General features: G+C 40.8%; 1 protein-coding gene across 1 annotated transcript; it reads right to left on the reverse strand.

Moving 5' to 3' along the window:
- Nucleotides 1–19,055: 19,055 nt before the first annotated feature.
- On the reverse strand, nucleotides 19,056–47,057 carry EMB (embigin). The gene is made up of 10 exons (XM_050947071.1): nucleotides 46,904–47,057; nucleotides 41,180–41,269; nucleotides 39,202–39,291; nucleotides 36,659–36,851; nucleotides 33,859–33,947; nucleotides 28,046–28,173; nucleotides 24,674–24,956; nucleotides 23,581–23,614; nucleotides 20,574–20,649; nucleotides 19,056–19,297 (listed from the first exon to the last, which is right to left on the reverse strand). Exons 1-9 carry the CDS (start codon nucleotides 46,986–46,988, stop codon nucleotides 20,592–20,594), a joined length of 1,050 nt encoding a protein of 349 aa, XP_050803028.1. The 5' UTR covers nucleotides 46,989–47,057; the 3' UTR covers nucleotides 19,056–19,297; nucleotides 20,574–20,591.
- Between the last annotated feature and the right edge of the window lie 25,032 nt (nucleotides 47,058–72,089).

Raw genomic sequence — 72,089 nt, forward strand, 5'->3', positions numbered from 1 at the left:
ACAGTACAGTATCTGGAAATTAGTGGACCTAATTTTGTAGTATTGACAAGGTCTTTGATATCTTGTCTTAGAACATGTCCTGTCTTAGATTTTTGACTTTTTTGGCTTTGAAGAGATTTTCTCTGACTCCATCTGAGCCTGTGTTATGATTATTATTACTTAACTTGCTGAGTGTCTGATATGCCTTTGGATAATTCAGTTCAACTCTCCTGTTTTACTTCTTATCCAGTGAATTGCCCTGTATTTTCAGAAACTCTCCACAAAAACCTCATTGATCGAAATGACATCTACTGTTGCAGACACTGACAGATAGTATCTTGTGAGAGCAGAGGGAATTCAATTGCAAGTTCTTTTGCTGCTTGGCTCAGCCTTGTACTCTTTTAGGTCTACAGAAACTTTTTGAAGAGCCCTACTGGAAAGCTGCCAGTATCCTTGAGGTGATCTGATACCCAATAACTCAAACAAATTGATGATTCATTCCAAGGCACCTGCACTTGAACAATGGCCACCAAAAGGAGAAAATTTAAGCAGATTGGCATGTTTTTTCTGCTCACAACTAGAACAAATAGGAATGTTAGTGGTCAAGATGACCAAAAAAAATCACTTTAGAAAAAGAAAACTGACTTCTATTCTTTTTAAAAGTGTATGGATAATAAAATGCTGAGCCTCAATCCCATTTAAATCTATGACTTCAAAGTCAGCAGGCCTCCTAGCTGAACACCTCTACTCTGAGGAAACTTCCATAATCAATGACTCACTGCACTAAAATCTAATTTGTTTTCCTAACACTGACTTCTTTCAGGAATCGTTTCTGTTCTGTTCTCTTCAACATTCATCTCTCTTTGCCCTCCCTTAGCCAAAATCTTGCCTATTAGGGTGTGTCTACACTTAACACTACAGAAGCACAGCTGCACCGCTGTACTTCTTCAGGTAGATGCTATCTGAGCCAACGGGAGATTCCCTCCCATTAGTTTAGGTAATCCACCTCCCCAACAGGTGATAGCTAGATCAATGGAAGAATTCTGTCGACCTAATGCTGTCTACACAGGGACTTAGGTCAGTTTAACTTTTTCACATCCCTGACCGACGTAGTTAAATGGACCTAATTTTGTAGTATTGACAAGGCCTTTGATATCTTGTCTTAGAACATGGCCTGTCTTAGATTTTTTGCTTTGAAGAGATTTTCTGTGACTCCATTTGAATCTGTGTTATGATTATTATTAAACATTTACATTATGGTAGCATCCAAAGGCCTCAAGCAGAATTAAGGCCCCACTGTACTACAAACAGATGATGAAAGAAACCCTGCCCTGGAGTCCACGGACAATCTTGGTAGCCAGAGCTGTGCTTCCAAGTAAAACATTGCAAGCTCTGATCCTAGATTAGCAAGTGATCTAGGTCTGTTGTTATCAAGATCAGTGTTGTTTTCTTTCTATATCTGGTAGATCTTAGCCTTTTACTATGTTCAGGAGCAGAGGATGATGCTGGTGGGAGTCATTTAGTTTTGCTGGGGTTGGTCAGAGACTGTTCTTCCATGTGGGGGTGAAGCATAGTAAAAAAAAATCACACTGTCTATCAAAGGATATATATTGAAGTAATAAAAGGGAAACTGAGATATGAAAGGATTTAAGCAGGAATTGCCTAATTTGCAGAATGTCTTGTTTACTTTAGGGCAGCCTTGCAAAATTCTAGTCACCTTCTTATTAGGTGAGTAAAATCTCATTAGCTTTTTCATCATCATCATGGAAAGGACAGGTGAATAGCATTGTGGCCTGAGCCAGCAAATCTTCATGATGATTTTGCAAGTCTGGTGAAGTCCTGTCTCTGATCGTATTTTTTGTTTAATTTTCGTAGTCTAAAAGCCATTCTGAGAAACTCCTCGGAGTTTCCTGACTGACCTCACTGAGGTCAGCACATCCCTTGGCCCACACCACAGCCAGTAGGACCTGAAATCGGCCAAACCTGCGGATGTTGCAGGTAAACAAACTGTCCTGGCCCACCAGCAGATTTCTCTGGTGGGCCACATGCCAAAGGTTGCCAATCCCTGGTCTATCACATGGAAGATTTTTTTCCAGATGCTTTCCATACTTCAGGATTTAAAATGATCTCTAACTAGTAGAAATCAGAATAAACTCTATGTGTTGGGCAGATTACACACATCTACCTAGTGGGAGGTTCTTACATCTGGTGCTGGCCACTGTCAGAGACAGGATACTGGACTAATTGGACTTCAGATCTGATTCAGCACTGCAATTCCTATGTTCTGCAATGAACTACTCTGGACTGATGAGGGTGTGAATAAAGTTTGTCTGAATTTACCACCATGACTGATATTGCCAACAAAATCTGGTGACATTTCTCTAGACAGTCACCCATCCACCCACTCCTTCCCTCTGCTTGGCCACTTCCTACACCTGCACCACTGCTCTAAAGATCTCACAGTCTCTCTTTCCTGCTGCTCCGTTACCTCCTTCCACTCTAATGCTGCCCCAGAGACCCTGTCAACCTACAATTGCTCTCTGCTCCCTTCCTTCAGTTTAGCATTTCTCTTCCACTTATTCCCTCCTGCTGCCTTCCACATATGCACACATGGGCATGAGCTGGGAGTCACAGCTCCATTGTGGCTCATCCTAGTGCATTTTATTCAACATGTATTTTGGGGCCACTAGAAGGATTAGTTAGAAGGCACATGGTACAGTATTTTCATTATGAGGCTGCCACCCAGGTTTTTGCCTCTCTGTCATCCAGCCTGGATGATGCTGCCTGGTTGAGTAAAGGGACAGATAAGAGCAAACTGTGTAAACCCAAATCCAGAGAAAATTGAGGTGATAATGGTAGGTTGGGGGAAGCTGCTGTAGGATAGGGCATAGATATAGTTAGCCTCCTTCACTGAGGTGTTTGTCTTCATTTAATCACCAGAGTGCACATCTTAAGGATAGTGTTAGAGCTCCTGTTTTAGATTAGCATACTGCAGCAGGGACCACAAAACCTTTTTGTCCTTTTGTGCTTGGCTAGGGGGGTTGTGATCTTACACCTGTTATCCGTGCTTCTGTCACATCCAGGTTAGACTATTGCAATGCTCTCTTCATGGAGCTACAGCTTAAATCCATTTGGAAACTGTATCTGATACAAAATGCAGCTGCCTGCTTATAAAATGTTGTTTTTATTACGAGCATCACACCAGTGTTTTGTGATCTGCACTTGGCTGGCTTTGGTTTCCAGGTGAAGTTTAAGGTGTTGGTTATGATGACCCTTTAAAAAGCCCAAAATGGCTTGAGACAGGGTCTACATGGGAGACTGTCTCTCTCGCTGGCTAGGATATTTCTAGGCCTACACTTCAGCTGGATCCCCTTTGATGCAGAAAAGAGAGTTCTGGCTGCCTGAAGTATACAGGTGAATTTGGCCCCAGGTTTTTATATGTCTGAACTATTGTTTTTTTCTACTGTGGCTTTTTAAGATGTGAAGCATCTTGAATCAGATATCTTATACAAAGCACATGCTAGCCCTCTGAAGGAGCCTTTAGTACTGGGGAAACTATGCAATATCCTTTAGATCTGTTGTGGAAATCTCCATTGCTTTCCCACCAGTTGTAGTATTAATAGAAATTGGACCTAAATAAGAATAAAAAGGTTGGGGAGGAGAAATCCATCCTCCAGACTGGTGCCAGGCTTACGCTGCATTGATGCCCATATACAGCCACTACTCCACACTATGGAATACAGGCTTGCAGAGCCCCAAGCTCTAAGTTGTTCAATACAACAAAAGTCCATCTCAGCCTGTTACATACAAATGTTGATAAAAATCAGCAAAAGTTGGAGACTATTATAAACTGGATTGTTTAGGTTAAAATAACTGTGATAAGTATACTTCAAGGCTCCTGGTAAAGTCACAGGTTGGCATGAAAATGATCTGAGAGATTCTAGAAATGGGAGGAAATGTTTATAGTTGAAATGACCAAAATGTGTTTTGATTGGTTATTGTTAATGGGATAAGGCTGCCACCCTTTCCTGGACATTGTTTATATGGGGGAGGAGGGATCACTAAACACCAGGGACAGGTAGACTGAAAGAAGCAAGCTTTCTCATCATGGTAGCCACCTCTACCATTTTCTGTGCTCCTGGGATTCACCATGACACTATTGGGCCTTCATCATCCTGCTCCTAGGGCAGACCAGAGAGATCTGCTGCTGATCTCACCATTGCCATCAGTTTTGGCTAAATCCTGAACACCTGGAATATGAAACTTGGTTCCTGCTCTCACCCCTCTATTGTATGACTTTTCTTCCCCCACATTATCTCTTTTCTCTTTCCTATCTCTCTCCTTTTCCTTTCTGTTTAATAAAAACCTGGCTTAGCTGGCAAAGGCAACTTCATATTTTGCAACACTGCTGTGAGTCCATGGCCAGTGAGGCAGCTAAGAGCAATGCCCTAAACAGTCCGATGCTGGCAGAAGTTGGCCACGTCTCAGAATGACTAATAAGACCATGTACCATGCTGTGTTTGTCCAGCAGCAATGTTGCAAGTAAGAGTCAGCATCAGAAACAGAAGCTGAATTTTCAATCTTTGCTATTTTTTCTGTCCCTATAGCAGGGTTCACATAGGGCCCAGCAGGCCTTGTGGGCAGGCTGCAACTCAACAGTCCCCAAAGTCCTGGGGTAGCCTGGTTCGGCATTCTGAAAGCCCGGTGGCCAACTATCCTTCTCCGGTTCCGCTGCTCAGACAAAGGGCAGAGACCCTTCCTCTCCACTGGGTCTTAACCCAGCTGAGGAGCATCTCAGTACCCTCTAGTTCCATCACTCCCTGTCTGCCTCAGTCTTAGTGTGAGAGTCTGTCCCCTTTTGTGTGTGTGTTTGTCTTGCTTCGTCGTCAAGGAAACTGGATTGGGTTTTAACAATAACAGCAACAAAAACAGGTTCAGACCATCTCAGCTAATTTCTCTTCCCCCCCCCCCCCCCCCGCCCCTCAAAGGACAGTTATTACTGTTTTTAGTACCATCTAAAAATAACCCATCAAACAAGGGGGGAGGTGCTTTCCTATAAAATCTCTCTAATAGCTAAAGGAAAAGGGAATCAGAGAGAGATATTATTAAAATGAAAGCCTTAATACTTTACATTTCAAAGGCTTTAACAGTTTATCCTTCTTTTGCCATATCTTTAATGAGAGGTTAAAACAAGTTTTAGTGGTGGTTGTTACAGTGAGACTTGCCAGGGGTAACCTGACACAAAATCCTGGACCACACTTAATTGTTTAATACTGTAGCAGTGAACAAGGGTTTTATTAATATCTAATCCCTGACTGGGCCCAAGACATGCCCTTGTCAACACAGCAGGCTGGAATAGCAGCCACTGCCATTGGTTTTAGGGCTACTGAATTTCTTTAGCAGCAGATCCCATCTCTTTAGCATACACTCATTTAGTCACTTACTGACAAAATATGGACAATAATCCAGCAGCTTGAGACTCTTTATATGGTTCAGAAATCTGGAGAATGTTGCAGGAGCCAGCTCAGAATATTATTTAACTCACTCATTTGAACTATCAGTACTTGTGGTAAGAGAGAAGTGAAGACCACTTGGACTATTTTCAGCAATAGCCATTTAGTTCCTCATCAAAGACAGATATATAGTTTTGAGGATGCTGTAGAAACTTTGTCATTTTTTCTGTCTAGTCCAACATAATAAATATGGATCAAGACATTACTATCCAAAGGCTAACTGATCTGACAGATATGTTCTTATTTATCTCTGCTGAAGCGTACTATGTCAGAGTATATCAGTTTTCATAAATTTTATATATATATATATATATATATATATATATATATATATATATATATATATATATATATAAAAGGATGGAAAGAATCTGGGAAGAATATCTAGGTACATCTCATTTGTTTGAGTTGGTGTATCTCACAGGATTTCCTTCTTCCAAGTAGATAGATTGTGCATATCCATTGGGCAGTGACCTTTATGGCCCTTTGGACATACAACAAAACCACAACATTTGATTAAATCGCTGTACCAGCAAAACCTAATTGTACAGCAGCATGTAATGACCCAACTATGGGCCAAATTGTGTCCATAGCTTGCCTTGGGAGTCATACCACCATCAGAAAAATGTAATCTTCAGGAAGCACAATCTCTTCACAGTGCTCAAGGAGAACAAGTGCACTGCATCATCCCTTCAGATGACTTCAGTGGGACATGTGGATGCTCAGCATCTCTGAAAACCAGGCCGTTTACTTATGTAGATTTAACATTAGGCTCATGAGGTTAAAAATGTTGACCTTAATAAACATTAATTCTGCACCAGACCCTTCATCCATAAATATGATGTCATTAAGGGATTGAACTAGAGTATTTGTACAATGTATAGTATTTACTGCATTGCTGCCATTGGTAGTTTACTTCTATTTTCTGAGCTCTGTAGAAAGGATTTGTTTCCAAATTCCTTGAATGCCATTAATTTAAGCTGCCATATTTTTTGTTTGTTTGTACTTGGCATTACTTTAAATATCATTTTTTTTTGTTTCCCTCAGATCCACGTGCACCTCAGCAAGGCCCTGTCTTCATCACTATATCATCACTAGTAATAAAAGGGCTCTAAAGAAAATAGACCCCATTCATCTTCTCTTTTGGAATAACTAAGAACCTTGAATCCCTCTCCTATTTCAGCATCTTCCAGCACTTCCTTTTTCATTTTTATTATATATTTATTTTATAAAGAAATGTAGCACAGCACATGATATTCCAAATATGTGTCTCCATGACATCTCAGATCTGTTCTTTGTACCTATATGTACATCCTATGCTTGTTCAGAGTGTGGTGTTCCTATTGATGTCAATTAGCCTGGCTAGCCATACTAATCCCTAGTGTAGTTCCATTCATACAAGGAAATACAGTAGAAAGTCACAGAGTAAATCTGAAAGAATGAACTGTTAGGGAGATCCTACAACTGTTAGCTGTATCAGCATGTCTCTGTACATGAACAGATGAGTGGCAGATAGATCTTAGTGTTGTATATCTAGCTGAGGGAAAGTTTTCCAGTTGTATACACCACAAAGAAGTGCTCAAGACCAAGTGGTCACAGCTCAGACAAACTGGTTCAACTCTAGGCTTGAATATGAGTCAATATTTACATGTGTGGTTAATACAAGTTGATACATTTCAGATTCCAGCTGTCAAATGTGCTCCGTATTTTCCTAGTCACCTGATTGCATACAAAACACCCTTCTAAGACTGATGCACAGTTGTACAAGTGTAAATGGTACTCTTGTGAGCCCACATCAAAAAGTAGAGCTTTGGTTGTTGTTCACTGAAAGCCCGAGATTGTTTAGTTGTGGTGTATATGATATCATGTGCTGCATTACCCAGTGAAGAACACTGGAGTCAGATATTTAATAGGTACTGCTATTTGAACAATTTGTAACAAATAGATGAATTTTACCTTTCTCGCTTTAGTGGAATGTCTATGGGCAGATCTGTATTTTTGTTACTCTAAATTATTCAGTGACATTTGTTACATATTTCTTCCAGACTATGGCTTTCATAGTTGAAATTTGAGCTGTGTTGCACTGTTTGATAATCACACAGTATTATTTCAGCTGTCTGACTGGATGAGCAGAATACAGGGTTCAGGGCCAGTTTGCAGTGGTCAGGACAAAATATAAAATCACCTGCTTCTACTCTCTCACCATCTTCCTCTCATCTCCATTTTTAAAGTAGATGTATAGAATTAAGGCCAGAAGTGACCATCAAGTCATCTAGTCTGATCTCCTGTATATCAGAGGCCTCCTCTACCACCTACTCCCAACATACTATAAAATAAACAACCAATATTAGAGTACTAATAGTATTACCACCCTGGGGAGATAAAACAGTTGTTTTAGTAGGGGGATTTTTTAATATTATTATTTTAATAGTCTGGCAATCAGTACATCTTTTTGGTTCTTTTCGTTTGTATTTGTATTTACCCCAGTAGACAATCTCATGTGAGGCAGTTGTTGTGAGAGGGACAGCAGGCAGGGGCGAACACCATCAGGCCCCAGAGATATTGTGTTCAGTCACTGGAGAAAACTGAGCACAGCAGCATACCTTATCCCTCCTCCCCTCAACCACTCAGTTATTCTATCACACCTCCCCATGCATTCACCTCACACAATCAATTACCCCTACCACCACGCCCCCTCCCTCCAATTCCCTTCAGTCAATCCCAAAATCACCCATGTGCTCATAGTCAAAGTTCCTTACCCCGAACTCTCACAAGCATCAAACCTACATGCTCACTAAACCAGGACAAGAGTTCTTCCCTCCCTACGTCATGGTTCAGTGGAAGGGAAGCAAGAGCTGGTAGCAACAAGGATATCCCTTCATGGTCCTATCTAGGAGCCCTTGAGGTTCTTTTTTCTTCTCCCCCAAAGGCCAAGAAAAAGGTATTATTTACTCACTCTTCTTCCGTGGGGATGAGGAATTCAGCTGGTAGTAGAGGCCCACTGGGCTCAGAGTATACTCTACTTCCCCCTTCAAGCATCTGTCTCTCTCCCTGTGCCAGGCGAAAACGGACACATTCAGACAGATGAAGGGGCTGACTAGAAGAGGATCCTGGTGACCCTTGCTACTGTTTGCTGGACATTAGTGGCTTCAGATTAGTGGGACTATTTGGGTAAATAAGGCAAACGGGATTTGGCTCTGGACGTATAATAGGATTGAGTTATTACCATGTTGTTGGGAAAGAAGCAAAATAAAGGATACTAAGAAAGTCCCACTGAAAATCCACTTTTAAGCCTGTAATAAAGAAAAAAAGTTGGTTTATCTTACTTCAAACAGAATTATTAAATCCCATCTGAACATACCTATGAGTTTTTGGGATACTTCTAGGTAACTTTTTGAATTGTAAATGCTGCCATCTACTGGTAGACATCATGTAGTAGCTCTCAAACCAAGTATACAGAAATAGTGGAGAGAGTTATTTTGAGAGCAGGCAATGTAGCTTGTCAGTTCCTACAATGCAGCTACACTGGCTCATAACAGTCTTTATGAGTGTGCAGATGTGACTAATACTTTATGGGTGTGTTGCCTAGAACTGTGATTGGGCTGTTGTGAGTTGTGAAATGGTCAGATGAAATGGGATGCATTCCTTGTGTTCCACAGTGTAATAGATTCTTCTCAAAAACAATATACAATAGAACGTAAGAGCTATAGCCTGTTAGTTTTTTTGATTGATTGTTGCATGCTTGCTGCTTGCCCTGTGTCTGCTTGATTGAAGTTTACAATGTGGTCTGTTTGGGGGGCTGTGTGCTGAATTTAGTGGTCTGCTAGGTGAGGCTGAGAGCTTCCTAATGAGGCACTAGCCTGCCATCCTTTGAACCCTAATCCTTTTAGGATCCCTTAACAAGGGGGCAGGGCTATTCAGGGAGAATGGGGTGTTTGAAAAGCCAGCTCCTAAATGATCAGAGGAGCTAGTGAACAGGAGCAGCAAACAGGGAAGTTTTGCAAGGGAGTTTAAAGAGGGAACATGAAAGCCAGATACACCTACCATTCTCTAAATTTAGACCAATAAACACTCTTTCTCCTCCCCTCCAAAACAAAAACAAACAAAAAACCTGAAAAAGTAAAAATAATCCAGGTAGAAATCCAGCAGAAGGTTGGGGGCTATCCAGTTTATTGCACAGAATGCTGCAGGGTGTATGATTACCTGCCTTGTGGGCAGGTGGTGTATGTGTGCATTCATTGCCAGCAACTTACAGCCTTCCAAGATTGAGTATGGGATCTGGAAACCAGAGTAAACTGAAGGACTAAGGGCTAGTCTACACTAGGGGGGTTGGGGGGGGTCGATGTAAGATATGCAACTTCAGCTTCTAGAATAGCATAGCTGAAGTCGACGTATCTTATTTCGACTTACCTCTCATCTTCACGGCACGGGATCAACGGCCGCGGCTCCTCCGTCGACTCCACTTCCACTTCTCACCCTAGTGGAGTTCCGGAGTTGATGGGGAGAGTGGCAGGGATCGATTTATCATGTCTAGACAAGACGTGATAAATTGATCCCCAATAGATTGATTGCTACCCATTGATCCGGTGGGTAGTGTGGATGTACCCTAAGATTGTAAGCCTTTGACTGCAAGATACTGGACTGGATGATTGAGGTTGGATCATTCAATAATTGCCCTGTTCTGTTTATTCCCTCTGAAGCATCAAGCATTAGCCACTGTCAAAAGACAGGGTACTGGGCTAACTGGGCCATTGGTCAGACTCAGTACAGCTGTTCTTATGTTCTTTGATAATCACCCAAGTGTACGATAAAAATACAATAGCAACAACCCAAATACACATTATGCAGCCTTCTCAATTGTATATAAAGTATGGCCAATTGCCTCTAGCTATATTTTAGTTCTTTTTGTTGTTGCATATACAGTAAACATATGGAAAAAAATGTTCTCTTTACTACACATACCATATAGCTCAGAAAATACAAAAAAACATAGATGAGTGAATACAGACCTACATTCAAGATGTAAACTAAGGCATGATAAATAACATTAGGCTCAGTAATCCTTGGATAGAAAAATAAAGTTTTAAGGTTTCCTCTGAAACACACAAAGATATTGCAAAATACAAAATTGAACTGAATAAAAGCATGACAAATGAATTCCTTCTTGTGTAATTTTTACTGTCAACTTGAGAAATTAATCCAAAAACAGGTAAATTGGTTGTAATATCTGATTTGCTTTCCCCATTCATCTATAGTTAAACAAAACAAATATAATTCTTTTATTAGCAAAACATTTTCCTATGAAAAATCACTATTTTGAGTTAGAAAAACAACTCAAATTCAGTTTTATAAGCAAATATTTAATATTAATTTATAATGAGCCAAATGCTTGAAACTGTTAGCAGTAGTGAATTCAAAGGGCAACTCATGTGAGTGAAAATTTCTTGTGAATAAGGATTCTAAATGTGGACTTCTGAAACTATAACAAATCTTTAGCAGCGTCATGCAGCTATTAGTTATAATAAATTACAAATGTTGGATCTGGTGGGGAAAAAAAATCCTGCAGTAAATCTGCTAAAGCAGTTAAAGGTGGTAGAAAATAAAGAAAATTGCCAAGGATTTAACATTTATGTCTCTTTCACATATACAAAGCCATAGAACATGTTTTGCACCTGTGCATGTGAAAACTAGCACAGCTACATAAGCTTGTTTTCAACCACTGTTGGGAGCCTTACCCAGAAAGAGAAATGTGGATGCAGGTTTCAGTAGAAAACCTCTTTCTGCTCCCACTCAGAACTTCATGGCAAATGGCTTATAGCTGAATGTTAAATCATCCTGGATTGGCAATGGCACAGTCTTAAAACCAAGGGAGTATTTTGTAAGGATTGAGCTTTCAAAGATGAGAACTGCACTATCAACAGCCAACCTTAAATCTGTGTTTCATCTCATAGCTGTTGATGCTCATTCAACGGGAAAATATGGGTCCAGACAGCTCCTCCCATGGAGCAATCTATAGAATTAGGGAACAAGGTGGTGGGAAAATTCTATGTGGTTCTATGTGAAATTTCCTGCAAATCTTTTCCTCTAGTGGGAGATATTTGAGAGATTGGAGAGGGGGCAACAGAACATCTCCTGTGAGTAAGATAAGCAAGATTTGGCCTTACAGTGCATGATGTGTCAAACACTATGTAAAATCCACAGTCAGCCCATAGATACGTGTCGACTATTACAGCTAGCTCCAGGCATAAGGATCTGAAGAATTAAATGCCTGCAACTAGAACTATGTGTACGTTGTGTTTTAAGGGAAATTGGTTAAAGGATTGATTTGTCTTTGATTCTGTATTGCTTGCCCTTCGTTACTGGAACTAGACCTTAGTATTATTTTCATAGGATTTTTGTTCTTCATGGATTTTTCAGGGTCAACATTTCAAAACTGGTGATCTAAATTGTCCTGGCTACATCTACATTTGAATGTTAAAAAGGTATGCATAAGTAACCATTCTGTGCGTATAGAAATTGGGTTATTCTTTCTCATGGAATATCGAGTTGTCCATCTCCTGCACTATCTTTTTGGTTTTTTGATTCACAGAATAAATACCTCATGATCTTTTGCCTATAGCTACTATTCTACATTCTGCGGTGGTACTACAATGTCATATTATAGTGGGCCAGAAAACTGTGAGGTGATTGGACACTAGAGACACCGATTACTCTGGAGATTCCATGAGATGGGAAGCCCAGTTACTCATAACTGTATTGTCCTTTCCTGATAATGGATCGCATCCTGAGAAGTGCTGAGCATCTGAGACACAGTCCTATGAGGTGCTATACTCTCAGTGAAGTCAACAGGATTGCAGGTGCTCAGTCTTTTTCAGGATTTAGCCTAGTAATTTTAAAGTTAGGTGATGCTACCACAGCAATTATAATAAACAGGCATCCTCACTTGTGGGGGAAATAAACATAAATGGCATCATTCTTTGGGTTCTTACTCACAGCTGCCATCACCACCATTTTTTAAACATGCCTAGGTATTTTCTAAAGTTCAGGCTGTTCTAAAATATAGTGCAAACACACTATAAATTATTACCATTTTTGTTCAGTAATTTTGCATTAACTTGTCTCCTAGTCTCTTTTCCCTGATGCACTGTCACAACTATTAAGTGTGATATTTACGCTTTAACCATGACATTTCCATTGGCCTTAACACAAATTTCAGACTGAAGCCCCATGGTTCAAATTCAGAATCCACCATTAGTGTAAATACTTTTATTTATTAATATTCAGAACACACTAATTATGTCTAATGTGAAAATTTAGAGGGCTGTCACTTTGATGGTGAAGGGAATACAAGACACACAATGTAACCGTTCACCTTAAACTTCTCTTTCTGGTACTGTCTTAAATTTTCTTGCCTGGATGCACTCCTTTATAAGGACACTTGCAATTGTATAAAGCAAAGTTTTCATGTTTAGTTGTTGTGCTTTGACTGTCTTGGCGAAACAGCATGTAATATTACAGCAATATGTGACAGCTATTATTTAAAAGAAGAAAAACGTCTTTTATATTCTGGGTTATATTCTTCTCTAGGAGCACATGACTCTCACTGATGTTAGTTTGGGAATTACAAGCCAGTATCAAGAGAAGAGTATAAGAACATAAGAACGGCCATCCTGGGTCAGACCAAAGGTCCATCTAGCCCAGTATCCAGTCTTCTGACAGTGGCCAATGCCAGGTGCCTCAGAGGGAATGAACAGAACAGGTAATCATCAAGTGATCCATTCCTTGTTGCCCATTCCTAGCTTCTGGCAAACAGAGGCTAGGGACACCACTCTGCCCATTCTGGCTAATAGCCATTGAGGGACCTATCCTCCATGAACTTATCTAGTTCTTTTTTTAACCTTGTTATAGTCTTGGCCTGCACAACATCCTCTGACAAGAAGTTCCACAGACTAACTGTGCATTGTGTGAAAAAATACGTTCTTTTGTTTGTTTTAAACCTGCTGCCTATTAATTTCATTTGGTGACCTCTAGTTCTTGTGTTATGAGAAGGAGTAAATAACAGTTCCTTATTTACTTTCTCCACACTAGTCATGATTTTATAGACCTCTATCATATCTCCCATTAGTCATCTCTTTTCCAAGCTGAAAAGTCCCAGTTTTATTAAAGTTATGAACATTGTGACTTTGTCCTCACTCGCAACTATTTCACATTTGAGGACAATATATACCTTCAAATCAGCAGCACTACTATGGGTACCTGCGTGGCTCCACAGTATGCCAACATTTTTATGGCTGACTTAGAACAACGCTTCCTTAGCTCTCATCCCCTAATGCTTCTACTCTACTTGCACTATATTGATAACATCTTCATCATCTGGATCCATGGAAAAGAAGCCCTTGAGGAATTCCACCATGATTTTAACAATTTCCATCCCACCATCAACCTCAGCCTAGACCAATCCACATAAGCGGTCCATTTCCTAGACACTACTGTGCTAATAAGCGATGGTCACATAAACACCACCCTATATCGGAAGCCTACTGACAGCTATACTTACCTACATGCCTCCAGCTTTCATCCAGGACACACTACACGATCCATTGTCTACAGCCAAGCTCTAAGATACAATCGCATTTGCTCCAACCCCTCAGACAGAGACAAACACCTACAAGATCTCTATCAAGCATTCTTAAAACTACAATACCCAACTGTTGAAGTGAAAAAAACAGATTGACAGAGCGAGAAGAGTACCCAGAAGTCACCCACTACAGGACAGGCCCAACAAAGAAAATAACAGAATGCCACTAGCCATCACCTTCAGCCCCAACTAAAACATCTCTAGCGCATCATCAAAGATCTATAACCTATCCTGAAAGATGATCCCTCACTCTCACAGACCAGTCCTTGCTTACAGACAGCCCTCTAACCTGAAGCAAATGCTCACCAGCAACCGCACACCATACAACATAAACACTAACCCAGGAACCTATCCTTGCAACAAAGCCCGATGCCAACTCTGTCCACATATCTATTCAAGTGACACTATCATAGGACCTAATCACATCAGCCATGCCATCAGGGGCTCGTTCACCTGCACATCTACCAATGTGATATATGCCATCATGTGCCAGCAATGCCCCTCTGCCATATATATTGGCCAAACCGGACAGTCTCTACGCAAAAGAATAAATGGACACAAATCTGACATCAGGAATCATAACAATCAAAAACCAGCGGGAGAACACTTCAATCTCTCTAACCACTCAGTGACAGACTTGAAGGTGGCAGTTTTACAACAAAAAAATTTCAAAAACAGACTCCAAAGAGAGACTGCTGAACTTGAATTAATATGCAAATTAGATACAATTAACTTAGGTTTGAACAGAGACTGGGAATGATTGGGCCATTACACTAATTGAATCTATTTCCCCATGGTAAGTATCCTCACACCTTCTATGGGTCATCTTGATTATCACTTCGGGTCATCTTGATTATCACTTCAAAAGTTTTTTTTTCTCTTGCTGATGATAGCTCATCTCAGTTGATTGGCCTCTTACAGTTGGTATGGCTACTTCCACTTTTTCATGTTCTCTGTATGTATAAATATCTTCTTGCTGTATTTTCCAGTCTATGCATCCGATGAAGTGAGCATGAAAGCTTATGCTCATAAATTTGTTAGTCTCTAAGGTGCCACAAGTACGCCTAGTCTTAATAATCTCTGCTCATATGGCAGCCATTCCATACCCCTAATAATTTTTGTTGCCCTTTTCTGAACCATTTCCAATTCCAATATATCTTTTTTTGAGTATTCAAGATGTGGGCATACCATGGATTTATAGAGGCAATATGATATTTTCTGTCTTATTATCTAACCCTTTCTTAATGATTCCCAACATTTTGTTTGCTTTTTTGACTGCCACTGCACACTGAGTGGATGTTTACAGCGATGTATCCACAGTGACTCCAAGATCTCTTTTTTGAGTGGTAACAGCTAATTTAGACCCCATCATTTTATATGTATAGTTGAGATTATGTTTTCCAAAGTGCATTACTTGGCATTTATTATATAGTATTACATTAACATTGTATAGTATTAACATATATCATAGACACAATGGACCAGAGTCTCCACTTCTTGGAGTGTACTCCTAGCCTCACTGAAGTCGAAGTCAATGGCAAAATCATACTGTCTTCAATGCAGGGCCAGGATTTCACACCTTAACTCTAAGGGGAATGTCAGATGCACCAGCAATGCAGGACTAGGCCCTGTGTAGAACAGTTTATCATCATGCATAAACTGCCCTTATCTCTAACAAATGGCTTTTTCAGATATTTTCTTTATTAGAATATTATCCATACCACTATTTTGTTGCAAAAAAATATATTCCGTCTGCATTACATGGCATCTAATACAAAGATGTTTAACTAATCATACTTTTTAGTTACTACGCTTTCTACAAAAAAGCCAGAATCTTAGAATGTTATATTTTCAGATGATCAATATACAAGAAGCAAGTCAAGTATTTCCTTTTTTTTAAAGTTGCATATATGTTTACTTGTTCTAACAATAAATGCAAATCTAACCATGATAACATTTCATGTAAAAACCTATAATTAAGTTTTGCTCTTGGTTTAATGTGCAGTGCACAGAAAGTTTGAGGCTGAATATAATTAAGCACAGTATCTGGACAAGGGAAATCTTTATCAATGATCTTTATCCAAGTATTTCAAACTTCTGTTCTGCTCATTGCTATTATTTAGGCCTTTTAATGTGTGCTGGTTAGGCTACAAATCATTGAACTCATATTCTTTAGTTTCATTTAAAAATAGGTCAGACTGGATATCGATTTCCAACAACCCACCATACAACCAGCAGCTACAATTTCCAGACTCATAAAGATTGTAAATGAGGTTTTATTCCCTTCCAGTTCTCTGCCTGGTGTGTTTTAATGTCATTTCTTTTCTCTTTCTCTCTTTCGAGGGCCAAATAACAAAAGGTCATTTTGGGCTGTGCAATTAAGATTTTGAGATGCTTTTGTTTCTCTTGCAACCGGAAACTTGCACCTAATGATGTGTGTTTGCTTATATTATTATTTTATTTAAAATGTACAATCAGGAGAAAGAGGAAATGGTTTCTGATGACTGTTTTCAAATGAAGGAGAAAAATAACATGCACAATGTTCCCTTGTAATAAACAAGAGATTCTTAAATTTTCTGTGGAATAAATTTCAGGGGCTTGCAATGGAAAAGTAGTTGATTATATAGCTTGCACATTTTTTATTTACTGAGTACATACTATAATTAACTAGCATGCTTTAAAATTAAACTACTACGACTCTCAGCTGTTCTATGACAATACCATAAGCCATAATGGCAATGCTATATAATAGTGCTATCTGCAGCCATTCCACTTTGTGTGGTGCTTATTCCTGGGGGAATTCTGCACCAAACAATTAAAAATTCTATGCATAATATTTTCAAATTCTGCAAAATTCTGCATATTTTATTTGTCAAAATAATACAATATAATCACTCCAGTTTCAATTATTTTAGCAATTTATTTCAAAATACCAGTCAGCAAGTATGTTTGTAACAATACAGACAACAAAAAAGATTCAGGAAATATTTTTAACAAACAGATGCCTTACTAGACAAATTAATACAGAACTTTGAGTAATAATTCACTTAAATTACAATACAGAAACATATTGCAAAATCTTGGGGGAGTCAGGTGTAACCAAGAAGCTAAGGGAGAGGGAAATAATTTCTGGAAAGGAGCCTGGGAGTGAATCTGGAGGGTTGTTGGGGGAGGGGTTGGTGGAGGTTGTTAGGGGGTTGGGGAGCCTCCCTCATGCAGATCCTGTCTGACCCCTAGCCTCTCCCATTCAGTCAGGCACATCTGCCCCTGTCCCCGTGTGTCCCTGCACCCCATCAGGCCTCATGTGTCCCTGCAACCCCCACATCCCCATGTTTCCCTGCACCTCCACTCCCATTCAACCCCTGACTCATTACTGTCACTCCACTAGCTCCTGTGCCCCTGCCCCAGTCTGTTCCCCCCACTAGCCCTTCTGAACACCAGTCTATGTGATCCTCCCCAACAGCCCCATGTGCCCTGCTCTGTTTGTCCCCCACATATCCTGTGCCTTCTCAGATGGCCCTGCGGGCATGGCTCTGTGAGGAAGGCAGCCACTGCCCCCTCCATCTCCATGGCTGGATACTCTGGCCCTCAGCTCGCTGCCCTCTCTTATGGCAGCACAGCAGCTCCTCGTGGGCAAAAGGTGTAACTGCAGTGTCTCCCTGGCAGAATCTATTTTCTGTGGAGAAAAAAAAATCTGCATAGGACATGAATTCTGCACGTATGCAGTGGCATAGAATTCCCCCAGGAGTAGATCCTGACAAATCTCATGAGTTAAGTGGAATTAAACCTGTTCTGTACTTGGATGGGAGTCTACCAAAGAATAGTTAATGATGCTACAACACAGAGGTACATATAACAGTGCTCCTGGAAAGGCTGTCTTTTGGATTAGAAGTAAGAGTGGGGCCCTGACAATTTGTGGTCATGGAAGATTTTATGGCAATTTGTGTAAGAGTAGGGGCATTAACCCAAATGTTCTGGTTACATTCAAGTTTGTTTGTTTAATTACATTCCACGTAGACAATATTCACCCTGGATTTTAAATTTGTAACAGGTTATTTTTATTCTATTATGATATTTTTTTCGTATTGTTTATTTTCATTCACTTCCTGCCCTAAAATAGCACTTTGTGATTCTTTAGGAAGAAAGGCAATATGTAAACATGCAATACAAATCTGTCTTAAGTATCCACTAAAAGAATGGCCAAAAATGGACACTTCAGATGTGTTGTCTTCTAATAAAGATAGAGTGGAACTGAACTCATTACACGTGATGATATTTTGTCAAAACATGAGGATGCCTAGTAAGGGCGGGCAGTCTCTTGATATATAAATCAATGCTAGGACCTTTTAATGTCAAGCGTATTTATTCATTTGTTTGGTAGTTTATAAAGTACAAAATGTCAAATTTTTGTACAAAAAATGGCTCTGTGTTAGGACAGGAAATCCTAAGGCAATGTGTATCATCTTAAATTTCCAGAGTTCACAATCTATTTCTCCCTAATTGCAAATGATGCTAACTAAATTTGGGTTTAAGAATCTTCATAGGAAATGATAAAACCCTTAAGATTGTTTGAAAAATATGATAAAGATTCCCCTTCGAGTATTCCTTTGGTGTAAAAAATGGCTTTTGTGCGTTGTATTTGCTCTGTCTACCAGTAAAAGATATTTTCTCTAAGATGTTGTGAATCTGAACTTACATTGCAACATCTACTGTTAGCTTATAGTGGTCCTGATCTTACATCATCTGCTCACTCTGTGAAGTCACTAAGAGTGTTGGATGATCTATAAATGCAGAATCAGGCCCAATGTTGGGAAGCAAACATTATACAGGTTAATCTTCTTAACTAGTTGGACTGAGGCCAGGAAGTCTCAGTAGCATAAAGATTGACTTTTACCAGTAAGGAGACACAAACACAACAACAGATATTTGAGAGTACATATGTATAATGTCTGGATACAGTATAGTCTTTATAGAATAACTATTTGACAAAGAGGCAGTTTCATGTTTATATTTTAAAAACAGAATAGGAGATCTTCATTATTTTTGTTACAAGTCTAATGAGCTCTAATTAGAAGCATTGTAGATATTTGAACCGCATAGCCATGTACATCTTCCTGTGGTTTTGTGATGGTCAAATGATATTTCCTTTTTGTTGGTTTAAAATCTCCTGAATTAAACAGAACATACATATTATTGCTTATTGACACAGATGAATTCTATCAATTGTTTATGCCTACTGTGTAGACATTAGGCATTTTCTAATTTCTTTTTATTTGATCTCCAACTTCATTCTGACTCAGTGTTGGATTTGGGGTAAAAAAACATTTAAAAGTGCGTAAGTCCCATTTCCAAGGCTGTTAGGAGCCTATGTTTCATTGAAAGTCAGTGGGGGACTTAGGATCCTAAATCGGTTAGGCACTTTTGAAAATTGTACCTTTAATCTCATTCTGATCTGGTCACTCTCTTCCCAGTCCTCAGATGCAAAGAGGGTGGAAGACTTCTACAAGTCCTCGGTAATGGGGGACGAGCCAGTGAATGTAAAGCCAGGGGAGCCACCTTGAATGCCAATCTCCCATGTCACAGAAGACACACCAGGTGCTGGGAGAGGTGAGCAGGGGGAGTGGCTAAGTGCACTATTGTCCTCAGCTGGCAGACAATCCATTGGGAAAGATTGCCGATTGGCACAAGTTAAAGTAGTCTGTGCCAGGACTGTGACTGGGGCAAAGAATCAGGGAGCTCAAACCTGTCTCTGAATTTCCTCTCTTTCTCACCACCACCACTTGCGCTCCTTCAGCATTACTCACTCCCCTCGTCTACCCCTTCTGTCACTCACTTCTTTCAAAATGACCAATTTGTTACTTCTCAGTCTTCTCTGTTGCTCATGGTCCTCTATCTCCCTCTCTGTCTTTGCTCCCTTTTGCTAATGTCTTGTCATCTACTTTGAACTCTGCCCTTCTCACTATCCTGAACTCCTTCACTCCCTACCCTCCCTGTGCTATGTAATCCTATTGTTTTGGGGCCTAATCCTGCAAACTCTTAGTTATATGAGTAGTCCTTATACAAGTGAGCAGTCACACTAACTTTAATGGGACTGTTGGCATATTTAAGGTTTGATATGCATATGATTAGGGTTTTTCATGTTTGGCCCCATTTTTTAAAAAGTGTTATGTGAATGTAGTAGAGTAATCATGATGGAAATGAGGAAGATAATAAAAATGAATTAAAATAGAGCTCTGAAAACAGCACTGTACTTGATTTCTGAATTCCTTTCAGTCATGAATGAGTTGTACATATTATTTGTTCCAGTTCTGTGCCACTCCCACATAATATATACTGAAAATGTACTAGATAAAGACAGTAGAAAGATTTTTTTTTTTGTCTTTTGAAATATTCTGCTCATAAAGAGCCTAGTAAATCTCTAATATGTCTTCTCTTTTACTTACCTTCCTTTAGGAACTGACTTAAACTTTTCGGTGCCTGGTGGTGCTATTTTCTACACCATTGCTATCTTCTGATTTACTGAAGAAAGAAACAGGTTTAAATCCAAAACCCAAAATAAGCTTTTAACATGCATAGACTGTACAATAAAAATCGTAGTGTTCATCCCAATCCAATGATCTGATTACCTAGCATGCACTAAAAACATTTTAAATTTTTCCACTGTGATGTTACTTGAAGGCATGAGAAAAAGGAAAAGAACAAATATGTATTTTACATAAAATATCATTATAGCAAAATAACCTATTCAGAGACCTTTACCAATCAGGTAGTGATTAGCCTAACCATCCAGTGCTTTCTGCATTCAACCCAGTCATTTCCTGAAACCATAAAACCCTTGGAAAGGATTATTACAGTGAAAAATTGACAGTAATGTTTTTATAATAGATTGTGCTAGTGATCCTACTACAACAACTCAGTAGTATAAATTGATTTTGTGCTGAAAATCAGGATATAGGGTGTTGTTCCCAAGGTGAGGTATAATAAAAACACATTTAAAATTACACTTCTATAAACAAAACATAAGAAAGATGCTGATTTTATTATTATTATTTTGTAAGTGTTCAGTATGGTTCATCAGTTCACCAAAAACTGATGAAACAGTGTAAAGTATGATTCCAAATACCAAAAACTGAGGAACCATACTATATACTGTTTCATTAATTTTTGGTATTTTGGGTAAAAAGGACCAAAATGTTAAACTTTTAAATATTAATAACACAGGGCTCAATCCTTCAGTTGTTACTCCGGATAATCAAGAAGGCTTTTGTCTAGCTACAGGATCGAACCTGCTCAGTGGTTATTTTTCTAGAGGATTTTTAAAATCCCTCGTTCTTTTTTAAGTTGGGAGTAAAATCTGTCCTTATGAAGAATGTCAAAGAGGCAGTCCTGGAATCCGGTCCTATCTGTTAAACACATAGTTACACTACAGGCAATGAAAATATATGATTTCCAATGTGCCCAACCCATCTGGAGGGACCACCTAAGGGCGAGAGAGAGTAGTAGCTCCATAGCATTCAATCCTTAGCATCTCTCTGATGATTGTGCTAAAAAGGGGCACATTAGCACCAATTGTTAATGTGGTTTTTGTGTGATGGACACTTGTCCAGTAGGAAAAGGACTAAAACTATAATTTCATTTCATGTAGTCTCCCTTTACAGTGCCTATAGCTATTAAATAGTAACTGCTGTTGGTCAACTCAGACCTGGGCTAGATTTAACTAGTGTAGACATGAAAAGTTCGGTTGCTCCCATTACTTACTCCTTAGCCACCCAGTCCCCCTGGCAATACACTTTTTTGATGAGACTATTATTTATGTCACCAACCATAGGGATTTAGGACAGCAACACACATCACAAAAAGTTAGAATTTGATGGAATGGCTCCAAAGGAAAAATTCCAGGCCATCTGGTACATAACTCTGTGCTTTAAACAGCTACTAATATATAGCTGTTTAATTTGATGCCGGAGAGCTTTAGCAATCACACAAACAGTACACACTATAAAAAGTCCCTAACTGTGTATTTATCCAGTAGGACAGAACTCCAACCTCGTAGGTAAATAATGTATTAAATAAAGATCAAATGGCTTAAAAGGAGACTTTGCAGGCTTTCCAGTGAAAATAATATGCATTTTATATATCATGAGTAAGAACTTATTTTGTTCTCTTTTTAAAACAGTAAACCTCGGTTTCAGTCAGATTGTTTGTGATGAAAGTACGGCAATGTGAAGACATGACAAAGTAAGACAGCTACTCAATCATCGACATAAGACATACCCACTGTATCCCAAAACACTTTCCAGCGTAATAAACATAATTACAGAGTTAAATAAATAACAGCAGTGCTAAAGAGGAACTAAGAGAGATAATCAAGGGAGAAAATACTATATTTTTAGCTGGCATTGGAACTGAGAGGGAGCGGGATAGCAGGAGGCTACTCCAGATGGTAGGAGTAGTAGAAGAAAAGGCGCTTGCATCAGCAGTGTGGACATCATACAGAAGGACAAAGAGGAGACCAAGCTCTTGATGAATGGAAGGAGTGAGGAGGGGAGTAGAGAAAAACAAAGTTCATGAGAGCCTAGAGCAACTCCTTGGAAAGAAGGGTACTTTTGAATAGGATCTTTAAATGAATGGGAAGCCAGTGGAGGAGTATAGGGGGAAGTGATTGTGCTTTGTAAGGTAACTATACTTGATTTCAATAAATTAGAACATTAATCCTAGTATAAGCATGGATATCAAAGAAGGCTAAAGTTTGTCTTTACTGTGCATCCAGAGTTCCATAAGCCTCTGTGGGGAAGGAATTCACCCATAAGCTACAGAGCAGCAGCAGAGCTGCCTCCTACCTACTTCTTCAGCCACAGTGTTGCAGTACTTCTTGTGGCTGGTGTACTCTGCTACACCACATGGATGGGAAAATGGCTAGTCCATCAAACTAGCTTCATATCTACAGCTCCTGCCCAGGACCTTCCCCAAAAATCGACTACCATGGTGGCATGGTGATCCTAACTCCCAATAAAAGCTCTCCAAATTATCACCACCCCATCCCCCCACCACATAACTTACCCACACCAGTTCTACTGTACGAAGGGTCTTTCATGTACTATATACAGAAGAGGAAGCCTTGTGTGCCCCATAATGCAGACTAAACTAGAAACACAGCACAAGTGAATGGGTGGAAACATTCTGGAAGCATTTTCTATCTGAGAGTTATCTCCCTCATCCTGAATAAATTATGGTCTTTGATGGGAACAGTATCAGGCCATTCTACCAGTTCGATTCTGTGATAAACAATAAATTAAAACACCCACGGCATTCGTACTTACACCTTACAATGTCATATATTAAGAGCAGTGTATTGTTCTTGACTCTGAGTTACCTAGTATCAAAGCTGTTTAATATTCCATTAAATGTTAGTACAGTCTAAGTATTGTAAAAATAATAGTCACTACTTACAGTTGCTCAATTTGTTCAAATTCTTTTTCATCTTCTGTGGGACAAGGAAAACTGTATGGTTATTATATTATGTGTTTACTGTTAAGAAGTTATTTGACACTGAAAACCATTTCACTTCATTTTATAATGAATTAATTGTCTAACATATAAAAGAATCAGTAAAACAGTAAACAAGGAAATTCTGTACTAATCGGCATACAGAATATACATCTGAAGTACAATTTTACTATGCTCCTTTTTATTCAAAATACCTTTCTGCAGCCTGTCTAAGATTAAGCTGTTGTATTTCCCATAAACTTCTCATTTTAGGAAAGTTTGGGGACTCTCCAGCAGTTTATAAAACTGAGCATTGAGCTTTTTCTCTGTAGAGAAATGACATTTAAATTACATCCCATCAGTTGTCCTGACCACATGGCAGTTTGAGTCACATATATGTGCTTTTAACATTTCAGACCCTTGGGATAAATTCAGCCCTCAGATAATGCATTGGCAAATGCCTGAAAAGCCACCACTAAACTCTGGCTTGCAACTTCAGCATCCTCTTCCAAAATCCACTGAGATCACACTCTGCAGGTCTGTCCCAGCTCATATCACAAAATGGATATTTGAAAAGGATATTTGGGCTCAGGAGCCGTGATCAATTCATTTTGTTTTAATACATTGCTACCCTCCCCCTCTCCACTATGATATTCTTGACATGAGTAATCTCCATCAGTGCCCATGAGGGTTTGTGCACACACTGTTCTGGGAGCATTTAAAATCAATCCTTGAAGTCCTTATCTGCTAATTTTACTTGTGTGAGTAAGGTTGGATTAGACCCTACATAGGCACCCGAGTCCCTTTTAAAAGCATTTAGGACATGAATTTGACCCTAAATATTAGGAAATTAAAACTTATATAATGATTAATACGCAAAAGAAGATATTTTCATTTAGAGAAAAATATATAGACAACTATCATGGAGAATTAGGAGGCACATTTTGTCGTTGACTATCATTTAAATTGAAACGGTGTGTAGAGTATGCCACTATATCTAACATATTATAGTAGTAAAAAGTGCGAAGTGTTATTTAAAAAAACAAAGAAATCGTACCTGCATGCATCTGTTTCTTTTTGGAGTACATCTCATACAGGAAAATAATAGCTACTAAAATAATTACTTCAGCAGCTATTGCAAGAAATGGTTTGAGTGGTGTCATATAGGTGAGAACTTTAAGGGATACTTTTCCTTTGCTCTCTCCTAGTTTAAATACAGCTTGGCACCAGTATGATCTATCATCTTTCTCTGAGATCTTCAGAATCTTGAGTTTCGTTATGTTGGCATATTTTTCATCGACTATATACTTATCTGGCATCAAAGAATCATTAACAGCAACCTAATATAAAAAGACATTTAGAAATTATATGATTGCAATGTCAAAAATGTTTAATAAAATCCTTTATACTTTGAAAGTGGAAAATCTCTGTGTTTACAACAGGTAATATTAGTTATAACATTAAATGGTGTTGCATATGTAGCACATTTTTATCAAAATGTATCCATTCCAAATGTTTTATCCAAGTAAATACACTTTGCATAGTAAATAGAATGGGGCAAGGGATAGAGTGAACTCCACTCACTGGAACTGGGAGCTGCTGCAGGGCAGGAAATACAGAGAAAAGAAGAGAGGAGACTCACAAAGACCAGGGAGAGAGAGAAATGGAGAAAGAAGGATGGGGAAGGATGAGAAACAAAGGGGAAGTAACAGTGGTGGGCTTCACAGCATATGATCAATTCAAGAAAAGGCACTAAATAATAGTAAGTGAACATTTAGTTATTGCATAAAGACCATATGCTCCTCTAGATATCTGTGCAAATCCTAAAGTGATACCAGTGGGCATTTCACTTGGCACTGTGTGGCACGTATAGGCCTGAATTTATATCTCAGCTCACATATCATAATTAAACAAAGAATTCTTCCTTTTTTCCAAGATAAGTTTGATATCCCTGCTTTACAGACTAATTACAAGCTATGTCTACACAGCCACAGTACACAACTGTTCAGTTCAATACATAACAGCACAGGTGAAGAAAGAATACCTTATTTAGTTCAAATAAGAGGAATTTTAGCAAGGCAACTCCAAAGAAAACAGAAGTGCTACAAATATCAGGGCTTGTCTACACTTAAAATGCTACAGTGGCACAGCTGCGTTGGTGCAGCTCTTCAGTATAGACATTACTCACACCAGTGGGAGGGATTCTCCCATTGGCATAGGTAATCCACATTCCTGAGAGGCAGTATCTAGGTCAATGGAAGAATCCTTCTGTCGACCTAGCACTGTCTACACTGGGGGCTAGGTCATTATAGCTATGTCTCCCAGAGGTGTGGACATAGCTATCTGTACCAATGTAAATTCCTAGTGTAGACTAGGATGAAATGTACCTTCAAAGTCATCAGTGAATTAATTGCTGTGTGCTGCTAGAGGTGCTCGCTTCTAGATGAGATGTAACACCTTGTTCTTGATCACTTAAAAATACCATGGCACTTCTGGCAGACCCAGTGCTCATTCCTAATTAAATTCTTATTGGATCATCCTGCCTGGCTAAAATGCCACTGAAGGCAGAATTCAGCCTAGTGAATTACCAACACTGATTCTATCAGCATTTGTTTTTTCCTTGGAGATTATTAATCTGGCCCAACCCTGCTTGGTTTATGTGATTTGACAATAATACTGCCTGAGGTGGTACAGCTGCAGATAAGCTACATATATTCAGGGATAAAACCTGGGAAGCGTTGAATACTTGCCACATCCCTTGAGCCTGATCTTCTGGCACTTGCTGGACTCTACGGGAGTTTTGCTTTTGACTTCCCAGATGTACGATCAGGTCTATTGACTAAAATAGGAGCTGGAGGTGCTCAGCACCTTCAGGTCTTGGTCTCAGAATATACATTATTTTCCAAATGTGACCAACATTTTTGCTTTGTTTCTATAACTTCAACTTCATTTGTTGCTGTCCTTTGCATTTTCCCACTTACTGGCACCGTTTCTTTGATGTTGAAACTTTGGGCCAGATCTTCAGCTGATGTAAATTGGCTTATCTCCACTGAAGTCAGTGGAGCTACACTGGTGTAAACATGTGAATTCAAGTATTTATAAATAATGGGAATTGGAAGAGTGTGATGGTCACTTACATAACATCTCCAGATTAAAAACTGATCATTCATCAAAGCAAAGAGTTGGCAAAAATGAAAAATGTAACCAGTCCTAGTTATTGTTAGGGTGATACTTGGTATAAATGACTAAGGAACATTATAGCTGTAAGGGTTAATGTGGCTGTGTTGGTCTAGAAGTTAGAGCAAGGTTGTCATATGGATTTGGGTTCTAATCAAGGCTGTACTTCTAAATTACTGTATACAGTTGGGCAGACCTCTTACCTTCTTTTGTTTTAGTCATCCCAAATGGATAAAAATCAAGATAACTTATACTGTATTTTAGTTAAGCTTTGTTCAGCAAACAAAGCCTTCTGTCTTTCCTATTAAGAGTTTTACAAGCTACTGGTCTCCACTGAAAAATTAAATATCTGCCCTAAATGTACTCTTGTAGTCCTTGTTCAGTACCCTGGGCTCCCCTATAATAAGACGGATGCTGCAGGGGAAGGATGGATGTTGTGGAAATGTAGAAGCAGTGATCTTTCCATGGGGCTGGGACTCCAGAGTTGTGGATAGCTTAGGCAAATAGGCACAGATGTCTTCCAGGACATCATTCCTCACCCCAGTGGTGATACAGCAGCATAAGATAATGGTTTTGCTCTCGGCATTACCTTGTGCTTCCTTCTCCTCTGTGTTGCAAAAAATCTGAGAGATTCTTTTACATAGCAACAAGGTGGGAGACCATCTCTACATGGGTTCTGAAGAGGAGTCATGTTGCATGAACAAAAAGGGAACACAGGTTATATTGTGGAGACACTGGGAATACTGTGAAGCCATTGGACTCCATACAAAACACCTGCCCTCTGGACTCGTGAGGATTAAGAGAGATGGCTAACTAGGTCCCACAACAGGATGATTAGGAGGAAATTGTTAGTTGAATTGTGAGCTAATACATATTTTTCCCTATGGAGGACAGTATGTCTCTTGCTTCTTATTCAGAAAAAGCTCCCACAGGAATCAACAAAAGTTTTGACTGAATGTGGATAAAGTGAACACCTCGGGATTGGGCCCACCCATCTGATTTGTTTTGAGTCCATTAGATTGTAATCATATGGTGCAGGTCCTCCGTAAAGATATCTATGATGACCTATACTGATAGATTATAGTTTTATCATGTGGGTGAATTCATATCAACTGTATCTAAAGAATAAAGTAGGATTTGTGAAAGCTGCTGTAGGTCTATGAAGCATGAATTAATTATACTCTGCAAAAGGACAATGTGCTTGCAATCAGTTGTTTCACTGTTTTGCGTGACCAATGAAGGGAAATCTTACCTGGTCACTTCCATTACTCATGTACCAGATCCAGTTGATGGGAATATATTTGAGACTTTTACATACCAGTACAACAGAATCTCCTACATAACTGACTATGTGATGCTCTTTTCCTTCAATCTGAGGTACTAAGAATAAACAGAGAAAATTTACTAAGTTAGCTCTAAGAGTTTTAACTGAAATATATATCACATTAAGGCTTTTAATTTTTAAGAATGTATTAGTAGCAAGTCCATTCTCTTTTCATATCCTCAGTTAATTTGCAAACTGTTGTATAGCATATGGCTTCTAATGTGTGAACTATGTAAAGGTTACTTCTGGCTGGTGTTCCACATACAGAATTTTCATTGATATCTATGGGAATTCTGCTTGCAGAGCAGTTGCAGGATTTGGCATCAGTGAAGTAGCTATCAAAAAGTAACTTTAAAAAGCTAAAGTATTAACAGACTTGTGGTATTTCCACCCTCCCACCCCCATACCCAGTTGTGAGCAATCCATGATTCAGATTCTGCTACAATCTATACGAATACATAAGCTAAGCATAAAAATCCATTCAATTTCTAGAACTGCAAGACTTCTTTTCAGACTATAATAATATAAAATAATAGTATTTGGTCAGTTTTGTGTGCTGAGAAATATTGCTGCAGAACAGTTTTCACTTCGTCTTGATTGAAAAAAATGAAGGGGTGATGGAAATGTCATACTTTCAAACACTGACTATTAGGTGTAGATGCCAAATGAGGTGCCAGCCCAATCCTGTAAGATACAGTATTGGGCCACAACAAACAACGTATAAGATATTAATTTCAAATTACTTGTGCTGTAATTTTATCATCATTATAGATGACCTAAAGCCTTCCCAGAAGCCCAGATCCTCTGTTGAACATATTGCTGCACCCCATTGATATAATTAGAGCTGAGGATATAAACCATGACAGATAATTTATCTGATGAATGTTACTTCTTTTTTTCTGTTCTTGGAATATCTACTAGCAGATCATGATTTTCTCAAATGTATTTTTATTTCTTACATTTCACTCACTTTGTCTTGCTATTTGGAATATGAGACAACATGTTTAGTGATGCTAGGTCATCACACAAGACATAGCAGGCCAGAACCATGCCTTCAATGGAGCTATGATCATTTATACCAGCTGAAGATTTGCCTCAAGTAATTTTTTTTCTCTTCTTTAATAGGATAAGTGTAAATTCTATATATTTTCTGTTGTGAATTTAAATAAATAAATTTAATATTCATTTTCTGTGAGTATACAAGCTTGCCGTCTTCATATTCACTTTCCAGGAGCATTCATGCTAGTAAAATGTGATTGCTTGCATACTCTCTGATTGCAGAAAAGTGTGCAAATGTGACTGAAGAGAATTCATAAAAAATTATAGTGAATATTCAAGAACATTTCTCACCACTTGCTCACTCTAGATGAGCCTCATTACTAGAAGCTTAGTTGTTACATACATTACAAATGTACATCAATCTAGCTATCACTGTGTACCATCATTCCATATTTTACTCATTATATCTTTAAAAAGGGGCTTTAAAGTCAGAGTAACTTTAATCATTAGCCCGTTTTAGTAAAGAGGGACAGTATCAGTAAAAACTGTTGCCAATCCTATGCAATTTGGGGGAAGAGGGCAAAAACAAAACAAAAAGATCAGAGAAACAAAGGAACCGTCACAAATAATAAAGAGGGCAAATTTGAGTAAAAAATATCTGAAAACCCTTTTATTCTTCCAGAGGATTTTTACTGAATGAAAAAAGATTTTAGCATGCAATGGCAGAATATGGTCCTAGGTATTACAAGTACAGCTGCCACTGGCAGTTTATGTGACTAACACTATACATTAGGGAAGCCATACACATAATTCACGCAGGTAAGGGAGTATGGAGTCTTCCCCCTGGCCTTTGCATGGTCTTCTTAAAGGCCACACAGAATTACAGCTAAGGGAAATGCAGTGACTGTTACCAAATTGCTCCACCTTAGCAGCACCTTGGAAGTAGAAGGGGTGATGAGTAGGCAATGACTTTGCCCACCTCTACTTGCACTAGGGTTAGAATGCTGCATTGCTTAAAATCCTAGATTGCTCCCTTTCCTGAGTAACTGGGGAACCACAATATAGCCCTAAATAAGGATGAACAGTTACAACTGAAAAATAAACCTCTCCTTTTAAGTAAGAGCAGGATTTAAACTGAGGCCTGGACAGGAACCCGCTAACCAACAGCCCCAAGTTACCACCAGTGGCAGATATAAGACAGCTCCTCCTTGAGACCCACAATCTGCAGAGGTAAAACCACACAGGACATTTCATCTTGCATGATCTGATTGACAGTGGTCTTAGCGATCCCTGATTGGCTCTTTGATCCTATATAAGCCCACAGGCTGTACCAAGAAATGTTCAAATTACAGTGTGGATCCTGAGCTGGCTGTCATGACTGCCCTGTTGCTGAACTCCTAGTAGTGACCATGGCTCTGACTTGTACTTTGACTCCAGATTGACCCCTGGAATCCCAACACAGACCCCAATACCTAGTACTGATCCTTGTCCTGATTCCTGAGTCTCGCTCTGATCCTTGACTGACTCCTCACTCTGACTCTGGATTGACCTTCAGCTTCATTCTTGACCCCAATACTGGCTCTGACACCTAGCTTCAGTTCCTGGATCCCAAGATCCCGAAACTAGTCCTGCCTACGTTTGCCCAGGATCCTGATGCTCCTATATCTTCTTGCTTATTGTACATATTTATATGTGTTGTGTGGACATTTAATATTAATGAATACACTAGAACACGCTGTGTGTGTTAGCTCCTATGCCCTCTATAATCTTTCTATAAGCTTCTCTTACATTCCTTTTGTTTCTTGTAGGCACCATGGGTGAAATGGCTCCAGTAAAGTCAATGGAAGTTTTGTTATTGACTTCACTGGGGCCAGGATTTCACCCCAGGTCTTTTTCACAGAATTCTAGCATTCAAGCTTAAGTGCTGTTAGTGCTAAATTCATCCGTTGTTTGTAATCATGGAGTTAATTATAGTTGTGTTGACTTTAAACCACAGCGTTTAGCAATCAGATGTACTAGCATATCAGTCATTGCTTATGACTTGGAAATTATTCTCACCACATTAGCAACTGGAAGATTCAGATCTCACTCTTTCCCCATTTCCCGCACACTTACATCAATCTGAGAGAATGTCAAGTCAGCAGCTTTTATGGCATCAAAAATGGCAGCTCTTGACCATTCTGAAGCAATTCTCCCATCTTATGGTGGTAAATCAACCAGTCCCTATCTTGTTTTGTCAGAGGTGACTTCTCTGATTAACTTTTCGCAGTAGCTATTTTATACTTTCAGAAGAATCAGAGTTCCTTTGGCCTATTTAAAATACACACTAGAATAGGCACTCAGCTAAATCTTATTCAGACACTCGTAAGGAAAAATATATTGCCATTTCAGATGGCGAAAGAGAGTTTGAATAAAACACTATACTTCTTTCTTTTTTATCAACCCAGAAGTAATTGCACTGTAGCAGTCTTGCTCTCTAGTAGTTGGAGGTTTGAAAGCAGATGTCATGTTTCTATGAAACATTGCAGTGTAAGGGATAAAGTTTCATCTTTTTTCAGTGTAGCCAGGTCCTAGCTGATGTAAATTAGCAGAGTTCCACTGACTTCCATGGAGCTGTGCTGGTTTCTGGTCCCACTGAGAGCAAGTTCTGTATAGTTTATTTTTTTTATTTTAAAGAATGTCTCCAAGCAGAGTTCTACCCAGTACTGCAAACTGGCTCCACTGGTTTTCTTAACAAACCAGTGAGTGCTAAATGCTTTGTTTTCTTGCTTGCTTATTGGTTTTGGGTGGTGAGGGGAGCTTATCATTGCTCCTCAAGAGCACTTTACATTTCCTTATTTGAGTATCTCTTTTCATTTTAATTGCTCCAAAAGTTAGCAAGGGGCAAAATGTCTTTTGGATTAAATGTCACAAAATTTTACAGTCCTTTCATTTTACCTGTTTCTCAGTCAACTGAATTTCATCAGCCAGTATTTAGGGTACGTCCTAAAATTTCTTACGTGTTCCAAAATTCATATATTTAATGGACACACTAATGTGGTCTACAGTAATTCCTCGCTTAACGTTGTAGTTATGTTCCTGAAAAATGTGACTTTAAGCGAAATGATGTTAAGCAAATCCAATTTCCTCAAAAGAATTAATGTAAATAGTGGGGGTTAGGTTCCAAGGAATTTTTTTTTCACCAGACAAAAAAATATATTACATATACACTTATACTCTGTGTGTGTGTGTGTGTGTATATATATATATATATATACACACACACACAGTATAAGTTTTAAACAAACAATTTAATACTGTACACAGCAATGATGATTGTGTAGGTTGGTTGAGGTGGTGGAGTCAGAGGGTTGAAGAGAGTGGGATATTTCCCAGGGAATGCCTTACTGCTAAATGGTGAACTAGCACTCAGCTGAGCTCTCAAGGGTTAACACATTGATGTTAATGTAGCCTCACACTCTACAAGGCAGCACAAATGGAGCGAGTGGAGACCAGCATGGCAGACACAGACAAAGATACACACCACTCTAAGTACATTGTCTTTTTAAACAAATCAGCAGGTTGAGACAGCAGCTGCGGTCAGCAAGCTCCCTCCATCCTGAGCCATGTCATGTCCCCACACTGCTCTATATGGAGAAGGAGTAAGCAGGGGGCAGGAGCAGGGCAGGAGATACCCTGACATTAGCCCTCCTCTTTCCCCACCCCCACTGCACAGCAAGCAGGAGGCTCCCAGGAGCAGCTCCAAGGCAGAGGGAAGGAGTGGCACATGGCAGTGGGAGGAGAGACAGCTGAACTGCCGGCAATTGATAGCCTGCTGGGCAGCTGCTGCACAGGGAACTTAGGGGAGTGGGGAGCTGATAGCAGGGCTGCTGGTCCACCCTGGTTCCAAGCCCCCACCAGCTAGCTGCAACAGGCTGCTCTTCCTGTAAGCAGTGGACAAAGCAGGCAGCTGCCAAACAACATTATAAAGGAGCATTGTGCAACTTTAAATGAGCACATTCTCTAATTGATCAGCAACGTAAAAACGAAACAACGTTAACCAGGACGACTTGAAGTGAAGAGTTATTGTATATGTGTGTATATATACATATATTCTTTCTAAATTCACAAATGTTTATTTGAATCTGAAATTGCCAATATTCATCCAAATCTGAATTTATCCCAAATCTGTCTCAACTGTACCAGTCCCTAGTGATTTTCCTATTAAACTCAATTAAGTTTCAAGGTTTAAATTTTCAAAAGTGACTAGTGATTTGGTTGCCTCACTTTTTCAATGTCTAAATTGAGACACCATTAAGAGGTCTGATTTTTCTAAGAGTAATGAACCTCCTCTCTGAAAATCAGACCACTTTAAGATGCCTCAAGCTGGGCACTTCAGAATTTCAGCATTTTCCATGTAAAGGAAGGAACTGAAAGGAAGGAACTAATTTAATCCATTGTTAAATAAAAGATTAGCCTTTGTTCAAAACTCTTCATTTCATATCTTAGGAAGGGCTAGCATGGATAATTACTCAAGATTCTCACTTAGCTTAAGTGGCTTAGCTACTACTGCTGCAGTTTTAACCATAACGAAATAACTGTTTTCAGCTTGAGTGGCTAATTACTAATAATTACCAACTATGATTACAAGAGTTCAATGTGTTATATAGGAGGTCAGAGTAGATGTTCACAATGGTCCGTTCCTGCCTTATAATCTATGAATGTTTATATGATTTTCAAGTGAAAAAGTTGATACAACTTGCCTTGTAAATGAAATGTGGCTTTAACTTCTTGGTCACTTTTAAAAACACAGGCGTAATTTCCCATTTGGTTTCTATCTCTGATCTTCAACCTAAAAAAAAAAAGCAAAATAATTAATGCCTATATCTTTGCTGTCTCATATTTTAGATACCAGACACTTAAAGAAAAAAAGGAAACCAGTAAAGATTAGTACTGGAACATGAAATACAAGTTGCTAAAAGTGTGGGGTTCAGGTTTCATGCAGTCTGACAGAAAGAGAATAAATAAACTCTATGAAATATAAAAATCTGAAAATGTACGCCTGAGTGTATATGCACAAACATTGTACTCTTTCTCTGTTTCACAAATACACACACATAGACACACACTCAAGAATGCATGTCTTTCTAAATGATATGCTCTAGTTCAATCACAAGTTACTGGGTTACATGCAAGTTTACTGAGTGAAACCTATGGCCTGTGTTATGCAGGATGTCAGACTATATGAGTTCCTTCTGGCCTTAATGTCCATGAGTCATCATGAAGCCTATGGATCTTGCAGCTGCAGATCACCGTACAGAATAATTTTTAATGGAATGTCATCCCATTGTCTGGGAGTAGAACAAGTGCTAGACTGCCAATTGGCTCTGTCACAGCCAGTATGGAAGACACACATGTAGACTGTGCATGCACATGTGCAGCAACGGGGAGCTGTGTATGTGCACAACCCTGATATTCCCTATCCCAATTTCTACCACACTGGAGAATTTGTAATATAAAAACGGTGGTTCTAGAGTCTTCTTCCCTGGAAACTTCTGAAATACCTGATAAAACTTCCTTTTAGAAGATTTAAACAGATTTCAATATTTCCCCCCAAAATATATCCACCATGTAATATATGGAGGAGGAGTTAGTGCAGTGGATGGAGTATGGGAAAGAGAAGGGCAAAGAGCACCTCCATCCCTTCTTCCTGTGGTAATGAATAGAGGTGGTTTAGAAGAGAGAGGCTAACAGGTAGCATAGAGCAGTGGTTTTCAAACTATTTTTCTAGGAACCGAGTTGAAGAAAATTGTTGATGCCCATGACCCAACGGAGCTGGGGATGAGGAATTTGGGGTGTGTGAGGGGCTCAGTGCTGGGGCAGAAGGCTAGGGTGCGGGGGCTGTGGGATGGGGCCAGGAATGAGGGGCTCTGGGTTTGGGGGGTGAGGGCTCAGGACTGGGGCAGGAGGTTGGGATGCAGGAGGGGGGCAGGGCTCTAGGCTGGGGCAAGGGATTGGGGCACAGCCTTACCTCCGGTGGCTCCCAGCCAGCGGTGCAGCCAGGGTGCAGATGCAGGCTTCCTGCCTGTCCTGGCACCACGGACTACGAGGTGCCCCGGAAGCGGCCATCAACAGGTCCAGCTCCGAGGTGGAAGTGCAAAACAGGCTCCGTGCGGCTCTCATCCGCAGGTACCACCTCACCCCCTCCACACACATCTAGCATTGGCTGGCCCGGAGCTAGAGGTGGGGGCAGCGCATGGAGCCCTGTGGCCTCCCAGTCTAGAAGCCAGACCTGCTACTGGCAGCTTCCGGAGTGCAGCGTGGTGTCGGAACAGGTAAGCCAGTGGTCCCCAACCTTTTCGTGACCAGTAGCACACTCATGCTTTCAGAAGAGCGTGGCGGACGTCAACAATTTTTCAAGGCTTATTTTGTATTTGTATATTAAATAATACAAAAAAACATATTTAATATTACATAATATATGAATCCAGAGAGAAGCCAGAGAAAAGCCACAAGGACATAGAACACTGGTGCCCGCAGCCCTGGAGTACTCTGTCCCCAGCAGGTGCAGTGCCTCAGATTCTCTTCTCTGCTGGGAACCTTCTGGGGACCAAGAACACCAGCCCGCTTGCAGCCCCAGAGTTCTCTGTCCCCAGCAGGTGCGAGGCCGCGGCTTCTCTCCAGCTTAAGCTGCAGCCCCGCACCTGCCAGGGACTGAGAACACCGGCACCCACAGCCTGCAGCCCCAGGGTTCTCTGTCCCCAGCAGGCATGGGGCTGCAGCTTCTCTTCCCTGCTGAGAACTAGGCAGGCCCCGCATCTGCCGGGAACAGAGAACACCGTGCCCGCATCCTGAGTTCTCTGTCCCCGGCAGGTCTCCTGCTGGGCACTAGGCGAGCGCACATAAATGCCCCAGCGGGCACCACGTCGCTCGCAGGCACCACGTTGGTGACCACTGAGGTAGGCACTAGCCTGCCTTAGCTGGGCAGCATCATTGACGGGACTTTTAATATTCCAGTTGGCGACGCTGACCAAAGCCGCTAGGGTCCCTGGGTGCTAAGCAAGGTGACCCAGTGCCTTACATGCCATGATCCAGTGCTGGGTCATGACCTGAACTTTTGAAAAACACTGGTATAGAGGCTTTTCTAGTTACTTGGGAGAAGAGAAAGCCAACTCCTCCTCCCTAGCCAGGCACCATCTCCTCCTACTACTCTCATTTCTGATTTCATTGCCTGGAGGAGTCCTCTGTTTACTAGACAGAAAGGAGTGGGGACTGAATTACTTCAAGACAGGAAGAGGTGGAAGAGCTGACCCTAGCCCCTTATATAATCCTTGGCTCCCACGTTTGGGTCATGGTACTGTTCCTCATTCAATGTGACCTTTTTAATGTCTATATCTTTTGTAACATACCTGCTTTTATACATATCACACCTTAAAATGGAAAACATTTTTCATCAGCTATTACTACTGTACATACAGCTCAAGCTGATAATGGTTACCCAACAATATATGTATTTGATTTAATTCCTTTAGTTGTGCCAGGCAAACTGTAAAGAAGACTCACGTATATTGAGTACTCCAGACATTTTGTATTTCATTAATGGTGACATTGCTACTTTCAACTCTTTCATTATCCTTCTTCCACGTCACTTCAACAGTTGCTGAATCAGTGGATGTTCTAGTCAAGCTACACAAGAGTGTAATGTTAGCTGGACTATATAATGTGACATTTTCTTCCACTGGAGCACTGGAAAACCCTATCAAAGAATAAAACAGATGAAATTATCTAAAAGAAACATACTACTTCCTTTTAGTGGCTTGAGATATCTTTCAATTAGTGGGCCAAATTCTGGTTTCATTTACAATGGTGAAAATACAGAAAATGATAGCAATGGAGTTAATCTGGATTTTATCAGCATAATTTAAAGCAGAATTTGGCCCAGTGCTTTCATATATATGCTGCCTAATGTGGGCAGAACCACAATTTTAAGCAGTCATGCTTTAAGACAGTGTTAATGTAGAGAAGAGAGCTTTGCATAAGTAAGACCATAGAACCAGAGTTTAAAGTTACAAAAGAGACTATGGTTGTCACTTTCAAAAGTGTCCAGGTGACTTAGGCACACACATCCCACTGAAAATCAACAGTATGTGTATTCCTAAGACATTCAAGTGCTTTTGAAAATTCCACACTCAGGTCGTTTCGGGCATACAGTTTTAGATATTGATTCTGTGTCCATTGAAGTCAACTGCAAAACTCCCAAATTCAATGCTGCAGAATCAGGCCCTTAACACTACTGTTGCTTGATCTGGTTGTGTGTTGTTTAAGATATCTTTAGATCCATCTGCTGCTGCTGTTGTTCCTTTCCCAATGGCAAACTACCAATACTGCAAGCAGCAACGTGAGAACATTCCCATACCAACAGTAAAAATGATACATTTTTGGTTTTTAACCAGCTTCTTTTGGGGAGTAATGATTTGCATAAAGGTTTTGATTGCAAATAGACATTTTCTACAGGCTGAAAAAGCATGTGACTAACAAGTCTTTTGATCCTGAAAGATATAAATAAATCTCTGACTCCATAACCCCAAGCCCTGTGTTGACATTTCATTCCATCCTTGGACCTTCCTTCTTGGCGTGCTGCTATAATTGCTGTTGCCCTGACTGTATGTCTGATGGAGTTCTGTTCTCTGGGAGCATACCCTGCATATAAGAGTTGCACTGCATTGCACAACCCAACTCCCTTCTGAGAAGAACAGTGGCTGAAAGGAAGCCATAAAGCATGCCCCACTAGCTCATCAGAGAAATTGGAATCTAAGAGATAAGTAAGATACAATACAGGTAGTGGAAAAGGATCATTCCAAGGGACGCAAGGTCTCACCATAAAACATTTTTTTCTTTATATGCTTTTGACATAGGCATTTCAGGCTTATAGATCAAAGAAGCTTAAAATTCCACAGGTGGAATGTTAAAGCCCTAGATCAAGGAATATTAAAGTTCACATATAAGGCCTGGGTCTTGTGTTTTCTTCTGTAGGAGAGTGGAGTCATAACTACAATCCATTTACTAAAAATAACTATCTATTTCAGGGGACATCTCTCAGATGCAAAAATATAATAAGAGCACTAAATCTGCCAGATCTGTGTATCAATTTATATTCAAGAATCAAGGTGATTCTTCAAATGGATTTTAGTGTACATTTTGCAATCAGATGAATCATGAAGGCTAAAACAATACGGGTGACATTCAAGTTTCATTATTTTTAAAATGCCACACTTCAGATGAATGGGAAATTATACTTCTCTGGTGTTAGATGTAGGAATTTCTATAGTGCCAATCACCATAGCATCTGAGTAGGTAGAGGAAAATGTACTGAGAAATGTACAAAGATAGAGATAACTGTTAGGGAAATATTAAACTCTAGTGGCTTCACAAGAAGGTCTATGCATCACTTCCATCACAGTTCAGCCTTCAAAATATTGCACTGGCCCAATGCACAGGCATGAATTTCGCCCAATGGAAGTTGAGGGTGCTCAACACCTCATAGTTTCTGCTACAAATTTGTTATAGCTTCCAGTTGGGTAACTGGAAGTTTCTTCCTTACATGATCCATGTGTGGCCCTCCTTTCATCCTCCCAGAGTGCCCACTCCTGTGACATGCTGAGTGTCTCCTGCAAGGTGCTGTGTGCCCTAAACTTCTCTATAGGTGGATTCATTCAAACAGTGTATTTCCCACTCCTTAAAGTGATTTATGGTTCACACATTTTGTCATTCCTAGCAAAGAAGACAAAATACTTATTTCTCTAACTTGTGTTTTTAATAAAACGTTGAGTCTGATTTTCTGCAGCTTAAACAGCTATTAGAATGGAATAACAATGAATAATGGGCCAAGCTTATTAAATCTCTTCTCTCCTAGAAGGTGTGTAGTTTAAGATTTTGCCTACTCTGATGTTTCTAGTTAAACTGTGGATAAGAGAAATGTCTACCTTAAATACATTTTAGGCATAAAGATGAAGCAAATAATGTTGTACTATCTCAGCCATTTAATGTTACAGAATAACCAGAAAAATAATTAAACATGCTACAGGGTGAAGAATAAACACATTTACCATCTATGGATATGCTATACATCGCTGATGTGAGATTAGATATATTCTCCTCAGTCTGCTGATTAAAATCTTGCGTGGAGAGATGTGAACCTATCAAAAATGAGAAGTTGAAGTGATTATCATACAGCTGTCATTATTCAGCAGATTGTTATTGATATATTGTAACTGTTTATTTTAATAATCTTAATAGAAAGGCAGGGAGCTTATAGAAGACTAATTTCCACATAGCCTCTTTGCCGTGTACCATATATTAATTGTCAGAGTACGAAATTAGTGGTGTTCTGAGATCATCATTATTATTATGCCATTTAAAAATGTTAAATTTCTGGACGCTGGCTCTTGCTACAACACTGTAGCCATTATCATGACAAGTGGAAAGTGGAATATCTAGCTATGCTAGGACTGGATTCAGCAATGCAGTTAAGCACATGCTGAAGTTAAAGTGTGTGAGTTATCCCATTCAGTGTATGGAACTACTCAAGTGCTTAAAGTTAGTCATATGCTTAAATACTTTGATGAAATGGGTCCTCTATGAATAGCTGGGATTTCAGTGAAAATAAGAATCACCATGACTAGACATACAGTCCTGGAGTAAAATCCTGGCTCCACTGAAATCAATGACAAAACTCACATTGATTTCAATGGAGTCAGGATTCTATCCCTGGTCCATAAAAATTCTTCCTATCATGAAGAGAATCTCCTGCCCTGCATAGTGAATCCTTTTAAATAACATTGCATTCATGTTTAAAAGCCATTTCCTTCCTGCAGGAATAGAAGAAATCTTAAAGGGCAAGGACTACAATGGAAACTGAGGGTCGGGGAAATTTAAGATTTTCCACATAAGAAGTTAAAACTCCTGTGGTTTTAGACAGGAGAAAATGAGCTGTTCTGAGGCTGCCTTTTCAGAGCTCTAGATAGCCTTACTAATGGAGGAAATAAGCAGCTGTCATTCAAACAGTAACCATTGTAAAGCACAATTCTATTTCTTTCAAATTCAATACCGCTGTTTGCTCTAAGTGTTGTCTGTATTTCAGGAATAAAGCAGGGAAGTAACTAAACCAAAAATTGCAGCTTTGAACAACAAATATATTTTGCACAACTAAAACTACATTTTCTGGTTAAAAAAGTCACAAACTGAAACTGTACAATATTAACAAGACCAACAAATCTGCACATCCAGATCACTAATAAATAGGAGCCCAATCCCGAGAGGTGTCAATGACTGTGAAGTATCAGAGGGTAGCCGTGTTAGTCTGGATCTGTAAAAGCAGCAAAGAATCCTGTGGCACCTTATAGACTAACAGACGTTTTGGAGCATGAGCTTTCGTGGGTGAATACCCACTTCCTCAGTGGGTATTCACCCACGAAAGCTCATGCTCCAAAACGTCTGTTAGTCTATAAGGTGCCACAGGATTCTTTGCTGCTTTTAATGACTGTGAACACAGCCATTAGAAATTGAGGCTGGGAGAATGGTCGGTGTGAAACCTTTGCAAAATCATAGCAATTCAGAAAAAAAAGGCTTGAAGTAAATGAGTTTTGCAAAACTTTTCCCAAGATTAGTGCAATATTTTTTTTAAGGAAAAGTGTTAAGATGGAGGAATTAAAACACAGAGGTTGAGCAGCTTGCCTAAGAGGCGCTGTGACGTACCTGATTAGGCCTGGCCCAGGAAGTCAGAGATATGGGGTAAAATCCTAATTCCACTGAAGCCATGGCGAAACTCCCACTAACTCCAGCATTCCACCCATGAGTTCAAATTCTGATTCTTACAATGACTTGCTGTATGACCTTGGACAAGCTACTTAAACACTCTGGGCCTCAGTTTCCCCTTCTGAAGAATGGAATTCATGAGAGGTACTTACTTCATAAGATTTAGTTGACATCATACTGTCAGAACCATTTGAGAAAAGGGATAACTGGGGAAAAGAATTATAATCTTAAACATACTGCAGTATAACAATTAAGATTTGTGTTTTTTACCAGGGGTAGATAAGTCATGTCCCTTTACGGTATAATCTGAAATGCTCTCTCGAGTTTGCTGATTGATATCTCGTGTTGTCATAGCTGTACCTATTGGGGAGAAAAAAGGGTTAAAACTATTTTATTTCCTTTCAGTTGAAATGATGGGACAGATATAACTGAATTAGAAATAGGTTCTTTTCATGAATTAAATAAAAATATGGACCGAATTTCTTTCAAACAGCTGTCTGGCTCAGTGTGCACAGCTATAGTTACCTACAGAAGAATTTCATTCAGTCAGTTTCCTTTATCACATACATGTCAATTGTCAGGGTGTAATATTAGTGATAAAGCAGTAGTGTGAGGTCTTCATTAAAATTGCTATGGGTTAGATTCTGACTGGCCCCACATTGTTACACAGTACTCAGGGAAACCACAACGATCCTCCCTCCCACCTATTAATAAGAGATAGAAAAATTCCAGTATGTGTACTTAGGATGGGGAAGGGGTTGCTCTGTCACTCTTCCCCTGGGAATGCCTGATGCCCCACGGTGGTGGAGAAAGGTGAGGAGGAAGAAGGGTCATGTCTTCAGCTGCTCCCATACACTGGCTGACTGAATTTGCCAGTTTTGCAGTAGGTTTGCTATCTCTGCCTGCCTGGGAACTCCATGAGGCTTTCTACCTCCCAAAAGGGATATTATGGCTCCACTAAATGGCATAATCTCACCTCAAGTTATTTAAAAATTATTATTACACAGGCAATAGCCAAAAACAAATGATACTACGTTCATGACTAAAGCACAGAAAGAACAAAATTTGTTCATGTCTATAAATAGCTGAGATTGAAACAAAAAACAGGCTTTGTTAAACAGCCAGGACTAGCAAAAACAGGATGTGAAAGACTGCTGCCCTTTGACTAATGTGAGCAGGGGTGTATCTAGATGGAGTGACACTGTGTGCTACCTTCAGCAGACGGCAAAGTCAGAATATTTGCCAGTTCCATAAAGTACTTTCCTTTTCCTACCAACAGCACTGTTGTCCAGTATAGACTGAGAAGGATCTTTTTGACCTTTCTCACAGGTGTCTGCAGCACAGAACCATATGAACTCTTTGTGCCACAATCCAGTTCAGACCAGACTTGTCTGATGCCATCTGTGCTAGTTCTTTGTCTTCATATTTCAACCAGTCTCAGTCATCAATGAACCAATTTGATCAATAGGATGATGTTGAGGGACAATGCAGCTAGGGGCCTGTGTATTAATGGTGGTTGACACCAGGTATTGTATCTTACAAATAATCAGTACATTTGTCCCATAGCCAAACAGCTTTCTCCAATGAAGCATCAGACTGTGGGTTTTGGTTTTGTTTTTTCCCTATTTGCTATATCCCTAGAGTTTTGCAAATGCTTCAACACTCTTTACTAGAGCGTCAGGACCATGCTTGAGGAAGGTGGCTGATTAGCAAAGCTCGGGATTTGGCCTGCCTTTTTTTTTTTTTCCCCCTTGCTTTTTTTTTTTAACAACTCAGGCTGAGTTAGGTCTGCCTGCCTCTATCAAACAAAGACCCTGGCAGCACACGGTGGAAGCAAGTAGGGATAACAACATGAGGGCATCACTGCACATTGCAGGAACTAATAAAGGAGGCATGGAAAAAATCCTAATCCATCAGGTAAATGAGGTTAAGTGTTCTTGCGGCACTTGGAAGCTCAGAACTGCTGCAGGTGACCGCTCTGATCAACACAAGGATTGCCTGGAATTGTGTCTGGCAGCAGGGTTCTAATCCTCATGGAAGGACAGCATGTACATGCTGCTGTATAGACATCAATGCACTTAAAAACACAGTAGGTTTTGAAATCTTACAGAAGACTTAGTAGAAAAGGACTCTTTCTGGACTTTTTATCTTCTCACATTTTCATAATAAAATTATCAGAAGGCCATGCCACATCAACCTGAAGAAAAATATGTGGGGGTGAGACAGAAGACGCCAAGAAACTACATAAGTTTCATATTGCACAGACTGACTCAAACAACCCTACCACAATGGAGAAGTTTGTGAAGACAGTTCTCATCTTACATGCCTCTGCTCAGTTTTTATCAGTTCCCCCATCTATATGCATTAGTAGATGGGATTATATAATATTTTAATTAATAAACCATAAATAGCAGCAATAAAATGTTCATTTATATAGGCCATGTATTTTTGGCTATAGTACATGGCACTCCAAAATAAGATAGCAAGTGCCTTGTGTCAGAGAAGTCACTGACCCGAGCTTTCCTTCCTCTATTTATCTATCCAGCCCTGACACACTTAATTCAAGAAAGAAAACTTTGTGAACTAGCTGATCTTTCCTCAGAATAGATTATCAGGCCCTGGAGTTGCTGAGAACCATGTTAATTACCCACAGGGTACAGACCATAGCCTTTGGGTCCTATTTCATGCTCCATTGTTTAAGTGCTGAATATTAAAATGCCACGATCTCCAAATAAATAAATAAAATCTTCAACAGCTGCCAAAAGTAGCCTGTCATTGATATTCTCATGGTTAGTTTACATGGAGTTTTTCCAACAATAGCTTAAATAATAGTTTTGGCATTTGGCATTAGACTAGGGATCTCAATTAATCACAGTTAACTCATGCAATTAACGCAAAAAAATTAATCACAATTAATCACAGTTTTAATCGCACAGTTAAATAATAGATTATCAATTGAAATTTATTGAATATTTTGGATGTTTTACTATATTTTAATAGATACTGTATTCTATGTTGTAATTGAAATCAGTGTGTATTATGTTTTATTACAAATATTTGCACTGTAAAAATGACAAAATAAATAGTATTTTTCAATTCACCTCATACAAGTATTGTAGTGCAATCTCTTGTCGTGAAAGTGCAACTTACAAATGTAGATTTTTTTGTTAAATAACTGAACTCAAAAACAAAACAATGTAAAACTTCAGAGCCTGCAAGTCCACTCAGTTCTACTTCTTGTTCAGCCAATTGCTAAGACAAACAAGTTTGTTTACATTTACAGGAGATAATGCTGCCCTATTCTTATTTACAATGTCACCAGAAAGTGTAACAGGTATTTGCATGACACTGTTGTAGCTGGCATTGTAAGGTATTTACATCCCAGATATCCTAAACAATCGCATGCCCCTTCATGCTTCGGCCAGCATTCCAGAGGACATGCTTCCATGCTGATTACGCTCTTTAAAAAAATTATGTGTTAATTCAATTTGTGACTGAGTTACTTGGGGAGAACTGTATGTCCCCTGCTTTGTTTTACCTGCATTCTGCCATATATTTCATGTTATATCGGTCTCAGATGATGACCCAGGCACATGTTGTTCATTATAAGGACACTTTCACTGCAGATTTCACAAAACACAAAGAAGGCATCTATGTGAGATTTCTAAAGATAGCTACAACACTCGACCCAAGGTTTAAGAATCTGTAGTGCATTCCAAAATCTGAGAGGGACGAGGTGTGGAGCATGCTTTCAGACATCTTAAAAGAACAACACTCCAATGCAGAAGCTACAGAACCCGAAACACTCCAAAACAAAAATCAACCTTCTGCTGGTGGCACCTGACTCAGATAATGAAAATGAACATGCATCGGTCTGCACTGCTTTGGACTGTTATTGAGCAAAACCGTCATTGGCATGGATGTCCTCTGAATGGTGGCTGAAGCATGAAGGGACATATAAATCTTTAGCGCATCTGGCACATATAGATCTTGCAATGCCAGCTACAACAGTGACACGTGAATGCCTGTTCTCACTTTCAGGTGACAATGTAAACAAGAAACGGGCAGCACTATCTTCTGAAAATGTAAACAAACTTGTTTGTCTGAGCGATTGGCTGAACAAGAATTAGAACTGAGTGGACCTGCAGGGTCTAAAATTTTACTTTGTTTTATTTTGGAATGCAGGTTTTTTGGTAAATAATTTGACATTTGTAAGTTCAACTTTTATAATAAAGAGATTGCACTACATAACTTGTATCAAGTGACTTGAATAATACAATTTGGTTTTTTTATAATGCAAATACTTGTAATCAAAAATAAATATAAAGTGAGCACAGTACACATATTTGAAAATGTAAAAAACATCCAAAAATATTTAAATGGTATTCTATTATTAACAGTGTGATGAATCGCACAATTAATCTTTTTAATCACGCGATTAATCGCAATTAATTTTTTTAATCGCTTGACAGCCCAACATTAGACTGATGATTCTTAGAACTTTTGCAGTACTTGACATTTTCAAAATACTGTACCTCCATTAATTAATGAAACCTCCCAATAAATCTGTGAGATAGGAAATTTAAACTCTTAGACCGGCCCCTGCAGCTTGTCACAGTCTATTTAGTAGCAGTCAAATTATGTCTCCTCAGAGATCGCAGTATAAGAACTACTTTGCACTTTCTACTGGTACACACTGAGGGTTGGCTACACTGGCAAGTTTTGTCTCCAAAAATTACCTTTTGCTGACAAAACAGCAAGAGCGTACACAGTACAATGAGACTTTTATCACGAAAAAAGCCCAGTTTTGGTGACAAAAACTTCCACCCCAGGACAGACTTTTGTCTTTTCCCCTCTCTTTATTGTGGACAAAGAGCCAGTGTAGACACTGCTGATTGTTTTGTTGACAGAAGAACTGGCTTCTGCCAGTATCCCACAATGCCTGCCCTGATTGCTCTGCTCAGTGTTTTGACCTCTGCTGCCCTGCAGGCATGTGCCCCTTCCCTTTCAAAGCCCCAGGAAGTATCTGTGTGCTGCTCCCTTGCAATCACTGGAATGCTCCTGTTCTGCCCTGCACTAGGAACACAGCATAGGCAGACTGCTGCTGCAGGGGGAGGGGGACAGACTGCTGTGCTGCTTTGCCATTCTTCAGCATGAAGAGCTCACAGAGCTACTCGTAATGGTGCTCTGGGCAGCTGAGAGAGAGCTGGGAGAGAATCCCAAAAAGCGCTGCAATCAGCTCTTCCTTCGCACAATACTGCACTGTGGGATACATACCCACAGTGCATTGCTCACCCTGTCGATGATGGTGACCCCAGTGTGGACATGGTATGTCGACAGAGGGAGTAAGTATGAACACCCTTTGGTGAATTTTGTTTTGACGACTTTTGGGTGTCAGACATAAGTTTTGTCAACAAAACCTGGTAATATAGACAAGCTACTTGACTCTTAGAGTTTTTAAGAAGGAGCAAGCAAAATCTCCAGTCACTGCACAAGCACGGAAGGAAGGGAGGGTGATTAAAAAAAAAAGTCTAGTGCAAAGCCGCAAGAAGTGTCGGCCGTCTTCCGATTGATGCTCTAGTTTCTTCTGAAGAAGGGACACAACAGACAAACAAATAAACCCCCCACCCCCTGCATCAAACAAATCTGACGTGCCCGTATAAAGTGATAATTTTCTCTTGGGGCGTGTGGGAGAATTTCACCAGCTAAGCCAGAGCCTTAGGGATGCTGCAGGGCGGAGAGGCTCTTTGCTCGGCTGCAGTAACCGAGACAAGCAAGCACTTCTCTCGGCCGTGCCCACGCCCACTCCCAGTACGCTCCAAAGAGGGGATGGAGGCACTGAAGTTAACCTAGCCAGACTGGCTGTGGCTGGCGACGCCACTTGCAGGAGGAGACGCGCGGGCTTCGCTCGCCTAGCTGCCCTCCATCCTCCCCTGAAGGACGCAGCCGCCGGGGGCCGGGGCGGAGAACAACAAGGAGGATGCTCGTATTTACCTGGTTCGTTAGCATCCGACAGCCACAGAGCAGCCAGGGAGAGCAGCAGCCGCAGCCGCATGGAGCCCGGCCCGGAGCCGCGCATGGTGCGGGCAGGGCAGCTGCAGTACCTCTGCAGTGAGACTCCTTCCGTGCCGGGCTGCCGCGCCCGAGTCCCGCCTCCCGCCCGCAAGCCAGACTCTGCCGTGCGCGCCGGCCGCCGGGACGGTGCTCAGCACGCGCGAGGGACAGGAGCAGGCTCAGTGACGACAAGAGAAGCCGCTGTCCTGCGCCTGCCCTCACTTGCCACCAGCCTCTGCTGCTGGAGCAAAACGGGACAGACGCGGGCGGCGGGAAAGAGTCCAAGGGGTGGGGGCAGGGGAGGGAGAGCAGGTGCCTAACAATGGGCTCAGTCTGGGGGCAAAGAGGTTTGTGCTCCTCTCCAGACTGCTCTGGGCTACTGGCAGGATACCCACAGGCTCTATCAGCAAGGCCCCTTCTTTGCCGAGCATAATCCGGCTCCCTGGCCCAGCATCGCTAAACCGAGTGTTGGCATTTAACGAGGGTTGCCAACCCTCCAGGATTGGCGGGGAGTCTCCAGGAATTAAACATTCATCTTTAAATAAAGATTATGGCATGTGATGAATTCTCTGAGAATACATCCAACCCAAACTGGCACTCCTATAGTTATCAGCCTGGAGCGCCTACCAAAAGCCCTTTCAAAGCGGCAGTGCTGGAACTAGGAGTGCAGGAAGTGCTGCTGCACCCCCTGGCTTGAAGTAGTAAGAACAAACACCAAATACATGGTTCCCATCACCAGCACCCCTACTATAAAAATTGTCCCAGCACCCCTGCTTCAAAGACATTTCTTTATTTTTAAATAATACATTTGAGTTTTGTGCATAACTTCATAATTGTTTGCAGCGTTGTAGCCATGTTGGTCCCAGAATTTGAGAGACGACAAAGAAGGTGAGGTGATATCTTTTGCTGGACCAGCTTCTGTTAGTGGAAGGGACACGCTTTTGAGTTCCACAGAGCTCTCTTTTCGGGTCCAGGGAAGATAACCAGTATCTGGATAAATATAAGGTGGGACAGATTCTTTAGCATAAGAGGTTCACATATGCTGTAGGAGACCTGTAAAAAGGAAGGGCCCTGCTCCTCTTCTTTTTAAGTTACACACAGTTTGGAAACCTTCTGGTAAGCACATCTTGTTGTTTATTTCACTGTCCTCCCCACTACCTTTACAGACCCTGCATCCTCATATTTACAGTAACATGTAGTTTTCCTCAGTCTTAATCAGGCCTATTCTTGAGCGACTAATGGGAGCTGTAGTGACCAGAGTGCTGGATCAGTGGCTGTTTCCCAGCACTCTGTCAGATACCTGCCCCCTTTCATGACAGAAAGGTTTTTTCTTTCCCCATGCTCTCCCTTCTCCTCCCATCCCTAGGGTAATTATACAGGTCTCCCTGGTGGGGTCCTCTCATTCTTCACCCACAGAAATCACACTTGGTGGAGCGAGGTTGCCCCCACAGCTGTGTTTTGGCTCACAAATCTTAATACCATAGGCACCCCGGGGAGCCGATCTCCCCATTTCCCAAGAATGGTTGAATGGTCTCTCCTCACCTTCCTGATTTCTCAGGGACTTGAGGTCTCCCAACCCTCCAATCTGCACCTCATCTTCTTTTCCTTGGCATTCTGGTATACGGGGCTCCAAGGGCCCCTTGACCTCTGTTAAGGAGCTCTGGTTATTTTTCTCTAATGCTCCTGCTCCCCATCTCCCCCACTCAGTCTCTCAGGGGACTCTCCCTTCCTTCCTTTTGTCCTGACTTAGGCTCTGTTGTCTAGTGGCGTCTACTCCTTCCTCCTCTGATTTATTCTTTTCTCTCCATTTGTGTTTCATTTCTCCCCTTCCAGGATTCCTTTTGCCCAGCTTTGGCCCCTACACCAGCTCAGTTTCCTATTGGGAAAGGGCTCCAGTCAGTGCCCAACACAATGGGTAGGGCAACTCCTCCACTATCCCAACCTGTTTTCAAGGAGGCACCTTTGCCACAGAGTAGCATTTCTTATCCCCATGCATACATTCAATGTTCATACTTGCTCCTGGAACTATCCAGTGGGGTTTCACCAGTTCCTGCCAGATCAGAGAGCAAGCTGAGGCTGTATTTAGGAGATCCCTTTGAAGTTTTCTCCCCAGCATTACGGAAATGGTGGACAGTTGCTGTCCCTGTTCCTTTCCTCCAGTTGGCAAACCTGCATTCCATGTATGAGCAATCCTTTTTCATGTGTTCCTGATATCCACACTGGTAACATGTAATGGACCCAGCCAGAGCTCCTTTGGGATCTTTCTTTCTATATCCTTTCCAGGTGCAAGTTCTCTGGTCCTCCTACCAAGCTCTGCTTCTATATGGAAAGAAAACCCCAAACACTGACTGCACACCCCTAGTTATCACCTACTACACACACTGGAATCCACACAAGGTATCATGAAACAATTACAACCATTATGCAATGGGGACCACGTCCTGAAAGAAATCTTTCCTGAAGCTTCTTTCCTGGCCTTTAAACAACCCCTCCAACCTCACCAGGATCATCATCAGAAGCAAGCTCCCCACAGACCAGGACACACCAATCAAAGCAGCACCAGACCCTGCCATAATAATAGATGAAAAAGCTCCAGACATATCTCCAGTACTACGAGAATCACTATTCTCCCAATACACCATTCAAGATCCATGGGTCCCATACAAGCCATCATAACATATGGTATATCTCATCCAGTGCACTAAATGCCCCAATAACAACCATGTGGATGAAAAGAGACAATTGTTACGCGCTCAAATCAACTCACGCAGAAAAAATGATAAAAGACAAAAACACACTCATGGCCGAACACTTTTCACAAAACGATCACTCCATATCTGACCACTCAGTTCTTGTCCTCAAAGGAAACCTGCACAACTCCTTCAAGCGGTGAGCCTGGGACCTGAAATTCATAACTTTGCTAGATACTAAAAATCGCAGACTTAACAGAAACACTGGTTTTATGGCTCATTACAGCAATTGGCAACATAACCTCATAACGGCTTTCAGAAACCTGTGTTTGACTTGTAAGAAAGACATGATTAATTTAATAAAAAGTATATACACCTCTTCCTTGATATAGTGCTGTCCTCGGGAGCCAAAAAATCTTACCGCGTTACAGGTGAAACCACGTTACATCAAACTTGCTTTGATCCACCGGAGTATGCAGGTCCCCTCCCCTCCCCGGAACACTGCTTTACTGCGTTATATCTGAATTCATGTTATATCGGGTCGCGTTATATCGGGGTAGAGGTTATTTCAGAAACTAATATTATCACTTCATCTTTACCCTCTGTTTCATAACAGCACTTAATTTTATAGAGGTAAATGGACCCTTGACAAAAAATTTAAGTTTTAAATTTAAAATATTTTGTTTTTCTTATGATGAGCTTTAAACTAAACCTTCCCTGGAGATTTAGGTTGTAAGTCAAAACTGTGAGAATGGTATCTGAGTTCTAAAACAAAGAAGTTATTGTCATTGCTTTGTTTGCAAAAGCGGATAGAATATTTCTATCTTCTTAGAATAACAGGGAGGAGAACGATAATAGTGAAATTTCTCATGGCTGGTTATATTTTTGTTTTGCAGATGGATGAATATTTGAGTGACTGATTTTAATTCCTTTTTAATTGGCATAATACATTTTACATTATTATTGGATCTTTATATTGGATTTTGCATAAAACAGCTGGTGACATAATTTCTCCTTTGGGTTCAGTACCAAAAGAAGCTCATATTTGCTTTCTCAAAAATAGTTTAATTTCTCTGAATATCAAGGGAAGAGATCCTCACCACTACTGTGACTTCTTTATGTCAGACATAATGCTTTTAGTTTTAAGGCATAAAGGTGCCTTAAAAGCACTATGTCTGGCTGGGAGAGAAGTGCAAGGAGCCCTTCACAAGTCCTGGCATGATTTCCTTGACTTCTCATTTCCATTGTATTCAGTGCTTGGATTTGTCACTTAGCAACCCCATTTTCCTTTTGCAACCCTGGGCTAAATTCTCCTGTAAATGGGTGTAGAGTCTTAGAATGGAGCTGTGTCCATTTATGTCAGCAGAAAATTGGATCCTGTTTGGTAATCCAGATTCTTAACTGGGACAGTGATATAGAAAAACCCCAGAAGTCTAGGTAGCATATTATTTTTCACTTGAGTTTCCTTCCCAAACAGAATATTGATAAATTACAATTTCAAAGGGTCATTCTTAAAAAAAAAATATTCACATCTGGAATGTTGCTGGAATCAAAGATGTTTTTATTGAAATATAACATTTATTTAAAAACAAAGAAATTCTTATAACGTTGAAAGATAAATAATGGATTCGAAATCCCCCTGCACTTTGAAAGGGACTATCAATTCCTGATTATTGAAAGATGCCTGTCAAAAATTGCTCCTCACTGGGCAAATTCAGAGGACTGGTGGGGAATCCATTTCTATGGTACTTCTCTTTGAACTGTTTGAAATTGCACCCTTTGGATCAGTGCTGAGGACAGAGGAGAAATGCAATTTCTCATGAATAACACAGAATCATATCATACATCAGGGGTAGGCAACCTATGGCATGCGTGCCAAAGGCGGCATACAAGCTGATTTTCAGTGGCACTTACACTGCCCGGGTCCTGGCTACCGGCCCCGGGGGCTCTGCATTTTAATTTAATTTTAAATGAAGCTTCTTAAACATTTTAAAAACCTTATTTACTTTACATACAACAATAGTTTAGTTAGATATTATAGACTTATAGAAAGAGACCTTGTAAAAACATTAAAATATATTACTGGCACGCAAAACCTTAAATTAGAATGAATAAATGAAGATTCAGCACACCACTTCTGAAAGGTTGCCGACCCCTGTCATAAATTGTATCTCTTGGAACAAAGCTAAGAATAACTAGAGTTGCATCTTCTGACAAGGTTCCCAGTCCAGCATCAGGAATTGCATCCCCTGAACCAAGCTGGAGGCAAGTGGGGAGGATGCCATTTATGACAGGTTTGCTTCTGATTCATCAGGAAATGCATCCCTGGGAATGAGTGGGGAACCTATTCCTGATGTGGATCCCTGGACCATGGAGGAGAGGGATGTGTTTTTCCATGTCAGCAAAAAGCTGATAGGTAACCAATGACAGATTTTGCACCTAGGTGTAAAATCTGACAGGAAGGCATTTTGTGGACGAACGGCTCTGGAGAGGGACAGCACTGCTACCTCCTCCTCCCTCTCTAGATACAGTTACTTCAACAGATGCAAGAGTTGCATTGTTCAGAGGGTTCCCATCAATAATACAACAAGGTCTGTGCATCATATCAGGTCTCCAGGAGGGTTGGTGTTGCAGTAGCATCATGCTTCCTCCCCCTGCACACACCGCTTTGAACTAAAAGCTCATGATGTGCAGGAGCACAGGTCAAAGTATCTGAGTGCCCTATGTTGCAATTTGTTACAGAGCTATATATATACTGCCTGCCCTTCTGTGCTTATCTGTCTATCCAGTCCCTCCAATCTCAGGAGATTCTAAACTTGATCTTCTCAGGACTAACATTTTCCATTGTAAAATATCCCAAGAAATACCTTTATCCTTTAATACTGTTATATGGAATTCTATGGCGTTGGCAGAGTAAAGGTATGTCTGTTAATTGGCCATGTTGTTGCATTGCTGGAAGAGGGAATAGCCAAGGTTGCATGGGCAACCTTAACAGTGTATATCCTGAAGTTTGATTTTTTGCTCAGCTTTCTGCAAGGAGATGACATATCACCAAGCAACCTTAACTCTTCATTAACATAGTGTTTTGTCACTGAATTTCCTAGTTTTTTGAACAGGAGAAAATATGTTGTTAGTTGTCATTTAGGCCATTGTACTTCTCAATTTGCATACTGAGCCAGTCTGCATGTACACCCCGCCCCTAAACAAAAATCAGTTGGGCCCCACCAGCCCTGCTGTGACACAGCTTTCCAGCCATGCCCCTGACCTATTCACTGTTCCACCACAACCACCACCACCTCCCCAGACTGCAGGCTTCCCTGCAAGAAGGAGATGTATCTCCCTGGTATTCAAAGGTTTCTATTGTTGTTACATCCCCTCTCCTATAACTCTACTCACATGCAGTGTCTGAAGTACAGGACAACTGTGTCACAGTGGAATAGTGTTCCTGGTCATGTTTTAGAATGATTAAAAGGTGAAGGAGTTTGTGACAGGGCTGGAAAAAGAAACCACAGACAGGGTTTCTGTTCCAAAATATATTTGAGAGAAAGATGGTGTCAAGGCTGATTCCCCACTCTGGCACTTCAAGTGCAGAAAGTGGGGGTCTGCAAGGATTCTAAAAATTAATACAGGCCACTCCAGGCTTGTATTAAACTCCCAAGGTTATAGCTTTTCTCTGGCCTTGGATTAGTAGACGCTGCCACCTCCCAAGTTCAGAATCCCTTTGAGAGCCCAGGAAGGCGCACTTGGGAATGCCTTCCTGTGGGGTACCCTCAAGCCCTTTGAACCCCCACCAGGGAAGAGCTGAGAAAGAAGAAAAAAAGGAAATCAGCTGTTGCCACAAGCTAATTAAACAACATACGCACAAACCTCTTAAGACACAAAAATCCAATCCTGTTCTTTAAAAAGGTAAATTTTATTAATTAAAAAAAAAGAAAAAAAAGACATCTGGGCACTCAGGCTATTGCTAGATTTTAAAAGAGCAACTACAAGGATTAAGCACCAAGAATAGCTTTCTTGAGGTCCATCTTAAAGGTTACAAGCAAAACAAAAGCACCTGGGATTAGCACAGAGGAATCCACAAGCCATAAAGAAATAAAAGGGATAAACCTAATCGCGTCTTCCTAGACATTTCCTGATCTATTTACATATCTGGGGTTTGAAATGAGTAGTTTTTAGGTATGATACTGATGATTTTTTCATACCTGGCCAAAGCTTCTTATATCATAGCTGCTGCCCAATCCACCTCTCCCCAGGAGAACAACAAACAGACCAACAAAAGGGGAGTTTTTTCTCAATTTTAAAAAGTTCTAGCCTTCCCATTGGCTCTTTTGGGCAGCTGCCCACTCACTTCCTTTTACCTATGCATAGCAGTGAGACTGTTTAACCCTTTACAGGTAAAGCAATTAGAGAACAGCTACTAAGAGGGATTTTATAGCTACTGTCTGGCTGTGTCCATATAAAGAAGCTACCCCTCTCCTTCACTTATTACAGATGGTCTGATGCCTGTCCAACAGAGGTACCCCATCTCTGAGAAACAAACAGTGAGGTGTCAAAGCTTGTGATGTTTTGATGACATGCAGTACATTTTCCAGCCAGCCATGAATTAATTTTCTTCTGACACTGATTAACAGTTTTCATATTGTCACTGTAGCACTGATTTAGACACTCAGCCAAATCAGAGAAAACTATCACAACTCTTTGAAACAGTCTCTGATGTGGTCCAAATCTGCTTTCATATATTGTAGGAAGTGCACGCCAGGAATAAAGTCCAGCTCATTTCTACCCAAGTGAATCACCACAATTTCCAGTAGATCAGAATCTCTAATGTCACCACTTAGACACTGCAGAGTGGGCAAAGCGTGATGCCAACATAGGCCACCACCCAAATCAGCCTGAAGTCAGCAATCCCCTGTCATGGCATTCTTCTTGCTCTCCTGCAAACTTCTGCAGCCTTGTTATCCAGTAATCACCCACAATTCATATGTTAGCAACCCTGGCAATGTATGTATTTCTTTTTCCTTACCAGTTAAGATACCTACGCTGTCAGTTCCAAAGCTCTGTGCTATGTGTCTTTGGAAACACCAGAAGTAGCCACTTGCCCTCACCCTTCCTTTAGGGATAGTAAAATACTGATTTTCTCAAACAACCAATCCAAAGCTTGCCTATCATCCATCCTCATTTCCAACCCGGTCTACAGCCGCAAATCCTCTCCTTGCCCCCTACCTTCCCATAAACACAATGTCCTCTGTCCTCAGCTTCTCCACACTTGATATAAAACAAAATTTTGGCTAACCCAGCTGCTGACTATTCTGCTATGATCACAGTAAACATCCCCATAAAATAAAAACCATGTTATGTTATATCAGAGACAACTTGTAGGAAGCAACATGAGTTATTAAATCTTTATTGCACAGATGTACAAAGGTTCAGACTAGCAACATCAAAGTCGGGGTAAGGCATCAGCACATTCCCTCAAACTACCCAGGCAAGCATAAATTTGCTGCATAAAAACCCTTTCACAGTCTTTTTTCTTTATTGCCATATGCACAGTGTTATCCTTCCAGACAGCATATCTACACAAAAGAAGAAGGGAACATGTTCTTAGATGCTTTTCACAATTTGGGTCCCCCAAAGACTAAGTGGATGCCATACACTAGCTTGGGTAAAAATTGACTGATTGAGACTATTTAGACCCACATCGTAGCAATAATTAGATGTCTAGCTCTGCTCAAAAAACAAAACAAACAAAAAAAACATCAAGAACTTTTTGGAAAATGACTATTTGTGTTGGGCCTTATATCTAAGGAACCCCTACCTCACATGACCCCAAATTTGGGTCATTAACCCTACTCTCCACTCCCACAACTCAAAGCAAATTTCAAAAAGCTGTGCACGCGTATGGATTTTGGAGCACTTAGAAATGTCAGCCTTTAAATATGAAGGATAGAGGGATGATGGAGGGAAAGAGCTCCTCTACACATCCTTCTGCAGCACTGGAGTCTTGGAAAGGTGGGAAGTAGCCCATTCATCTCAATGTGATCCTCTCAGCTGAACACCCCCTGGACATGAATACAACCTGAAACAATGAGACATGTGGAACTGTTCCATTCATCTCACTGGATGTCCTCAACCTCCTACTTAGTGCTTTAAGACCCCATGGTGTATATAGAGTATACCTGTTCTCAGCTCCCCACCCCCCAAAGGTGTAGGACTTGCCCAGACCCTAGCCCCCCATATTTGAGGCTCCCCATATTCAGGCTCAGATGAGAATGGCAGAGAGGAGGTCACAGACCCCGAAAAGGGGCAAGAGTCCCCCCATTTATGGGTGCACAAACAGGAAGGGAGAATGTGAGACTGATGGGTGTCCTGGGCCCCATTTTCTCCCAATCCCCCTTCCACTTACTTCCATTTCCCTCTTCCCAGTGTCCCAACCCTCCACTTCCCCTAACCCCATGCTTCCCTCACCTGAGCTTCCAACCTCTTTCCCTACCACTCATCCCCTTTTGTCCCCTTCCCCATAATCCTGTTCCCTTTGCTGCAGCACAAACCCCTCTTCCTCTTTTCCCTATGCCTTTGCCCCCTAATACCACCACCTTCCCAGGAAGCATTCTGATGTCCATTTTCCCCCCAAAGACTTTGATTATATCCCATGTTGAAAACAGTTGCCATCCATGACTCACAAATTGTGGCAACCTCCAGCCACTCAGTGCAAAGCTCCTTTTGTCTTAGGTGGGGGCGGTGATTAAGTTATCCATAGTTAATTAAAAGGCTGAATTCACATCAATCAATCTCAATGAGGTCTGTGATTCAGACCATATAAATCTTTCGCCTTTTACAAAAGATCTCTTTGTTGAACAGTATAAAGCAACAGAAGCAAATGGGAGTTTTTTTGTTTTTTTTTTTTTTTGGGGGGGGGACGGGACTGTAACTTGGGAACTCCTTGACCAATGGATTTCAAATTTGGATCACTAATGCCACCCCATGCCTCCATGATGCACACAAATTTGAAAACAATCCAAGTAACCATTCAGATTTTAGAGCACACACAAGATTTTAGCTTTAAAGCATATGATGTGAATGGAAACCCTCAGACCTTTTTTTTTTTTTTCCTTTGATTGGTACATGCACACTGCAAAAATGTGCATTGTCTTAAATCAGTGGGTCCTCAAACTGTTCATGGTCACACCCCTCCTTCCCTGCAGGAGCTGGGCTGGGATCAGGGCCACGGCTAGGGGTTGGGGGAAGACCGGGGTAAGGGGGCCAAGGCTGGGGCCACAGCTGGGAACAGGAGTAGGGATAGCTCAGTGGTTTGAGCATTGGCCTGCTAAACCCAGGGTTGTGAGTTCAATCCTTGAGGGGGCTAGTTGGGGATTGGTCCTGCTTTGAGCAGGGGGTTGGACTAGATGATCTCCTGAGGTCCCTTCCAACCCTAATAATCTATGATTCAGAGTCATGGCTGGGGGCAAGATCAGGTGCAGAACCATGATGGAGCCAGGAGCTGTGGCTGCAGCCAGGTGAGGAGCTGCAGCTGGGGGTAGGGAACCAAGTGGGGCTGGGTGGTGCTCCCTCTGTGCCCTCAAGTGGGGCTCACCCAGGCCTTGCTTCACTCCTTTGAATATTCTTCCATGTGTGTCCCACATTTCTGGGACCCCCCTGTCTTAAATAATCATTCTCAATTTGTGTCCCCCAAAGCTTTAGTGGGTGCCATGCATTAGCTTGGGTAAAGCTTGAAAGATTGAGACTATTTTGATCAGCATTGCATCAACATTTGAGATGATGCAACACTGAGTCTGCACACCACACTCACCTCACCCCCCAACCCTTCTTAAAACACCTACAATTTTTTTTTGAAAAATAGCTCTTTGCTTTCTCCCCCCCCCAGGGCTCATATCTCTACATCCCCTAACTCATGACCCCAAATTTGGGTCACTAACCCTGTTGTGCTGAGGCACACCAATTTTCAAAGGAATCTGACTAACCATGTTGAGCACTTAGAAATGTTGGTCTTTAAACAGAAGTTGTGATGTGTTCTTAATGATAGTGATGCTGTGGCACCACCCTAATCATGGTTAATGTGGCCTGAGGCCAATTAACATACTAGGCTGTACCTGGAGGGTGGACCAGGCTTAATTATGATGAAACCCAGCTGCAGAGGGTCTGGAAGAGGTTATAAATAGAAGCTGTTTAGTGCACAAAGGTGATAGAGAGGAGTTCTGCAGTCACTCTTTAGGAGGCTCTGAGAGGACCAGGCAGAAAACCCCAAGGGAGAGTAAGCCCTCAGATCCTTCCTTGATTGAGTAGAGAAGTCTGGCAAGCAGCCAGGAGAGAAATGAAGCAAGCTCTGGTGCCCTGAAAAAAGGCAGGAACTGGACTAGGCAGAGAACCTGTGAAGGCATTTAACTGGGGAACAGAGCAGGAGAAACAAGAGAGGAATGAAAGATCAACCCCAAGGAGGGTAGAAGTGGGTTTAAGTTTACATTTGTTGCTTTGGGATTTTGTTGGGGGATTCTAGGGCAGGGCCCTGTGAGTCCTTGCCCTGGAAGTAGGGTGAAGCTAGAGAGATTGAAGGAGAAGGCCTGAGGAAGGCTTTGTAGGAAGAAGTCTAGGGAGGCAGCAGTAAGAAGCCTGGTGGAGTGAACCCTGATTGCTTGTCCTAGGTTCCCTGAACTGGAGCCCAGTAAAATGAGAGGGCTTGGGTTCCCCTACCAGGTATTGGTAAGATGGTGTGGTCACCTGAGAGAAGGGTGTAAGGACCGTGGATGCAGAGTTAGGGATGATGACCTTTTTGTAAGAAATTTGGGCTTTTAGCTTTTGGACTTGGTTCCCCTGAAAGGGGTGAGACTAAACCATAACTTGGCCAGAGAGCTGAGTTATGGGAAGAGACCGCAATAGAGCTGGAAGAGCTGTTGGCAGGGCGTGGCAGATGGAAAAAAAGCCTGTTATGCCACATCCAACCATGAGGGGGCATGCCAGTGGTGAGTGAACTGTTTGACAGCCACTCATGTTACACTTCAAAAATACTGTTTGAAACACAATGTACAATATCAGCAGCTGAGATTCCCTTTCTCCCTGAATGTCTAATATGACATACAAAACAATTTAGTAAATAGTTGTCATGGATCTGGTTGGGATTCCCCCTCCCAGCAGCTCATGCAATCTCCTTAACTACATGAAAAATACACAGACTTATTAAATGCCCCTCCCCTGAAACCCCACACTAATTTCTCTGCTTCAGTTTCCTCACTACTCCAGGGCATTCTTTGGGCTGGGCTTTGAGTCCTTTTGGCACAGGCAGAGTCCTTCTACTCCAGTATATGGCTTATATTCTGCAGCATGGAGCTTTCTCCCTAGGTCAGCTTGCTCCCTCTGACATTGGTCAGTCTGTGCCCTGGCTTCCTATGCCCAAATTTCCTGCATGTCTTCCCCACTTCTCTCCCATGACATTTTTCAACCTTTTGCTGTGGTAACCTGTCTTTGCCCTGTTTTGGTAACTTTCCACTGTTCTCTACTTCCTACCTCGCTTCAGACAGAGAAGGAAGTGTCTGTTCCCAGCTTGAGCAAATTCCCTTAGCATATATATTGTCCAGTCAAAGCACTGTCATTAAAATAAAGTACTCATTTGATTTGAATGAAGGCCCTATCAAGGAGAGTGGATACACTTTGACACAAGGGCTTTGCATGATACAGCAATTCATAATAACTCAATAAAGCCAGCCAGAATTCATGTGTTACAAAAAGAGATTTCCAAATCATTGCTATACTGAAATGTAGGCATCATCTGTAAAAATAAATCAATTTTTTATTAAACGTTGGGATCACTAGGTTTTAGAGATGGGTTTGAGCCACTCAGTTTGGATCTGAATGTGAATGTCTTTAAAGTTCAGAGATGTTTGAATCTGGGCCTTTGCTTCAAGTCCATCTGTAGTTTTTAACCAGACACATGATGTATTAAATGGGCAGTATATAGCTATTTAATCTGATATGTCATATACTATAGTTGACACATCTCAGTCTCACCATCTGACTGATGATTACTGTTTAGGTCCCATGGTTACATGGTATCCTACAAACTTCTATTTACAGGGTAAGCACAATCCATTCAACCATTCCTTCACGAGGTACTGGATTCTGTCACTCATTATATTAGATGCAGGAAAGCAGCTAGTAGAAAAAAAATCCAGCAAAATTTAAAGGAATATATAACAGATTATAGCACAGAGGTAGGGGAAAAAATGCTTTCAGCAGGATTTAAAAAATATTCTGGTTTAAGGTCCAGAACTTGCAATATTGAATAGTGGATTACTCTCAGGGTAGATATCTTAAGGAAAGATATCTCACAAATCACCAGAGTTATAAACAGCCAGACACCACTAAAAAACTGAGATTCTGGCAAAAAAATTGATTTAATAAATTAGTTGTCACCTTTGCTTTAAGGTTCAAAACATTTTGGCAGACCCATGATTCAAGATGCAGAAAGTGCAGCAGCTGCTTAAACAATGAGCTAAATCCATCTTTGGTGTAATTCATGTCCATCTAGAAATGTCCACAGAGTATTTCCCTGTTCTTCCTTGCCTACCTACTTCTCTTCCCCTTACACTAGAAATATATTAGGGCTTGGGAGAGACTTCTTTTCACATGGCAATCATCAGGAAATGGCAAAAGTTTCAGATGGGCAGCGATCTCTGAGTTGGAGCAGAGTGCTTGACTATCGAAAAATCTTGAAATCAAGTATAACATCCTGAAAACTGCTTATTGTTGATTTGTGGATTTAGTCACCTGGAATGTTTGTGCTATGACTTGTCATGTCAGCTGAGTGAAATGAGCCCAAACTGAGCTTTGAAAATAGCCTCAATTTATCAGATATTGCTGAAAATAAACATTGTGTTAATAATTAATATTGTAGCATTTTATCCAAGTTTCTCTCACTGATTCTCAGAACCCATGAGAATTTTTGGTTCATCGTTTTCTTTTTATCAGTTACTGAAGCAAGAAATTCAACCCATTTCTCCTGATAACCCAGAAACCTTCCTGATCAGGCAGGCTGACAGCATCGCTAGTCCCAAAAAAGTAGCATGTATTTCTAAAAGCAGTTAATGGGGCAAAAATACAACTACATGGATCAACAACAAAGGAATTGTCAAAAGTGATTGGAAACTCATTGACCTGGCAATACCCAAATGTGTATTAGAGATGGTGCCTGGTTTTTGAAGTTGAGTCATCAAGACCTGCTCATTAGGACCTGGTGGGATTTTACTGCTCCAAAAGTACAGAGTAGGGGGGACAACTTGTGGTGATAGTCAGAAATGTGGAGGAGTGAGAGTGAAGGGAAAGAGAAAGAATGGGGAAGAGAGAGAAGGAGCAAAGAATACAAAGATAATACAGGGGAAAGGGAATGGCTGTTCTGAGTGAATAAAGGGAGTGCCCAATAGGCTTAAGTGTCTATTTGGGGTGTGGGACAGACAGACTGGGTTTTATTTCTCTGGATCCCTATCAAAGACAGGTAACTGGACTCAGTGGACCAGTTCTCTGAATCAGAGGTGTGCAGATTTTTTTTTTTTGGAGGGGTCAAAATAAAAAAATAATCTCAAGTCATGCAAAACCAAAAATGTTTTATTATAATCATCTCTTTTAAAAAAAAATAACAAGGCTGGTTAGGGCTGAGGTTATGAATAGATTCCATTCATGGCTGTTTTGAATCACCATTTGAGCCCATTGGGGTTTTACCTGGATGGTTTTATATACTATGTTATACCACTGTTTCCTTAGCTGTCCATAGCCATCTCACTGTTCCATAGAAGATTCTACAAAATGACTAAGCCACTGTGATTGGTGCCTTTTGATGAATGAAGTTATGCATTGTACTTTCAGTCTTCTATGGCTATCATCATTTCTTGGTCTATATAGCCTTGTCATGCCCAGGATATGCCAGAGTCACCTAATTTAAAATGTTTACAGCTTTTGCTCCAGACATTTTGTCAGTACCCATTATCATGACCATAAAGTAATGTGGGTACAATGAGTATTGTATATAATCTGGCTTTAGCTGACAGGGACATTGATTTAAAGTTCCAAACATTTTATATTCAGAAATACAAACTTTCTGCTGGCAAGCTATCCTCTTGTCAATGCCCTCTTCATTTCAGTTGTCATTTGTTATGGTGGAACCTAAGTCAGTGAACGTGCAAAACTGGGGACTTCTGAACTCTGTGCATGTCTCCAAGATATGACAAAAAATAAATATCTGATCTACAGTGGAATATACAGGTTTAATTCCAATTTATGACTCAGAAAGGATTTACTTTGCTTTGCTTTTTATTCAGCCAAAAAATCACTGTACAGAATACCTTGCTAGGAATGCTTATGAGACTTATTTGTCTGTAGTCATTGCAGACTATTGGGTCACTTTATTTAAAGATTGATATAATGATTGAGCATTGACAATCTTCAGGGATTTCACCCTTCACCCTAGTGAGGTTAAATAGTCTGCAAAGGAGTATGACCATGCCTCTTGTGTCATATTTTATGGGATAACAACTGGACCAGGTGCCTTGTTTTTCAGAAATCTGATTGTGGCTTCAGTTTCTGCTTCTAATATGTGTTGTTCCTCTTGTTGCAGTTGATAGCCTCAAGGGCAGCTGGGTCTTGACTACACATGTTCAATAGCTAATGAAAATATGCTTTCCATCTTTTAAGTTTTTTATCTTTATCAATTCCATAGGTCCCCTGAACATCACATGGCTTATTTAAGACCTGTAACTCCTTTAATAGAAATTTAACTCTCTGAAAAAGCCCCTCTCACACTACTTTTTTTTGTAAGTGTAGTTCAAGTTCTTCATTTTCTCTTTCAAGCCAGTCTTTCTTTAGCCTTTTTAGTTCCTTGTTGAGCTGTCTGTACCTTTCTCCTCAGGGCAATCTTAAACTTTCAGATGTTCTTGATATGCTTCCTTTTTTATTCTTGATAGGTTTTTTTCTGTTTCCCAGTCTTTCCTTTTTGTATAGAATTGCATCCCTAAAATACTCCTTGCTCATGGTAGGAATGACGTCTTTCATCTCTGCCCAGAGAAGGTCTACTGTTGTGTCCTTTAGGTCTAAGAGGGACAAAGCAGCCACTGATGGTGTTCTGAAAGGTTACCATAGTGTCTGTATTTTTCAAAACTTCACCACTATAGTCTCTTGTCTTTAAAAAATAAAAAATAAATAAAAAAATTGAAGGACTGGTCTGATTCTGACTGTTGCAACTAGTGATGGTCTGAGCCTGCATCTGAAAGACTTCTGTAGACCTTTCAGTCTAGTCTACTTGTTTTCCAGCATGGCCTTACTAAGATGAAGTTGATCATGTTTTTTGTAGTACCATCATTAGAAATCCATTCTTCTATATGGACTCACCTGTGCTGACGTGCTGTATGTGTGATAAACAAGTAATGTAGAACTGAAGCAAAAATCAGTCTGTCATCTCGCTCATTTCTTAATTCTATTCCTCCTTTTCCCATGATGTTCGTCCTATCCACTTTAATCTTGGTATTAAAGTACCTAATTATGAGCAAAAAATCTCTAGATGGGGTTTGAGAAGTCTCTGAAGTTCATTGTACAATTGGTTTATGACATTATCTCCTGCATCTTGCGGGTGCATAGGTTTGTATTATAGTCACAGGGCCAAATTTTCCTTGTAGTTCAATGCTCATTATGTGGGCTGGTCTTCACTATGGGAAGATCAATGCTGCTACAATTGATGCAGCAGGGATCGATTTAGCGGGTCTAGTGAAGACCCATAAAATTGATGGCTGAGCGCTCTGCAGTTGACTGGTACTCCAGCTCCCTGAGACGATCAATATAGATTTTAAGTGATTATAAGTCAAGGTACAACAAGTTGGATTTGGTCAAATGAAATAAAAGCAAAACATATTCTAAGTTGATCTTAACACTTTCAGTGCCCTTACAAACTTAGATGCTTCTCACTACAGGCTGGCTGGTTGCCCTTCAGCCAGGCTCTCCCCTTTGATCAGCACTTCAGTCGCTTGGTGGTGATGGAGGTGGAAGAGAGAGGAAGAGCATGGCAAACACCTCTCCCCTTTATCAGGTTCCTTCTTCCCTCTTGGCTTTGTTCCCCGCCCCCTTCTGGGTCAGGTGAGCATTACCTCATTATAGTCCCTGACTGACCAAGGGAAAGGGGGTGACTCACTCGAGAGTCCAACAGATCTTTTGTTTCTGCCTAGGACAGAGTCCTTTGTTCCTGTGAGGATGGTCTGGGTTTGTCCCTTACAAGGCCTGATGAGGTGTGAACTGCCCCTGTTCCTGGAACGTTTTGCCTGGGCCTGTTTTAAGCCATGCGGGCACATGTTCAGCCTCATAACTGTATACTTGAAATTATGCTGATCAAAGTGGAGAGCCTGGCTGAAGGGCAACCAGCCAGCCTGTAGTGAGAAGCATCTAAGTTTGTAAGGGCACTGAAAGTGTTAAGATCAACTTAGAATATGTTTTGCTTTTATTTCATTTGACCAAATCCAACTTGTTGTACCTTGACTTATAATCACTTAAAATCTATATTGATCGTCTCAGGGAGCTGGAGTACCAGTCAACTGCAGAGCGCTCAGCCATCAATTTTATGGGTCTTCACTAGACCCGCTAAATCGATCCCTGCTGCATCAATTGTAGCAGCATTGATCTTCCCATAGTGAAGAACCTATAACATTACTATAACAACAATGCTTAGAGCATCATGAGCCTTCTGAAGACACTCAACATGATAAATTTTTCATTGGATACCATACAATCATAAGGATGAACATGGGGGTGCAGGGTGTTCCTCCAAGATACAGAGTGTCACAGTCAACCTAAGCTATGTTGACTCTGTTATTCAAGAACCTGGAGTAGTGTAACTTAGGTCGACAACACAAGCCCTCTGTGATGAGTTGCACCTATAGATTTTCAAAGAACAATAAGCTTTTTCTGATAGTATGAAAACAACTTTCTCTGGGGACATTCTGTCTGTCCTTCAAGAAAAAATTATTTTACATTGGTTTATGAAAATTTTGCTACTGCTAGTCTAATATTTCACAAACTGGTATCTATGGAAAAGGATGTCACTTTAGTTTGAGTTCCCCTTTATCATTCTGGCTCTGCCACATTGATATAGAGTTCTCAAAGTCCATGTTCCAATGTGCACTCATGTTTTGGCACTGAACAAACTTTTCTTTCCTAGCGAAATTTTTTTTTTTTTTTTTTTTTTTTGCAGCAACTAAAGTTTTCAAAGGGCTGGAATGAATCTTTTTTGGGCTGGGTGTTGTTCGATCTAGTTTTTTTTTTTATTCTTGCTCATTTTGTCAGTTTCTTGGCTTAAGTAAGTGCCTAGACTGCCAGCCATCTCAAGTCTAGGCAACCCTCTCCTATTCACTACTCATTAAGGGTACCTATGTTGCACCATGAGGAGGTCAGAGTGGGTATGTGTATACAGCAAAGAAAAACTCATGATTGGCCCGTTCCCGCCAACTCGGGCTTGTGGGGTTCAGGCTGCAGGGCTCCTTCATTGCTGGGAAGACTTCTGGGCTCAGGCTGGAGCTCAGGCTCTGGGACGCTCCCACCACACGGGCTGGCACGGGTCAGCTGTGGGTTTTTCTTTACCGTGAAGACATACCCAGTAGTTGTTGGATTTGTGGTATGTTTGAGTCCTTGCTCTCACTTAAAGTACTACAGGGTTGGCCCATGAGCAAGATCAACTAACAGGAAAAACCATTTGGGATTGTACATAACATTTTGTTCAATTTGAAATAATGTTTTGTGTTTTGATTTTTTTTCCCCTTTTTTAATGACGTTGAAATGAACTTCAAAACAAAGTCACTTCCAATCAAACAGCTGAAACGTCTTTCTGAAAATGCTGAAACAAAACACATTTTGAAATCTTTTTTTAATTGACCCCAATCTGCAGTTTTGGTGAAAAATTGCCCTGCTATATTCTGAATGGTGTTAAGTTCTCTAACATGTAACTTTATTTTATGAAAATAAAAATATCTCTCTGTGATAAATATTGTTTCCTGAAGCCAGAATAAGTATTATATGCTCTAGTGGTGACAACATTAAGGCTGCAGAACAATGTTACAGAAGCATTTCCAAGCATTCACTCCTTGTACTAAATCTTTCCATGCTTATTTGCTACTCAAAAGAAAACTTGAAGAAATGAACCAAGTTTGAAACTTGACTCTGAGCATGAAATACAGGCCTGCTCTTGTGAATTCCTGTGGACTTTCTGGAAGGTTCTGAGTACTTTCAATTCTCACGATTTCCCTGGTGGCACTCAGTAAGTAGCAAGACTGGAGAGGTAGACTTCACTAAGACCTCCTGCCTTTCCTGGGTTTGAGGAATGAAAATGTTAGAGGACTGAAAAACTACTCCTAAGTGTGCTCCATGGCATTTGCTACAATTTAGGTAGGCCTCTATATGGAGTGCTAGATTCACAAAAGGACTTAAATGCCTAACTCCCTTTGAGGGGCAGAATATAGGCCCCCCATTTATCTCCTCAGCATTTCCAACTGGCTAGTTTAGCCTGCTCACTGTGCTGGCTTTTGCAAATACCACTCAGATGCCTAACTCTCCCTATTCATTTTATAGGGAGGCAAAGCACCTAACTCAGGACTGAATTCCACTGAGTGGCAAGGCACCTAAAAGTTAGGTGGTGCAACAGTCAGCATTACAATGCTTAAGTGTCTTTGGGGATCTATCCCACAATGCCCGGGGGTGTGCGGATTGTGGTGCCATCATGAGAAAGATGACATCCACCTAGCAATCTTAGTTGGGGTGGTATGAATGGGCTACAAACAGGGCCGGTGCTACTATTTAGGCGGACTAGGTGGTTGCCTAGGGCACCAGGATTTGGGAGCGCCAAAAAGCGGTGCCCTCCAATTTTTTTTTTAAGTGTTTGAGCGGCCGCTGCCCTGGGAGGGAGAGGGAGTCTGAGCTGCCACCGGCAGCCCTGGGATTCCCCTGGGTCAGCGAGTCCCGGGGTCAGCGCACCGCCACCGGCAGCTGGCAGCCCAGAGGTTCCCCTGGGTCAGTGCACTGCCGGCAGCCCGGGGGTTCCACCGCGCAGTCGCTGCTTCGCTTCTCCCACCTCCCAGGCTTGCAGCACCAATCAGTTGTTTGGCGCCGCAAGCCTGGGAGGAGAATTAGAGCAGGACAGCGTGCTCAGAGAGGATGCAGAGCAGAGGTGAGCTAGGGTGGGGAGGTACCCCAGGGCTCCCCAGGCCTGGGGGTGGGGAGCTGCCAAGGGAGGCGGGGAGCTGCTGCGGGGGGGGGGTGGGCGCCTCAAGGCAGAGGGGAGCTACTGCAGGGCTGGGGGGGTGCAAGGTGGAAGTTTTGCCTAGGTCACGAAACTTCCTTGCACCGGCCTTGGCTATGAGAGGAAAAGCTGGTGTTTCAGGAACACATTTTTTAAAAAAAAATCCACAAACATACAGAGCTGGCTAGAAAGTAGGTTTTGTTTCCAAGGAAAAGTTTTGACTTTTCATCAAAAAAATTGAAAACCAAAAAGTTTGCAGCCAAAAATCTTTTTTTTAATTTGAAGTTTTCTGCCAAAAAAACTTGAAATTTACAACAAAAGCAGATGCTTTTCAATTAAATAAACATTCTCCTAGAGACCCAGCATTCTGTGGGGGTGGGAGTGGGAGGGAAGAGAGTTAAGATGGAAACCTGATCAGTCCTACAAAGATACTGTACAAGCATCTATAGGTTTTGATAGGGATTTAATTAAATCTAAATCTAAAAATAATTAAACTCTTCTCCCTTTGTGACATCAGTGCATATTTTTTGTCACAAGGTCTGCTGCTCTGAGGCTGTTGCTGTATCACTGAAACACATAGCCTTGTTTTAAAAAAAACAATCAGCTTTAGTATCAGGGCGAACAGAAAAGCATGAATTTGATGATAATCTGCTTCCTTTCTTTCTGTGATCGCTGCACTTCCTGAATTTTTTTCTCAAGCATCTGCATTCTTTTTTTAAGTTTCTGTCTTCTTTTGCAAAGATAAAATCAACAAAGGCCTTGCATGTAGTAGACTACACTGGGAAATCTGCCACCATTGTCTTATACTGCTCTTGAAGCACCATTGAGAGTAGCAATGGTGAGGGTATGTAATGTAGACAAGGTCTAAGTTACACCACTTCAGCAACATGAATAATGTAGGTGGAGTCAATGTAGCTGAAGCTGACTTACTGCGATGTCTATATTGTGCTGCGTCAATGGGAGACACTCTCCTATTGAGAGTGTCTACATTGTGCTGCATCAACAGGAGACACTCTCCTGTCAACTTACCTTACCCGTCTCGTTCCAGTGGAGTACCGGAGTCAACTGAAGAGTGCCCTGTGGTTGATTTAGTGGGTCTTCACTATACCCACTAAATTGACCCCTACTGCGTCAATCACAGCAGCATCAATCTCTGGTAAGTGTAGACATGGCCTGAGACAACATCTGGAGAAGGCAGGAGTATGCACAGTGAGGAAAAGAGATAGGCCTGAGTATATTTGGTTTTTCACTCCAGGACTTGTCCAAAAGACTCATATAAACATCAACAGTGAGCAAAAAATACATAGTTTTTGAACTGGATGTTTTGCCAAATATTTCAGGCAGTGTGATTTAATGTGCTTTGTAAGAAAATTGATTTTTAAAAATGTATCGGCCTCTAAAATTTTAAATTGACAGTGACCATTTAACTTCACTTTAGCATTGTTTTTATTGAATTTCTTGGAATTTTTTTTAAAAGAGGAACTAGAACAGTTCATCCTTAATGTTACATTTATGTAGTTGATTGCATTTTTTTTCCTGAAAATGTAAACAATTGAACTGTTTACCATCTGTAGGATATATATTTTTCACCAGAAGACTGTAGAACTGCCACTATAAAAGACATAATAGCAGCATCAGTTAACCAAAGTTAAAAGTCAGAGAATGGACAAAAGAGGACAGGAATTGCCAACTCCATGTTAAAAAATCAGTAGTTGGGTCCATATATTGAGTGAATAAATACATTTTGGTTCATTTTCATTTGTGTTTTGATTTTAGAGCCCTTAGTTTGCATAGGGTCACACATTCAAGCTTTTTTCTACAACCTGTAGGTCTAGAACAGGGGTAGGCAACCTATGGCACGTGTGCTGAAGGTGACATGCAAGCTGATTTTCAGTGGCACTCACACTGCCCAAGTCCTGGCCACCGGTCCGGGGGGCTCTGCATTTTAATTTTAATTTAAATGAAGCTTCTTAAACATTTTTAAAAACTTATTTACTTTACATACTACAATAGTTTAGTTATATATTATAAACTTATAGAAAGAGACCTTCTAAAAAGGTTAAAATGTATTACTGGCAAGCAAAACCATAAATTAGAGTGAATAAATGAAGATTCGGGGCACCACTTCTTAAAGGTTGCTGACCCCTGGTCTAGAAGGTTTGTTTGTTTTTATTTGCTTAGTTTTTTAATGAAAAAGAAACCTGAGATTCTCATGTAGACTCCATGAGTTGGAGTTTTGAGGAGAAACTTCTGACATCACAAGACTTGTAATAAAATCTTGAGGTTAGCCAAAGTGAGGGAGGCAGAATTAGAAGCAATTTACCTCGGCAAGGATTGAAGCACATTGGGAGGGAATGAGGAAGCTTGCACTATCATTATTAATTTTAGAGCATATGTATCTTATGCAATGCAAATTTCTCCCTGTCCTGGAGACCTTACAGACTAAGGCCCCAGTCCTGCAAACAGTGCTTAATTGTAAGCATGTCAGTAGTCTCATTGACTTCAATGGGATTACTCACATTCTTAAAGTAAAGAATGTGCATAAGCATTTGCAGGATCCAGGCCTAAATAAAGAAAGAAAAGCATTAACATGCAATTTCAGCTTTTCTACAAGTCGCAGCATAGTTGCCAACTTTCACACGGTAAATAAGCACCCCAACTTTCACAATAAGCCAAAAATCAAACTAATCTCATTTCAAAACAAGGCCAAAACAAGCCAATCCCTAAGAACTCCAACACTCTATGTGACTAGATCCCCCTGGCAAGCAGTCTGGGACTGTGGTGGGCCTGCTGCCTCTCTTCTCCCCCCACCTTAACCCCTGCTTGCCCCCCCCCCCCCGCCTCTGCTTGCTGGGAGTCAATCAAAAACAAGAAGCAACAAGCCAAACAAGCTGCAAGCCAAAAACTAGCCAACAAGCAACTCACAGGCCCATTAAGCCAAAAACTAGCCCAATTTCAGTGATTTTTTTTCGTGGCTTTGGCATGTCTTGCAGCTGCAGTCTCCTGTCACTATCCCTGTTCTTTTGTCAACCCCAATGACTGAAGGCTTCTCTTTATCATTCTGGTGTTTTTCACATGCACGAAATTCACCCACCGGTAACATCTTAAATAATACACAGATATATTGAAAAAATTTTGAGTATGAAATGATGCATGTATCTTCACTAAGCAGTGAGAGCTAATGTACAAACAAAATTTATATACAACACAAATGGAGCTGAGGGGCGGAGTTTTAGATTAGTTAAAATGAATGTCCAATTCAGTCAAGCATAATCTTTGATATTCTTTATGAAAAAGTGTTTAAAACAACAAATCAACCTGCAAATATCTCTAGTTCCTTGCACCCAGAAAAGCCTCTCTTGGAGAGCCTGTGTGCTTTTTGGTCTGCAAATGTTTTGCCTGTGGTTGAGGAAATTGCACATAGTGACAGCAGGGTTTTGAAAAAGGAAGGAAACCCACAAAACTGACTCATTTGTCTGCAATAAGAAACTTTCAAAAGAAAACATTTTTTGTCTATAGCTGGTGAATAATTTGTGAATAACATTAATGGAAAATGTTGGCATTTTTAAATCAAATAATCAACAGAAAGTTTCCCATGTAGACAAGGCCTAAGAAAGACCGGTACATAGTTGTTGACATCAAAATAAAGCATTAAACATGAATATTAATTAAGATGTAGCTCTTGCTTCTCACACAGTCTACTTTTCAGGGGCTTGAATTCTGAAACTCTTGATAATTTTATATATTTTTCCAAATATGCCCTAAACTAAACTTTGCAGGGATAAGCAAAAAGAATTATCTGTTTTCTCCTACTTATCTCCTAGTTCATAGTACACTGCCTCTTAAAAGAGCTTCTACAAGCAAATGTGGAGCTACAGAAAAACATATAGGATACATCTACACTGCAAAAAAACACACACGGCTGGCCTCAGTCAGCTGACTTGGAGTTGCGGGGCATGGGCTGCGGGACTATAAAATTGCAGTGTAGGTGTTTGGGCTCAGGCTAGGGGGACGGTTCCAGAGCCTTTTTCCTTGTACCAAGCACTGATAGTTACTTTTGCTTCAATAAGTGATAAAGACAGGGAAATTGCTGCAACTAAAACAATTTGTCATCTGAGGAGATAATCAAAATGTAGAAGAGTCAAAAGCATCCACTGCTACATGAGCTTTGTCATTTAACATCAGGTCCCGGATGTGGTCAACTGAGTGTTTGGCTCAGCTGGGAACGGTTGTGTGAATCCCAAGTTTTTCCACACAGGCAAAGTGTTTGCGTGCTGTCATGTTGTTGGCATTGTCTATAGAAATTATAGATACCAAGTTCACTCATCACTCGATAAATTGCCCTGTTCTGTTCATTCCCTCTGAAGTATCTGGCACTGGCCACTGTTGGAAGCAAGATACTGGACTGGATGGACCATCGGTCTGACCTCCTAGGGCCATTCTTATGTTCTTAACTGGAGCGGGAAGGAGTGTACCATCCCTTTAAGGCACAGGTTGGAGCCTATGGCCAGGGACAGCCTGGAGTGTAATCAAGGAGGCCCTGCCCTGAGCTGGGCTTTCTGAACAGGAACATGAAGCTGAGCAAGGGTGAGGGGAATAGAAGGTGTACAGGCTGCAGTGGGTTGTGGTTTCTCTCTCAGGCTCCAGGAAACTAGGCTGACCAAACTCAGACTTTATTTGGGGATTTTAAATTTTGTAGGTCTGAACCAGGGTCCTATGGTGAGGGCCTTATGAACTGTTGATTATAACAGCTCCTCTAATAAAACCTTGTTAAGGGGACATGCTATTTTCTTAATATCTGTTGGCTTCTCCTTGCCCAGACCTATTAAAGTGAATTTTTTTGATGCCCAATCAGGGAAGGTAAAGTGGGACTCAGCTGCTGTGCCACACCTGGCCACAAGGGGGCACATAGGGAAAAACTGCTCCTTTTGACTAAGGAATTCCAGTTGGGCCGCAAGGTCACAGCATACAAACAGAAGTTAGATCAAAACAGGGTTCTTGTGGGAAGGTTATAACCTAACATTACTCTCATATTCAGAATGATAACACAAGAACTGGAACAGAAAAATCACCTTACTCTGGGCTGGTTGGCTGCTAACTGCTGCTCCGCTCACTTTGAACACTTCCTACAGAGCCCCCTAGCCTGAAAGCAGGATAAGGAAATATC

Source organism: Gopherus flavomarginatus, chromosome 3 (genome assembly GCF_025201925.1).
Source record: "Gopherus flavomarginatus isolate rGopFla2 chromosome 3, rGopFla2.mat.asm, whole genome shotgun sequence".
NCBI classification, from domain to species: Eukaryota; Metazoa; Chordata; order Testudines; family Testudinidae; genus Gopherus; species Gopherus flavomarginatus.

Excerpts from the sequence above, each read along its gene's own strand:
- EMB (XM_050947071.1), bottom strand. The coding sequence starts at position 46,988 with ATGCGCGGCTCCGGGCCGGGCTCCATGCGGCTGCGGCTGCTGCTCTCC. Across the intron at positions 33,948-36,658 it reads GTCTGGAGTACTCAATATAC|GTTGAAGATCAGAGATAGAA; the intron begins GTGAGTCTTCTT and ends TTTTTTTTTTAG. Across the intron at positions 24,957-28,045 it reads TGAGTAATGGAAGTGACCAG|GTTGCTGTTAATGATTCTTT; the intron begins GTAAGATTTCCC and ends TTTTTATATTAG.